The 72,089-nt window shown below is 38.6% G+C and overlaps 5 protein-coding genes and 1 long non-coding RNA gene across 8 annotated transcripts; 3 read left to right on the top strand and 3 right to left on the bottom strand.

The window, feature by feature from the left end:
- Window positions 1–19,254: 19,254 nt before the first annotated feature.
- On the top strand, window positions 19,255–22,151 carry LOC103988763 (large ribosomal subunit protein eL8y). The gene is made up of 7 exons (XM_018826941.2): window positions 19,255–19,318; window positions 19,555–19,602; window positions 19,711–19,912; window positions 21,160–21,329; window positions 21,467–21,595; window positions 21,694–21,786; window positions 21,870–22,151. Exons 1-7 carry the CDS (start codon window positions 19,316–19,318, stop codon window positions 21,999–22,001), a joined length of 777 nt encoding a protein of 258 aa, XP_018682486.2. The 5' UTR covers window positions 19,255–19,315; the 3' UTR covers window positions 22,002–22,151.
- Window positions 22,152–23,105: 954 nt separating this feature from the next.
- Window positions 23,106–26,397, bottom strand: LOC135615288 (large ribosomal subunit protein uL5-like). The gene is made up of 5 exons (XM_065113579.1): window positions 26,266–26,397; window positions 26,072–26,179; window positions 25,805–25,847; window positions 25,518–25,713; window positions 23,106–23,532 (listed from the first exon to the last, which is right to left on the bottom strand). The coding sequence occupies exons 1-5, from the start codon at window positions 26,266–26,268 to the stop codon at window positions 23,334–23,336; spliced, it is 549 nt and encodes a 182-aa protein (XP_064969651.1). The 5' UTR covers window positions 26,269–26,397; the 3' UTR covers window positions 23,106–23,333.
- An 86-nt stretch (window positions 26,398–26,483) lies between these two features.
- LOC135615290 (uncharacterized) lies at window positions 26,484–28,713 on the top strand. Of its 2 annotated transcripts, XR_010487953.1 has the most exons (3): window positions 26,487–27,218; window positions 27,295–28,275; window positions 28,350–28,713. It is a non-coding gene; the product is annotated as an uncharacterized LOC135615290 (long non-coding RNA). The 2 variants fall into 2 exon arrangements; XR_010487952.1 differs by having other exon boundaries at window positions 26,484–28,275.
- A 13,345-nt stretch (window positions 28,714–42,058) lies between these two features.
- Window positions 42,059–51,374, top strand: LOC135615287 (uncharacterized). The gene is made up of 7 exons (XM_065113578.1): window positions 42,059–42,804; window positions 44,007–44,246; window positions 45,044–45,133; window positions 46,297–46,446; window positions 48,477–48,601; window positions 50,353–50,482; window positions 50,630–51,374. Exons 1-7 carry the CDS (start codon window positions 42,247–42,249, stop codon window positions 50,753–50,755), a joined length of 1,419 nt encoding a protein of 472 aa, XP_064969650.1. The 5' UTR covers window positions 42,059–42,246; the 3' UTR covers window positions 50,756–51,374.
- A 902-nt stretch (window positions 51,375–52,276) lies between these two features.
- LOC135615286 (urease accessory protein F-like) lies at window positions 52,277–64,394 on the bottom strand. Of its 2 annotated transcripts, none has more exons than XM_065113576.1 (2): window positions 64,236–64,394; window positions 52,277–53,156 (listed from the first exon to the last, which is right to left on the bottom strand). In XM_065113576.1, exon 2 carries the CDS (start codon window positions 53,154–53,156, stop codon window positions 52,419–52,421), a length of 738 nt encoding a protein of 245 aa, XP_064969648.1. In that variant the 5' UTR covers window positions 64,236–64,394; the 3' UTR covers window positions 52,277–52,418. The 2 variants fall into 2 exon arrangements, with proteins under 2 accessions (XP_064969648.1, XP_064969649.1); XM_065113577.1 differs by having other exon boundaries at window positions 52,277–53,122.
- Window positions 64,395–66,187: 1,793 nt separating this feature from the next.
- LOC135615285 (B-box zinc finger protein 23-like) lies at window positions 66,188–71,146 on the bottom strand. Its single transcript, XM_065113575.1, has 3 exons — window positions 70,841–71,146; window positions 66,957–67,364; window positions 66,188–66,613 (listed from the first exon to the last, which is right to left on the bottom strand). The coding sequence occupies exons 1-3, from the start codon at window positions 71,060–71,062 to the stop codon at window positions 66,341–66,343; spliced, it is 903 nt and encodes a 300-aa protein (XP_064969647.1). The 5' UTR covers window positions 71,063–71,146; the 3' UTR covers window positions 66,188–66,340.
- Window positions 71,147–72,089: the final 943 nt, after the last annotated feature.

The following is a 72,089-nucleotide window of genomic DNA, read 5'->3' as shown; positions in this document are numbered from 1 at the left end:
AGCTTGCTGGAAGTGTTTGGTATACGAATCAAAACCTAGGTGTGCTTCTTTGATCTAGTGCAATCATCATTCACATAATTTGCTAGTTCTAAGTCTTTAAATTTTCACAGAAACTAATTGCACTCACAGAATACATAAAACCTGACATTATTGAATGAATGCAGAAACTTACATTTGTAATAACAAGTCAATACAGAAAGAAAGCTCCCAATAGCTCAGATTATGAGATCCATGATTACTCAAGTACTTGGAACATTTCTTCCTTTGGTCTAACAAGCACGAGAGTCTTTCACAAAATGTGTTAGGATCGGAGCGGCACTAAGAGAGGGGGTGAATTAGTGCAGCGGATTAAAACTTCGGTTTTGATAAATCTTTCGTACAATGAAAAGCAATATCAATGGAAACCGATTTTAGAAGCTTGATAATTTAGAAACGTATGGAAGCATAGTAACTAAGTAGAGAAGTTTGCAATATGTAAATGGCAAGAGTAGAATGCAAACCAGATAACGCAGATTTTAAAGTGGTTCGGTCAAAATGACCTACATCCACTTGCAAAGCCTTCTTCGAAGAGGCTTCCAACTTCCACTAGCAAATTTCTTGTAGGGGAAGGACTAATACCCCTCTTACAACCTTTACAAGTGGTTCACACTCTTACAATTCTTTTCAACAAGATGGGAAGAGGTGAACACTTAAGCAATATGAAAAACAAGGCTTGCAAAGACTATTCTAAGGCTCTTAACTCAAACTATTGCTTTTCAAAAGATTGTGATCTTAGCTGAGATTTGATGGGTATTTATAGGCCTCAAGAGGATTCAAATTTGGGCTCCAAAATTTGAATTCTCGTTGGTTCCCGATGCTGGCGGTGCCACCACCTGGCTCTCGGGTGCTAGGCGGTGCCACCGCCAAATCTGGCGGTGCCACCGCCTATACTATTTCAGCTCATTGGTTGGGCTCCAAAATTGGCCCAAACCAGTCCGAACTAGAGTCCAATTGGCCCCTACTTGGTTTATAGGATTAACACCTAATCCTAACCCTAAGTAACATGAGAACTACGAATTTAAAGACATTTTCTAAGCTATTACAAAGTCCGTAAGTCAAGACTTCTTCCAACGAGCTTTCGGCGAACTTCCGACGGTTTTCCGATAAACTCTCGGAAACCATTCTGCGGACTCCCGGCAAGCTCCTAGACTTCACGATTTGATCTTGACGAGTTCCAACAAGCTTCTTCGGCAAGCTTCGATCTTTCTCGGCAAGCTCCGCGAACTTCCAACGAACCTTCCGGCGAGCTTCCGAAAAACCCTTCGGCAAGCTCCCTACTCATTCTCGGCTAGTTTCGGCAGCATTCCCAACGAACCTTCAGACTTCCGTCGAACTCTCGAACTCGCAATGAATCCTTCGTGCTTGACTCCGACACTTTGTTTTGCTTTATGTCTTCGTCATTATCGTAGTTAATCTTGCACACACAAGCTAAAACTCTACTCCGATCTAGACAATTATTACAACGCGAATTGACATTCTGTTGCCCGACACGTTATTGGTTGGCACTTCGTCCAATTCTTCGGTGCATCGTCCTCTCTTGCGGCTTGTTGCCCAATCGGCGGTTGACCTCCGGAACCCCGATATCCTTGGCGCAATTTCGCTCTCCTTGGCCCGATGCCCGACATCCGAAGCCTTCTGCCGTCCAATATCTTGATGTGATCTCCTCCGGCGCAACGTCAATTCCTCCTGCATTAACTGTCTAATCCTGATCGAGTAGACCTGCATCACTCAAAATGCAGTTTAAATTATACACACATATCAAGTGGTTTCATCATCAAAATACGAGATTCAACAATCTCCCCCTTTTTGATGATGACAACCACTTGATGATGGAGTTAACCTTAACTCCCGGAGTTTAAACAAACTCCCCCTATCAATATGTCATATTGATAGAACCTTGAATTCAAACTGAATTCAAGTCGTTGCAATATTCATCATGAATACTTGCAACACATCATCATGAACATATGCATAAACTTATGCATCACATGTCATGTCATCAACATACTTCTCCCCCTTTGTCATCAACAAAAAGGAGAAGTACCACAATCAAGTATTTGTTATATGGGTTCAACTTATTGCATGAAAAACATAATATTAAATTTTTATCATCATGCAATCTACAGTTTTACAACATTTTAGAACTTGCAAGCTAGCAATTTAGAGATGTTCAAGACAGCAACTCTTGCTTCTTGAAATATGCAAGTTTTATAAGCTAGCAAATTCAAATATATGCAAGTTGGCATATTTGTTTTTCTTGAGATAGGCACGATAGCACATTTTTGCATTTTCTTTTGAGATAGCAACTCTTTTGAGATAGTGATCTTAGTAAATTTTACATCATGCAAGGTAGCAATTTTTGTGATGTTCAAGATAGTAAGTTCTTTCTTCTCTTTTGAGAAGTGCTATTTTTCACTTCTTTTACAAAGTGCAAGCTAGTAAAGTGTTTAAAAAAGTGAGCAAGTTTTGCCACATACAAGCTAGCAAAAATCTCGAAAGCAAATATAAGATAACTTTCTTGTTGAAGTGTGTAAGCTATCGATTCTTGCTTCCTATTGTAATGTGCAGGTTGCAAGTCTTGCTTCTTGAGATAGGCAAGATAGTGATGTTCAAGAAGACAATTTTTGCTTCTCGAAATAAGCAAGTTAGCAATCTTTGCTACTTAAGATAGGCAAGCTAGCAATCAAGTTTTTGTATCTTCTTGACTTGTGCAAGCTAGCTATCTCCCCCTTTGTCATTGTCAAAAAGAAGGGAAGACCCTTTACATCAATTATGACAAAGGTAAGTATAAATCTTATCTGTGCATCATCATATTTTCAAATTAGAATATGCACATTTTTAAAAATCTTATATTCATTCATGCACGATATTGAATAAATCGATCAACATTATCAGGATATCATACATGATACTAAAATTTTTAACTATTTATCAACATTTTGATCATGATACCAAACATTCATCATTTAGAGTATTCATGATACAAAATATTAAATCAATATTTATAATACATCATTTTAGCAACAACTCATAGTATTTTAAATCATGATTTACATCATATGTAATACATCACATCATAATTAGAAAGCACAAGTATTGTATGCATTATTGCAAATCATAAACATTTCAAATCATCATGGTATTAATCTGTCAAATTTCATCATGTCATGCATGATCATAACTTTTTCCCATTTTGTCATTGTAAACAAGAAAGAGGAAGAACAACATAGTGCATAATATTTCAATTATTTCAATGCATACAAGCCATAAATCCAATGGCATCATGTCACGAAGGATAAGACCTCTTGAATTACAAAAGACATGATTCATTTTATCAAATCACTTCTTTTTATAAATAACAAAAATTGTAGGTGTACAAAGAAGAGATTGTGATTAAAAAAAATCTCAAGTAGTAAATCCAAGAAATCAAGATCATAATTTGAATACAATCTCATTTAAATTCAAATCGTCAAATTCATCAAAATCTCAACATTACTTTCAAGAGATTCAAAATGGTATACATAGATTTATCATAATAAATATCAAGATCAATAGGATAGAGAAAAATAAATTTTCAAAGAAAAAATATTTTTCTCTTTTTAGTTGTTTCAATTCATATGATTTTATTTTACTTATACCAAATAAAAACATGTATCATGTTTAAAAACGAAAGTGTAAGATTTATTACAATAAAGATTAATAAGACATTTTCATTATGGTAAAAATCAATAATCCATAAATCACAAGATTCATCAAGCATAATTTCGAAATTTATTAAGCATGATCATTATGCATTACTTCAAATCAAACATGATTTCATTTATTTTCAAAATATTTATCACGATAGAGCATATAAGCCAAAGAAACTATTAAACATAAAGCATATTCATTAATGATGGTTTCATTGAGTATAAAGTATTTTCAACCAAAATCATTTGTTATTTGTTGTAGTCATACATTTTTCTTTTTAGGTGAATCTATCTTTTCATGCTTAGTTTGCATACAAAGGTCGTGCATCATTTTCGAAAGCAACTTTCATCATGGTATAAATCGATAATCCATAAATCGTAAAAGATCATTATGGAAATCATCAATAATCAATAAACTATAAATTACCCAAAACTCATCATCATCATGCATAACTTCAAAAAATAGATTTATTAGGCATGATATCACATTTCATAAGGTATTTTTAATCAAGATCATTTTGTTTATCATAAACATATAATTTTCATGATTATTTTTAAAATTACCAGAACGATAAGCATGATTTCTAATTTTTTATTTTCATGTAATTAAATTAAATTTGAATAAATTTAGGCTCCAAAATTTGAATTCTCATTGGTTCCCGATGCTGGCGGTGCCACCGCCCAGCTCTCGGGTGCTGGGCGGTGCAATCGCCCAGCCCAGGCGGTGCAATCGCCCAGCCCAGGCGGTGCCACCGCTTGGCTCTCGGGTGCTAGGCGGTGCCACCGCCAAATCTGGTGGTGCCATCGCCTACACTATTTCAGCTCACTGGTTGGGCTCCAAAATTGGCCCAAACCAGTCCGAACTAGAGCCCAATTGGCCCCTACTTGGTTTATAGGATTAACACCTAATCCTAACCCTAAGTAACATGCTAACTACAAATTTAAAGACATTTTCTAAGCTATTACAAAGTCCGTAAGTCAAGACTTCTTCCGACGAGCTTCCGACGAACTTCCGACGGTTTTCCGATAAACTCTCGGAAACCATTCTGCGGACTTCCGGCAAGCTCCTAGACTTCACAATTTGATCTTGACGAGTTCCAACGAGCTTCTTCGGTAAGCTCCGATCTTTCTCGGCGAGCTCCGCGAACTTCCAATGAACCTTCTGGCGAGCTTCCGAAAAACCCTTCGGCAAGCTCCCTACTCATTCTCGGCTAGTTCCGGTAGTATTCCCGATGAACCTTCAAACTTCCGTCGAACTCTCGAACTCGCAATGAATCCTTCGTGCTTGACTCCGACACTTTGTTTTGCTTTATGTCTTCGTCGTTATCGTAGTTAATCCTGCACACACAAGCTAAAACTCTACTCCGATCTAGACAATTATTACAACGCGAATTGACATTCTGTTGCCTGGCACGTCATTGGTTGGCACTTCGTCCAATTCTTCGGTGCATCGTCCTCTCTTGCGGCTTGTTGCCCAATCGGCGGTTGACCTCCGTAACCTCGATATCCTTGGCACAATTTCGCTCTCCTTGGCCCGATGCTCGACGTCCGAAGCCTTCTGCCGTCCAATATCTTGATGTGATCTCCTCCGGCGCAACGTCAATTCCTCCTGCGTTAACTGTCTAATCTTGATCGAGTCGACCTACATCACTCAAAATGCAGTTTAAATTATACACACATATCAAGTGTTTTCATCATCAAAATACGAGATTCAACAAAATGAACCTAGGTAACATATCTTTTCCTCTTCGATCACATATTGAACATCTTATTAGGATCAAGAGTGACACTAAGAAGAGGGGGGGGGGGGGAGTTGAATTAATGCGGCGGAAAAATGATCTGTTTCAAAAGTCTTCGTTTCGATTTAAACTCGATTCCGACGAAAATCATTTCATAAAGATTTTAACTTGATGGGAACGTAGAGAAAGCAGTAAGAAGGTAAAGTAGCTTGCAAGAAAGGTAAATTACTCAATACGAAATACAAACTAGAATTTAGAGTGGTTCGATCGTTGTGACCTACATCCACTTTTGGATTCCTCCTTTGTCGACGTCACCGGTGTCTGCTAATGGCTTTCCTTCAATAAGCGAAGACCAACCACCTTTTACAGCGCTTTCTCCGTTTTACGGGCTTAGGAGATAACCCTTACAAGTCTCTCTCCTCTCTTGAATAATCTCAACACTTAGAAAGGGATGAGGAGTACTCTAACACTTTTTATAATACTTTAACACTTTAAAGACTCAAGATTAGGCCAATACTTTAATATCCTTTCCTACATAAAATGGTGGGATATTTATAGGCCTCATTGGCTTCAAAATTGGAGCTAAAAAGTGTTATATCCCCGGATTTTGGGGTACTAGCGATACTACCGCCTAGTTTAGGCGGTACCACCGCCTGATAGAGCTCGGAGATTGAGCTCTGATAGTACCGCCACCTGAAAGGGGTGGTACCACCGCTAGCAGCATTAACTGCTAGCGGTACCACCACCTAGACTACCTAGGAGACTAGGTCTCCCAAGTGGTGCCACCGCCGGCCATAATTTCAGGGGCTGAATGGGCTATTTAATCCGGCCCAATTCAGCCCTGTTAAGGGCCCAATTGGCCTCTAACTAAGTTATTGGGATTACCTCCTAATCCTAACTCAATTTATAGATTAACTATAATAATTAAGACAATTGACAAAGCATTCTTGTTCTGGTACGTCAATTGCTCTTCCGGTGATCTTTCAGCGAACTTCCGACGAACTGCCAATAATGTTCCAACGGACTCCCGACAAGCTCCTGAACTTTACGATGATCTTCTTGGCGAGTTCTGGCAAGCTTCTTTGGCAAGCTCCTAGACTTCTCGGTTGGTTCCGGCAGAACTTCCGACGAACTCTTCAACTCCCAACGAGATCTCGATCTGGACTCCAGCACAACACCTATTTTGTATCTTACTGCTATCATAGTTAATCCTGCACACTTTTCTCAACATATAGATTAGATCAAACAATTTATAATTGATTTTATCATCAAAATCTGAGATTCAACCATCTCCCCCTTTTTGATAATGACAATCAATTGATGACGGAGTTATCCTTAACTCCCCCTATCTATATGCCATACTTTGAGAAAAGATATTCTTGAATCCAAGGCCTTTGAATTCAAGTATCAAATCGATTAGTTAAGTTCATTTAAACTTATCAATATGTACATCACGATTCTTATCATGATTTAACATTCTCAAAATATGATGCCACGTATTTATCAATAAAAATGATGTCAAGGCATGACATCCATTTTCAAGTCTAATGATAGACAATCATCATTTTCAAGTATGATATGTATTTCAAATATAAAATATATCAAGATAACAAAGATAGCAATCCATCAATCCATGACATGATATCAATTGTAAAATAGCAAGCTAAGCTTAAGATATCTTATCATAATGAAAGACAATTATCTATAATACATATGAAGTACATTTTGATATGTTTCAAGTATTTACAATGTGTTGCAATGTATATAATGATTCCAATTATATTTCAAGCATACCAAAAAGCATACAAGTGTTTATGATAAGCATTTACGATAAGATATATTGCATACATCTACAATGCCAATTTGTCATCAATTTATCACGTTTTGGTATTATTTCTCCCCCTTTGTCATCAACAAAAAGGAGAACAATTTAACAATGCAAGTGTAGTAAAAAAAATTCAAGTATCAAACTAATTTATCCAATCGATATTGCATCGTTGCATGGTAACATTCACAAATTCTCAACATCAAAATTTATCAACATTAAAGTGATAGATTCTATCAACTTCTCCCCTTTTTGTCATCAAAAACTTTGTATGAAGAAGAGGAAGGAAGGTAAGGAGGGAATCCATTAAGAACCAATTTGTGAAATGATTTGAACTATGTCAAAAATAATAAATAAGTTTCATTAAATCATGCTTCAATTTTGACTAAAAGAAGGGATTCATAAAAAAGGATCAAAATATTCATGTGAAATCAAATCCTCATTCTTGCAAGTGATCATTTCGTACTTAAAATTTCATAAAAATTCTTCTTTCATAAGAAGGAAGAATTTATGTGAAAGAAGCATCATATGAAAGAGAAATTCCATGAATAAACCTTCATAAATCAAATCCATTTCTCATTAAAAATTTGATACTTAGTAGATTCATATTTCGGATTTCACGAAAGCCTTATTTATGAAATAATTTCATGAGAGTTTTAAAGAATCGAGAAAGTTCGAAAAGGATCAAATTCATGCATTCGGACAAATTAACATTTCTAACTCCCTTCTAATGAAATCAAATTATTCTTCATTTAAAGGCTTTGTAAAGATATCGACCATTTGATGTGTTTTGTATTAATGAATTCTAAAATTATATCATGATTGTTAACATGATCTCGTATAAAATGATGCCTAATGTCAATATGTTTAGTTCTAAAGTATTGTTTAGTTCTAGAGTGTTGAATAAGATTTTTTGTTAAACATATTGTACTTGTGTTATCACATTTTATGGGAATGCTCTTAAGGTGAATCTTATAATCCTCTAAAGTGTTTTTCATCTATACAACTTGTGCACACCTGCACTCGCAGCTATGTATTCAACTTCGATTGTAGATAGTGCAACCGAGTTTTATTTCTTAGAAGACCAAGAGACAAGTGCATGACCTAAGAATTAACATGTTGTGGATGTGCTTTTTCTATCTAATCTATATCCAACAAAATTCGCATCAGCATAAGCAATTAGTTCAAAGTTTTCGGATTTTAGATACCATAATCCTAGATTAGTGGTTCCTTTAAGATATCTAAGAATTATTTTAACTGCTTTAAAATGAAATATCTTAGGATTAGATTAAAACCTAGTACAAAATCGTACACTAAATATGATGTACGATCTAGTTGTGGTGAGGTATAGTAAACTACCTATCATACCCCTATAAGTTTTTTTATCAAAGCTTTCTCCACCTTTGTCAATGTCCAACTTAGTGGAGGTACTCATAGGAGTATTGATAGCCTTCGAACTATCCATATTAAATCGTTTTAGCAAGTCTAATGCATATTTTGTTTGACTAATAAAAATATTATCATTAAGTTATTTGATTTACAAGCCTAAAAAGAAGGTTAGTTTCTTCATCAAAATCATTTTAAATTCTAGACTCATACTTTTTGCAAACGATTCGTATGAAGATTCATTCGTGGAACCAAAAATAATATCATCAACATAAATTTGAATAATAAGAAAATTATTTTTAAAATTTTTAATAAATAATGTGATATCGACTTTGTCTTTAGAGAAATTATTTTGGGTAAGAAATGAGCTTAGTCTCTCATACCAAGCTCTTGAGGCTTATTTCAATATATAAAGAGCTTTAGTCAATTTAAATATATGATTCAAAAAATTATCATTCTTCAGAAATAAAGCAATTAAGAAAAGCATGTTTAACATCCATTTGAAATAACATAAAATTATTACTACTAGCATAGGCAAGGAACATCCTTATGGCTTTTAATCGTGCCACAAAAGCAAAGTTTTCTTTATAATTGATACATTCTTCTTGATTGAAACTCTTGGCCACTAATTTAGCCTTGTTTCTAACCATGATACCAAATTCATCTTGCTTGTTTCTAAAGACTCATTTAGTACCAATAACTAAATAGTCATTTGGCCTTGGAATAAGCTTCCACACCTTATTTCTCTCAAATTGATTCAACTCTTCTTGCATTGTGATAACCCATGAATCATTTTTCAAGGCCTTGTCAATGTATTTAGGTTCAATTTAGAAGAGAAAAGCGGTGTTGACACAAAAATTCTTAAGAGAAGAACAAGTTTGAACCCTTTTTGATGTGTCTCCTATTATTAGCTCCTTTGGATGAGCATCTACATACTTCCATTCCTTGGGTAAGAATGTTTCGGAAGAAGATGCATCCAAGTTGCTAGATGGAGAAAGGGTTTCATTTTAATTCAAAACATCAAAATTAAGATCATCATCAAAATTGTTTTTCTTAACTTTGGAAACTTCATTAAAAACAACATAAATAGATTCTTCTATAACTAAAGTTCTTTTGTTAAAAATATGAAATGCTTTATAAATAGAAAAATAACTAAGAAAAATTTCTTTATTGGATTTTGCATCAAACTTTCCTAAGGCATCTTTTTCATTCAAGATAAAACATTTACACCCGAAAACTTTAAAATATAAAATATTAGGTTTTTTGTTGTTTCATAACTCATAAGGAATTTTGGAGAGTAATGGTCTTACTAGAACCCAATTCATGATATACCATGTCGTATTTACGGCTTCGGCCCAAAAATATTTGAGAAGGCTATATTCGTTTAACATGGTTCTAGCCATTTCTTGTAAGTTTCTATTTTTTCTTTCTACTACTTCATTTTGTTGAGGATTTTTTGGAGTAACAAAATTATGATTGTATCCATTAGATTCACAAAATTCTTAGAAATCACGGTTTGAAAATTCACCACTGTGATCATTTCGAATTGATGAAATCATAAAACCCTTTTCATTTTGAACAAGCTTACAAAACTTAGAAAAATGCCTAAAGCAATCATTTTGTATGCAAAAAAGTAAGTCCAAGTGTATCTACTATAATCATCCATGATGATAAAGGCATATTTGCTACCTCCTAGGCTTGATGTAGCAATTGGTCCGAACAAGTCCATATGGATCAATTGCAATGGTCTAGAGGTACTTATTTAGTTCTTTGGTTTGAAACTACCTTTTATTTATTTTTCTAGTTAACATGCATCACACACATTGTCTTTAACGAACTTAATGTGAGGAAAATCCTCTTACAAGTGTTTTAGATGAGATTTGAGAGATTAGTTTCATGCTAGCATAACCTAATCTCCTATGCCAAAGCCAAGCATTGTCATTCAAAATCGAAAAATATATTTCATTACAAAGATATCAATGCCGATAGTGTATATATTATTTTATTTTAGGGCAATCATAGATGTGTTTTTATGTGGTTTTTCAATAATGAAAGCATTGAATTCAAATCTAATGATGTATCCTTTATCACACAATTGATTAATGCTCAAAAGGTTATACTTTAAGTCATCAACTAATAATATATCTTCAATAAAGAAGTTGGATTTGTTACTTATGGTTCCTTTGCCAATGATTTTACTCTTGCCATTGTCTCCGAAGGTGACATATTCTTCATTTAGGCTAGTGAGCTTAGAGAATTGAGATGGATCTTTAGTCATATCCTTGAGCATCAACTATCAAGGTACTATCTCTTGCTCCTAGCTTTTAATGGTAAATATTTATACAAAAAAGGGTGATTTTTAGGTACTAATTTGACCTTGGGTGCCTCAAAAATTGATTTACACAACTTATCATGTTGTATTGAGTCATTTGAGGTTCTTTTAGGAACCAAATCAATTTATGTGGACTATATCTCTTAAATGGATATTTGTACGTAATATGTCCAAATTTACAACAAAAGTTACATTTATTTTGGGGTGAAACATGCAAGGTAGAGCCTTGAACAAAGGTGGTTGGATTTTGGTGAGAGCTATTCACAATAATATTTTTTCCAAGATGAACTTGACCCTTATTGGCAAGAATCATGTTCAAGGACTTGCTACCAACCTCAAATTTTTCTAAAGTTTCTTTGAGTAGCAAGTTTTCCTTTCTAAGTGTTTCTAATTGATCACATTTGGTGCAAAGAACTAAACTATCATCATGCTCAATTTTTAGTCTATCAAAATCACTAACAAGAGAAGCATGTTCCTTTTTTAGCAATTTATATTTTTTACTAACTAATTTATATTCATCAAATAAATCATAAAAAGCGCATAGTAATTCATCAAAAGATAAACTTGCATCTAATGAACTGCTTACCTCATCTCTAATAGCTATTAGCGCATAGTGAGCAACTTGCTCGGTGTTGGTTTACTCATTTTCTTCGGATGCACTTGAGTCGTCCCACGTTGCTTTAGGAGTTTTCTTCTTCTTTGGTTGTTTCTTCTTTGCTTAGGGACATTCACTTTTAAAATGTCTTGGCTTCTTGTATTCGTAGCATATGACTTATTCTTTTTTGGGTTTAAATTTATTTTTAGTGTCATTTCTAAATTCATTCCTTTTTATAAATTTTTTAAACTTCCTTATCAAGAGTGCCAAGTTATTATCATAGTCCTCATCACTTGAATTTTCTTTCAAGTGGTCTTCTTAAGTTCTTAGTGTCATATCCTTCCTATTCTTTGGAAGGTTATTCTCAAGCTCTTCATGAGCATTACAAGACATCTCATAGGTCATTAATGACCCGATTAGTTCTTCGAGAGGAAAGTTATTTAAATCTTTGACCTCTTGAATGACAGTTACTTTAGGATCCCAACTCTTCGAAAAGGATTTTAAATTTTTAGTATCATACTTCCTGTTCTTTGGAAGGTTATTCTCAAGCTCTTCATGAGCATTGCAAGACATCTCATAGGTCATTAATGACCCGATTAGTTCTTCGAGAGGAAAGTTATTTAAATCTTTGACCTCTTGAATGGTCGTTACTTTAGGATCCCACTATTTGAAAAGGATCTTAAGATTTTATTAACAAGTTCAAAATCTAAAAAACTTTTATCAAGTCTTTTTAGACCATTGACGACATCCGAAAATCAGGTATACATGTCTCCAATGGTCTCACTCGGTTTTATTCGAAACAATTCATAAGTATGAACTAAAAAATTAATTTTTGACTTTTTTACTCTACTAGTGCCTTCTTGAGTCTTCGAGTGTGTGCCAAATATCAAAAATCATTTCACAAATAGACACTCGATCGAACTCATTTTTATCTAAAGCACAAAACAAAGCATTCATAGCCTTGGCATTTAAAGCGAAAGTCTTCTTCTCCAACTTATTCCAATCGCTCATTGGAAGAGAAGACTTTTGAAAACCATTTTCTACATGATTCCATAACTCAAAATCCATTGAAATTAGAAAAATCCTCATTCTAGTCTTCCAATAGGTGTAATCCGTTCCATTGAACATGGATGGACGTGTGATTGAATGACCCTCTTTGTTGCCAAAAATGCTATCTTTCTTGGATTTCAAACCAAATGAGAGTGATCAGACTCTGATACTAATTATTAGGATTAAGAGCGGCACTACAAGGGGGGAGGGGTTGAATTAGTGTAGTGGAAAAATTACCCGTTTCAAAAGTCTTCGTTTCGATTAAACTCGATTCCGACGAAAATTATTTTATAAATATTTTAACTTGAAAGCATATGGGAGCATAGAGAAAGCAGTAAGAAGGTAAAGTAGCTTACGAAAAGGTAAATTGCTCAATACGAAATGCAAACCAAAATTTAGAGTGGTTCGGTCGTTGTGACCTATATCTACTTTTGGATTCCTCCTCCGTCGAGGTCACCGACGTTGACTAATAGCCTTCCTTCAATAGGCAAAGACTAACTATCTTTTACAGCGCTTTCTCTTTTTCACAGGTTTAGGAGATAACCCTTATAAGTCTCACTCCTCTCTTGAATGATCTCAACACTTAGAAAGTGATGAAAAGTACTCTAGCACTTTATACAATACATTTAATACTTCAAAGACTCAAGATTAGGCCAATACTTTCGTACTCTTTCATGCAAAAAAGGATGGGGTTTTTATAGGTCTCATTGGCTTTAAAATTAGAGCCAAAAAATATCATATCCTTGGATTTTAGGGTACTGGTGGTACCACCGTCATTATTGGGTGGTACTATTGCCTATAGTTTAACATTGGATGGTACCATCGCTCAGTCTGGGTGGTACCACCGCTTGACAGAGCTTGGAGACCGAGCTCTGGCGATACCACCGCCTGACAAGGCGGTACCACTACCAAATCTGGATGGTACCACCACCGGCCATGATTTTAGGGGCTGAATGGGCTATTCTGCCCAATTCAGCCCTGTTAAGGGCCCAGTTGGCTCCTAACTAAGTTTGTAGGATTACCTCCCAATCCTAGCTCAATTTATGGACTAACTATAATAATTAAGACAATTGACAAAGCATTCTTGTTCCGATACGTCAATTGCTCTTCCGGCAATCTTCCGACGAACTTTCGACAAATTGCCAGCAATATTCTGGCAGACTCCCGACAAGCTCCTGAACTTTATGACGATATTCTTGGCGAGTTCTGGTGAGCTTCTTTGGTAAGCTCCTAGACTTCTCGGTTGGTTTCGATGAAACTTCCGACAAACGTCCGGACTTCCGACGAACTCTTGAACTCCCAACGAGATCTCGATCTTAACTCTAGCACAACACCTGGTTTGTATTTTACTGTTATCATAGTTAATCCTACACACTTTTCTCAACATATAGATTAGATCAAACAATTTACAATTGATTTCATCATCAAAATCCGAGATTCAACACATCCAACCAGCTATTAGTTTCCCATATACAGGCACCTAACTCAGTCAAATGATAGCAACAATAGAGTGAAACTTCTCTTTAATAATGTAGTCATACTCTCCGAGCAACAAAGCTTGAGTAGTTAAAGTAGGCATGTAGAGATTGCAAAATCGACGAAGAAGATGAAGGCTTAAAGATACCTTTAGCAGCTCACATTCTCCAACTTCATGCACTGCTTCCCATAGACTCCATATTGGGGATGGAGGAGCAAGGAAATGATAAAAACAGAATAAATATATTCCTAAGTATACACACACACTCTCTATCTTACTTCATGAACTATGGTCCTATTTATAGGATCTAGTGGTAACTACCTCACTCCACCATGTCACCCATGATTGAGGTAGTTATAGGAACTATCCTATAACTTCTAGATCATAAGCCACTTCTTAAAACATGTATAAAACTACCAAGAACATGATAACTACCTAGATAACTACCATAAATCAATTTCAACACTTTCCCTTGATTCTTAGTTACATACACCGATTTACAACATGAAATCAACATACTTTTGAACTGGAAGCGACTTAGTGAGGATATCCACAACTTGTTTATCTATTCCACAATACTTCATTGCTATGGCTCCACTTGCTACAAGATCTTGGATGAAATAATAGTGTATCTCTATGTGCTTCGTTCTTCCAATGAAATGTTGGATTCTTCGTCATTACAATTGTAGCTTTGTTGTCACAAAATATTTTCGTTGTTTTTTTTTATTCTTGACGAAGATCTTCTAGAAGTCTTCTAAGTCATATTACTTGACAAGCTGCTGATGTTGTAGCTACATATTCTACTTCCGGTGTTGATAGCGCAATTGTTGCTTGCTTTTTTGAACTCCAAGATATAGCTCCTGATCTAAGGCTAAAAATATTGCCTGAAGTACTCTTTCTATCATCTAAAGCTCCTGCTCAATCACTATCAGTGAAACCAAATAATTTAAATTTAAAATTATGAGAATACCAAATACCATAATCTATAGTTCCAACAATATAACGTATAATTCTTTTAATAGCTCCGAGATGATGTTTGCTTGGGCTATGCATAAATTTGAATACTACACCAATAGAGAAGGTAATATCTGGTCGAGTATGAGTTAGATAAATCAAACCTCCAACCAAACTTCTGTAATATCTTGCATTTGTTAAACATGTATCATCTTCAAGTTTTAGTTTCTCATTAACATTCATGGGTGTTGCTGCAGCTTTGCAACACCCATTTCAAACTTATTAAATTTTTTGAGTAGATCTATTGCATACTTTCTTTGTGAAATAAAAATTTCATCTGATCCATTACGTTCAATTTCACTTCTAACCCAAGAAAATAATGTAGTAAACCTAGATCTAACATTTCAAACTTATTCATCATACACTTTTTAAATCCTATCATAAAAGAGTTAGATGAACCCATATATATAATATCATCAACATAGAGGCAAACCATTAGAATATTATGTTCACCTTCCTTCTTTAGATAAAGAGTAGATTCATTATTACTCCTCTTAAACCCATTTTAAAGAAAATAATAATTAATTTTACTGTACCATGCCCTTGGAGTTTGTTTAAGCTAATAAAGAACTTTTCTCAGCTTATACACCTTTTCTTTATTTCCTTTAACTAAAAAACCTTCGGGTTGAGAAACAAAAACCTCTTCGTGTAAATCTCCATTTAAAAACGTAGATTTCATATCAAATTGATAAACAGGCTAACTCAAGTGAGCAACTAAAGCCAAGAAAGTTCTCACAGTTTCGAATCTAGTAACTGGAGAAAAAATATCATCAAAATCAATACCTTGTTGCTGTGAATATCCTATTACTACAAGCCGAGCCTTATGCTTTTAGATACTTCCATCTGCATTAAACTTTGTTTTGAACACCCATTTTAACCCAATAGGTTTCTTTTCTTTCGGTAGATTCATTAGCTCCCAAGTTTCATTCTTCTCAATTGACTTGATTTCTTCTTTCATTACTTTTCGTCATTCCTCTTTTTCAACTGCTTCCTCAAAAGGTATAGGATATGAAATAAATAAAGCAAATGTTAAGTCATAAATTCTTGTTAGTGATCTAAAATTTCTTGGAGGGGTTTCATTTGAGGAATCAAAATTTGAACTACTACTGTGTGAGGTTGACGATGAACTTGTTGGAGTAGGATCTGTCATTTGATTTAGTGGAGTGTTTGGTTCTACTGGAATCTGAATTTGTGTTCCACCTTTATTAGTCTCCTAATTCCAACTTGCTCTTTCATCAAATACAACATTTTTGTTAATAATAACTTTGCCACTAATAGGATTATATAATCGATATGCTTTCGATCGTAAGGAATAACCAATTAAGATATATTTTTTAGATTTTTCATCAAGCTTGTGATGATTTTATGAATTCATCAAAGCATAAGCATTAGCTTGTGATGCTTTCGGTGTATATGGTGTTGTTAATTCTCTATGAATACTATTTTCTTCACAAAAAGAACTAAACTCATTAGATAAAAATTTATCACCTATATCTATCTGAAGTGTCTTTATATATCTACCACTTTACCTTTCTACAAGTGCTTTGAATTTTTAAAAATTATCAAATGTTTCAGATTTCAGTTTCAGAAAATATACCAAACTCATGCGACTATAATCATCAATAAACAATAGAAAATATTAACTATCACTAAATGATTTTGTATTCATAGGTCCACATAAGTCAGCATAAATTAATTCAAGACAATTAGATACTCTCCATATTTTTCCAATAGGAAACGATTTTTTACTTTGTTTGTCATAAATGCATCCTTCACATACATCAAGTGTATTAATTTTAGGCAATATAAAAACTATTCTTTTTTTATTTAACAACCTTAAACCCTTAATGTTAAGGTGTCTATATCTTAAATATCATATATTAGACTCATTCTTTTGAGTTGCGATAAAAGCATACTTTTTAATATTTGAAACATCAAGTGGAAACATCTTATTTTGCATCATGAAAATATTTACTATAATCAAACCAGAATTTTTTATTTTTAATAGTGCATGAACCATCATCAAATATTACTAATATCCATAATCTATCAATTGTCCAATACTCAATAAGTTATGTGATAAAGTAGGAACAAAGAAAACATTATCAAGGTATTTTACCTTCCCTTGATTTGTCTTCATCTCAATTATTTCTTTTCCTTCAATTTGGATTTGCTTGTTATCTCCAAATCTAACTTTTAACTTATGAGTTTCATCAATAACTCTAAACATTGATCTTATGCTTGACATATGATTAGAACATCCACTATCCAGAAACCAAATATCATTTAAGATATAATTAACTTGTAAATAAGTCACAAACAACTTATTGTTTTCTTCATTTTCCTTCACATAACTAGCTTGCTTTTCTATTTTCCAGCAATCTACCCTCATGTGATCAAACTTTTTACAATATGATATTGAATTCCACTCTTGTAATTTTTTTTATCATAATTTGATTGCCTTTGTTCATCATGCCTATCAAAGTGTCCTCTTCCTCTTCATCTTTCATTTCCTCTACCACGAAATCCTCCTCTGTCACGTCCTCTTCCTACTGATTTTTTGTCTTCTTTTGAAGTAAAAGACTCCCCCTTAACCTGAAATATTTTTTCTTCATTTTTCTCAAGTGACCTATTCAACCTTACTTCATGTGCTTACAAGGAACTCATTAGTTCATCAAATGAAAATATAGATAAATCTTTTGACTCCTTAATTGTGGCAACAACATGATCAAATTTCGAAGTTAAACTTCTCAAAACTTTTGCAACAATTATATGATCAGGAAGATGTTCACCATAAGATTTCATTTGACTAACAATTTCAATCACTCGAGAAAGAAAATCTTACACCGATTCATTACTTTTCATGAATAAAATTTTAAATTCACAATGAAGGGTTTGAAGTTTTACCGTAATCGCCCTTGATGAGCCTTGAAATTCATTTTGAAGTATCAACCAAGCTTTCTTTGAGGTTGTCGCTGCTATAATTCTCGAGAAAATTATCTTATGTACAGCTTGTTGAATGAAGAACAATACCTTTAAGTCCTTCTTTCTATTCTCCCTCAGTTTGATTTCGTCATATGGATCCGCATATCCATTCTCTATTAAGTCCCAAAAATCTTGAGACTTGAATAGAGTCTTCATCTTGATACTCCAAAATTCATAGCATTTGTTGAAGAAGATAGGAATAAGAGATTGCGACGTGAAATTGCCATTGAAAGCCATAATACCTAGTTCAGTTAAACTAGGCTCTGATACCACAAATGTTGAGGATGAATGAGCAAGGAAACGATAAAAACGGAATAAAGATATTCCCAAGTGCACACACACACTCTATCTTACTTCATGAACTATGGTCATATTTATAGGACATAGTGGTAACTATCTCACTCCACCATGTCACCCATGATTGAGATAGTTATAGGAACTACCCTATAACTTTTGGATCATGGGTTATTCTTGAAACATAGCTAAAACTATCCATGATAACTACTTAGATAACTACTGTGAATCAATTCTCAATACTCCACACGCTTGTGCCCTCTTCAGCGCCCAATCTCCAATATACATCTGAGTACGATGCCGTCGACGTCGCGACGGGTAAATTCGCCTGAAAATACAGGAAATCGAAACACCTAATGGAGGTACCTGACCAATCAGGGACTTCCGGATCCCGATGAAGGTGATGCGGCTGGAGGGCTCGGCCCGCCACTTGCAGATGATGAAATTGCAGCACTCCTTGTGGACCTTAAGGTTCCGGGAAGCGGAGGAGCCGCCGAGGAACTCCGGTACCCACCGCCGCTCGAAATCCTAATCGACGGGTCGATGATTTCAAAGCTCGGCGGCATTCTATTTGACCGCCCGCGGGCGCGCGGGAAGAGGAGAGGCGAATCAAGCGGATGGTGATGGGGAGTGGTGACGAGGGATCTGACGGTGATGGAACGTCTGATTTCTCCAGGAGAGGGATTCGAACGGCGGAGACTATTGGACTTTGTCCCTTATATGGGCCTCTGGGGTTGAGCCCAAACACGAGATGGCACGCGCCAGTCACGTGCTCAAACCCTGGTAGTGACTTACACTGTGCCGTACTATATAAAAGCGCGCGCCCGCCTCCCCCTATAGCGGTCCCTCTGCGCCGTCTCCCGACACGAAACCCTAATCGGAGCGAAGGAATGGTACGCTGAAAGCCATGTCATTTCGTCAATCTCCTTCGTAGAACTCGATCTGTATGGCCATCTAGGTCCACAGCCGTCTCGTAGTTTTGCGGGATCGGATCGAGAAGTAGCCGTTCGTGGCTCTTCGTTTCCGTCGGATCGTGTTGCAAAAGCTTCCTCCTTTTCTAAGTCTATTTGTATTTTCTGCATGACTGAAGTCATTTATGAACTGTAGCGTGTGATTTTTCGTCTTCCAGGCCCCCAAAAGATCTGCGAAAGCGCCCGTTCCGGCGAAGAAGAAACCGGTGATCTCTCTTTCTTCTTATCCTTCTATACACAGAACTCTTTAAAGCTTCAAATTTGTTTCTAGGTTTTCGCTTTTTTATTGCTGAATGCTTATGTTTGGATCTCAGGAGAAGGTTGTGAATCCTTTGTTTGAGAAGCGCCCGAAGCAGTTCGGAATCGGAGGGGCATTGCCTCCAAAGAAGGATCTGCACAGATTCGTGAAATGGCCGAAGGTGGTCCGGATTCAGAGGCAGAAAAGGATACTGAAGCAGCGGCTGAAGGTTCCACCAGCTTTGAATCAGTTCACTCGGACATTGGACAAGAACCTTGGTGAGCTAAAATCTCAATTTTCTTCCCCTTTTATGCTGCCTCAAATTTAATTAGATGTTTGAATTTTTGAAACTTCTTATGCACATCAACTATTAGATGAAAGGAATCTATATACATTCATTGCTTGCTAAATTTTTTTTGTGTTATTTTGGCAATCTTGTAATTTGTAACTGTCAAGCAATCATATAATTTGGTTATGTGATATTGAAAGGAATACCTGCTTGTTATTTGATTTGGTTGTTTGTGCTGCGGATATATACTGTGGGTACAATTACTTGAACCACTGTAAGAATGCTTAAAGCAATGTTATTTGGTTATCGTTTTGCTCAGTTTGATGGTCATGGTGGTGAACATCCTGATCAGATTATGCTTGTAGTTGAGTGATTTTAATTGTTTATTACCCCTGTGACTGTTGCTTAAGATATTCTAATTCTACTCACATCTTCCGTTAATCATCATTCATCAACAACTTTCTTCATAATTGCATTAAATCTAGTACATGGATCCGCGGTGTCTTGTTCCAGTTGAATATAAATATTTATATTGTAATATTGACGAGGTACTATGAAATGTTGTTATTATTGATTAATTTAATCTGTGTATACACAGCCCTCAGAGTGATCAATGAATAACAATTCCAGCTTATGTGGTTTTATAACCTATGAAATAAATGCTTTCTTGATCCATGATGATTGCCTTTTTCTCGTAGTCAGCTGCCTTGTTGACTGAGACCACTCAGGTGTTAATAGGTTTGTTGCTGCATGAAGCTTCCCATGCTTTTATGAAAACTTGAGTAATTGTGAGCAAAAGCCCAATTTGTTTCTATAATGATTTTAATTCTTTGAATTTGCAGAAATGATTTATCACTTCTATCATAAATGGTTATTAATTTAATTTGGATAATAAAAGAAAAAAATAAGTGTGGACCGTGCTATTAGTAATTTATTTTTCCTTATGCTAAATCTTTTGCTTTCAGAATTGTAGACTGAACTGTTTAGGTATCTATCTATCAAAAAGTATATGAATTTGTATTGGTATTGATCTTTCATGATAATAAGAGATGTCCTTAAACTGCTAGGCTATTCCTTTGCATTCACTGGATGCATGTTGAGAAATTACTGGTCATCTTTTCTTGTTTCTTGTATTTCTGATAATTCTTTCAGTTAGATCTATTTGAAATCATTTCATCTGAAGGATTCACTCTGAACGAAGTATGTCTAATTTTCTTTTTTCTTTTTTTTCTGTAGCTACAAATCTCTTCAAGATGCTTCTGAAGTACAGGCCTGAAGACCGAGCTGCAAAGAAGGAAAGGCTTCTGAAGAGGGCACAAGCTGAAGCTGAAGGGAAGACTGTTGAACTGAAGAAGCCCATTGTTGTCAAGTATGGGCTCAACCATGTCACTTACCTTATCGAACAGGTCAGCAATTTTCTTTTCCTTTTAGATTTACGCTTTCAGATTGTATTATTATTATTTTCTTTCTTGATTCCATTACCGACAAAACCCTTTTGGAGAATGCTGTCATTGCCGACTTAACTTGTTGATGCACCTCATAGAACAAGGCACAGTTGGTGGTTATCGCACACGATGTGGATCCAATTGAGCTTGTCGTGTGGCTACCCGCCTTGTGTAGGAAGATGGAGATCCCTTACTGTATTGTCAAAGGAAAAGCCCGTTTAGGAGCGGTTAGGGCCATCTCATTATCATTGACATTTGATTTAAAGCGATATATTCTCATGTGCTGCTGACTCATTTATTTCTTATGTAAATTGAACTTTGATAGATCGTGCATAAGAAAACAGCATCAGTCTTGTGTCTGACCACTGTGAAGAATGAGGACAAACTAGAATTCAGCAAAATCCTGGAAGCGATTAAGGTGAATAATAAAACTAGTTATGTGACTGTCTTTGATTTCTGCATGAAGAAATTTGCCTATACTGATTACAAGTCTTTTTCCAGGCCAATTTCAATGACAAGTTTGATGAGGTCAGGAGGAAGTGGGGTGGTGGAATCATGGGTTCCAAATCTCTGGCAAAATCCAAGGCCAGGGAGAAGGTACTAGCAAAGGAAGCTGCCCAGAGAATGACTTAGGTCTTCTCATCTCGTCATTGGTAGCGCTATAAATGTCATCAAATAGGTTGCTTGATTTCTGTAGCTGGAGGCGGAAGAGTATAATTGAACATTTTGTTGATGGCAAGCTTTTGTTCGAGTACTCTTAACTTAATCGGCTTTTGCTTACTAGTTTGCTTGTTGATGGTTTGGCACTTGTTTCGACTTATGTTAACTTTTGAGTGTTTTTATTTGGCGCATTCATATTCTATTAAAACCTAGACTATTTTGTTTGTGGGTAATTTAGAGGGTTGTATGCTGGTTATTAGTTTTTTAAAATATTAGAAATTAAATTAGAAAGTTGGCACAAACGAATTCTTAACGTGTGAATGTTGTTCCAAGTTAAATCGCGAAGAACATAGTATTATGTTTTGGTTTTGTTGAGATTCATTCAGTTGTTCCTACACGCGTCAACGAGTGTTATTGGTTCAGGAACACCTTTATCATTAGATCAGAATCAGAAATGAGTTGCAAGATGATCCTTTATCACAAGTAATATTGTGTAATATCGTGGGACCTATTAGGCCACGAGGAATCGTTTAAAGCGTTACGGTCGATGCCATGTACTGATTCAAGAATTCAATTTCGTATGTTTCGATTCATATCGGCTAATATTTATCAATTTGAACATGAATCGAATCCAAACTCAAACCTTTTGGGGCTCACTAATAAGACTATCTATCATCGGCCACTCTTAGCTCTTCCACTTGTCTCAATTTCGATACATCTCATCCTCCGCCACCGCTTCCTTCTTCACCTCTTCCTTATTCCTTTTCAAAATATCTCAATTTTCTCTTCTTCCTCTTCACCTCTTCCTCACTCCTTTTCAAAATATCTCAATTTTATTACCTGCCTTCTTCCTCTTCATGCATCTCTCTGCTTCTTTCTTATTCCTTTTCAAAATATCTCAATTTTTTATACCTGCCTTCTTCCTCCACCTCCTCAGACCTCTCTTCTTCCTCCAATGGCTCCGAATATGTCAGAGCTGTAAGCATTCAGGCAGGTCTAAAATAGCATTTCTTGGTTTTAGCAATTGAATAGGTCTAATATCCGAAATTGACACTTATTGGTTTTAGCAACTTTCAATCAAGCCAATAATTACTGACCACGCTAACATTCCAGTTTGATATAGTAAGATTACAGACTTGAAGCAATTCCATTAATTACTGAACTAAAATGAAGTTTGCCAACTCCTTCAGGATCAAAATACTCGAGTAGAGATTGCAAATTGTAAAAGCAATTGAGTTCGATGGAACCACTAAACTCTGCTGGCAAAGGCAAGATCAAAGATAATGTTCTGGGCTATCATGAATCTTAACCAGTGGTTGTCTGGGACTTGTTGAGGATGACACCCTCATACTTGACCTGGAACCACTTCATTGCGTCCTCCTTGGTAACCCTATGCTGAATTCCTACACGTGACTTGCATCGGCGACGACGAGCTACCCGGTAACCTGCGCATTCCAAGACCACAAAGAAATCCATCCCGTAGATACCGGTCGAGGGATCATACCTGCAAAATTAACATGGGGGATTTAACAAAGCAACTACAACCAAGACTTTTGAGTGGTGAGAAAATGTCAAACGAATGCTATCAATATGAGGTAAAGTAGAAGCCTTCAAACAAGCAAATAAGTTTGATTAATAACTAATCTAACTTCATTAATGGGAAAAGAAGACTATGGAGTTACTAGTTTTAAGGAACTCTTAATCTATCAAGGAATATAGCTAAATCTAGATCAATCTATAAGTTGAGCTGAGGTTGATATAAATAACTAGCAAATTATAAATTGTTGTTGCCCTTTGATACACAACTGCTACCTTGCACTTTCAGATATGACTACATTCCTATATTCGGACTTCTCCTTGGGCCAGTATGCCAGTTAAAGCTCCTGATAATGGTTAAGTAAAACTGTGGCGGAAAAAGGGCCAGTAAAGCTGCATTAAGCCGACCGGGCATTGGCTTGGCATGAGGGAGATGCAGATGGTGGCAGTTGTTCAGCTGAATGGTAAGTCTTACCATTTGGTATCAGAGTATCCCCAGTTCTCATTTTTCTTCCACGATAAGACCTTAGGGTCATATCAATTGGTATCAGAGCGACGATAAGACCTTAGGGTCATATCAATTGGTATCAGAACGACGATAAGACTTTAGGGTCTTACCATTTGGTACCAGAGCGACGATAAGACTTTACGGTCTTATCATTTGGTATCAGAGCGACAATAAGACTTTAGGGTCTTATCAGTCAAATTCTTCCATGCTTGCTCCCACCCTCCCTCCTTTCCTCCTTTTTGATACCTCAGCCACTATCACTTGGAACTCGAGTCACAACTTCCACACCAACACAATCCCTCCTGCACCACCATCTGTACGCCATCCTACTTCCAATTCTGTCACCACCAATTTGTCTTCAACTGCCTGACCACCTTCCTAACTTGTCATCCACCTTCCACCATCTTCGATGCTTACCATCCATCAAGCGTTGGAACAAGCCATTCACAAAGCAATCGTGGGCTGAGTCCAAAGTTGTGAGCCAAGTTGCTTAGGTTCTATGTTAAAGATAATGCCTTTACCTTACAGAAGTATAGGCAATTAACAACATTAAAAACTTTGAGAAAACTAAACCAAGAAGACATAAAAATTATAAAATTTAAAAATTAACCCAACAGTACCAATACCATATTAACTCTTCCCAATAAGTCTAATGCAAGTCAAACTTAAAGCAACTTCATGCAGTACATAAATGAAAAACATGATCCCAAACGTAAAGCCATCAGATTTATAAATTCCTTATGATGTAAATCAAATTAATACCATAAAATCTTGACTATTAAATTGAAACAGCACATAAGTATCCCAATCACTTTTATTAACATTGTCTAAAATGGATAAAATAGTTGTTGCAGCCACTCAAAGCAATATTTGCAAACAAACTAATAGCTCATTTGGCAAAACAGAAATAATCCTATTTATGTAACATTTTTCACAGAAAAATATTCCTGTAATCCTAAAAGAAAATTCCGAAAAAAAGTAATAAAAAAATCAGATATTAAATCTTTACCAAATCAGCAACCAGAGATATTATGCCATAGCTCATCTTAAACACGCTAACACAGTTTTAATACCAGGAGATACAAAATGTTATCCAACTCAATCCAAATATTAGGACTTTTGACAGGCAAGCACTAGATTTCACAGCCTTAACAGCTTATTTTGGTTCAAAGAAACATCAAAATTACTCAAAATAAAAAAAATAGGAATATATACTTAAAAAAGAAATCTCTACCCAACACAATAAAACAAAACCATACAAAATTGGTATTGACTGCATAATATAGTCCTAAACTATACGATCTCATCCCACGCAATTAGATATAAATTTATGAACCCTATCAACCAAGCTAGCAGAATAATGCATTTCCTTGAGTGGACAAAGTGGTCGGTTACGAACGTACAGAAAGCAAGTGAGCAGAAGCAACGGGTTAATTCGAGCTTACTTGATTCCAAGATCGATATGCTCCTGTATACCAAAACCAAAACAGCCAGTATCGCTGAAGTTTCTCCTCAGCAGCTCGTACTCCTTCACCTTCAGTCCACTCTCCAGGAGCTGCATCGCCTTGTCACCCCTGACCGTGACATAACAAGCAATCTTTTCGTTACGCCTGATCCCAAAGGACCTCACAGTGTATCGTGCTGCAGGGACGTCAATAACGTCAAGAATCATGAACAAGACCGAAACTTGGAGCCATCTACTGCTAGAAACTGGTAGAAAGAAAATACTAACCCTTTGAGAACACCGGTGTCTGCCCGCTTAGCTGCTCCAAGACCTGCATACAAGAGGAACATAGTTCATATATAGAACTTCCGATGCAAAATGCAAGTAAACAGTATCGAAGTCGCCTCCTTTAGGCCGCTCCAAGAAATCTAAAATCGAGGAGGATGCACAATCTCTACATCAGTAGATGACCGGATCAAGGTACTCGGTGAACTAAACACTACAGTGGCAAATATCAAGGACGGCTGGGAAAATATCGGACCAAAGATTCAATACCTTGGCGGCCCTTGTGAGGCGGTCACCGCTCTCACCGACGGAGATGTTAAGGACGAGCTTCTGGACCTTGATCTCCCTCATCGGGTTCGACAGCTTCTTCTCGGAAGCCTGCGAAGAAGAAAAGGGGCAGCGGCGCCATTAGCGAACGGATAAGGAGAAGGGAAGTGGGGGAAGGTGGAACCGAAGGTATCGACCATGGCGGGAGATCGGCGAGGGTCGGAAGGCAAGTTTGGAGTCTCGTCTCGGGCAGAGTAGCGATGGGGAGGGGAGGAAAGCCTAAATGGAGTCCCAACAGCCAATCCTGATCGTCAATTTTAGGGTTTCCAGTCGAAATAAAAAGACGAGATTGCCCCTTCAAGTAAAAACAAAACTCTAATAAACGAAAAATAATATTAAGCAATAAATTGACATAAAAATTTGCTATAAAATTGCGCTTCGTTGGCTGCCTCCCAATTTAGAGCGGCAAATCCCGTCGCTTCTCCTCTTGCTTCGAGTTGAGGTCTCCATCAGTGGGCTTCTTTGCCCTACCAATCCTCGGAAACGAAAGAGTCGGAGCCTCTTCTGCGTCCCATGACCTAAATCATTGCCTTCAAGACCCATGAGAAGAAGCTCCACTTTGATGAACTGAGGAGAAGAGGATCGATTCTGGCACTGTGATGCTGTGGCTTTTCGATATGGGTAATCTAAATGAGGCCATTGGGTTAATGCGTGAATTAAAAAGTTCCAGCTTTGATTGCCAAGTCCATTGCTCTGTGTCCAAATCTATAGCTTTTTTGAGATCAAAGCTTATATTCATGTTGGTTTGATATGGTAGAAGGTGGAAAGCTGTTTGATGAGTTTGCTTCGGAAGGGAGACTGTTTCTGTGAAATCTATCGTTGATAGAAGGTAGGAGAATCTCACTGTTGCCAATGCGTTCGTGTACATGTATGCAAAATGTGGGAGTATGCCAGGAGCTTGGAAAGTGTTTGTTGAAATGGGAAGAAGGATATCATCTCATTCAATACATTGATTGGAGGTTATTCAGAAAGTGATATGCCCAGTGAAGCACACATGACGTTTGTTTAAATGCAGCTTTGATTGAGACCTGATTTGGTGACCATTTTGTGCATCCTTCCTGCTGTGGCCATGCCTAAGTATTACAGTCAGGTAAGTTAGTAAATGGTTATGTTAGCAGATACGTATGTGTTAGATCGTGATATCGGTGTCTTTTCCTGGGTGGAAGGTGCGCTCAACCCAGTCCATGGTCCGATTCTCAGCACGGCGTTGGTCCTGGACGATTGATGATGAAGACCCTCAAGGCTGAACCACCTTCATTCCTACAATAGGACCTTCCTTGGTACAAGGTTCCACGTTCAAGTTAGGAAATCTGAGTATGTGTAGTTGTGAGATAGAAGAACCCATGCGCTATAGCAACAGGCCCTTTTGTAGTCGGGGTCCCTGACTTGCAGTTAGGGAAAATATTCTCCCGATCATAAAATATTTGAGTATTTCCATTCCGATTTTTGATGTGGTTTATCATTGTCTTTTCTACCAAGCTGATGTCCACTCGAGAAGTTCTGATTGAGGACCAATATGTCCTCTATCAGTATGTCAAATGCTGTCCATTATTGATTGTGGTGAATGTTGTATGATAGGATCAACAAAATTTTATATTGCTCGCATGAAATCTATGTGACATATAGCCACGTTATTGCTTGCATGAGTGTTGTGTATTTGATGGGGTCAGCAAAAGTATATATTGCTTGCACCACCTTAGTTCTGTATTCTGATCATTCCACACAGTTCTTTGACTCAAAGCATTCTCCTGGCTGTCAATCCGCTGACATGTGGGCAAACCCCTCCATGATACCAACCATCCAGTTACTTGGATGGTGGTGACACGAAAGCTGTAATTTCTGCTTGTGTTTCTACAGCTCAAGCAATTTGGATTTGAATCTGAAGTAGGTCTTAATGTTGAATCTTTTGATATTCTTTAATACTAGACACTTGGGGAACTCGAAATAGACATTTAAGTTGGCATTCTTCTACTTATCAAGCTCTCAGGATGTTATTGCTCGGAAATGCTTAGAGATTCTTCTGATACTGCCATCAGAGATGCAGATTGCCATGATCCCTTATAGTGTCTGGATTTGCTGAATCCGAATCACAAAGAAGTGCTATGTAAAAGATTTGGTGGCCCAAGAAATGTATCAACACTTGTGAGGTAATTCACCTAGATGCTGTGTTCTGCTGGAATCGACAATCAGCTAATGTTTAGTTTGCTTTTCTTTCAAGCAGGAACAATCCAATTGTGTTCCCTCATGATTGAAGGCTTAGATAGATGGAAGGAATGGATCATCAAATCGGTGTTTGGCCCATGCAACTGCCATCTTGTCTTGAAGAAAAAGGTTAATCTGCTACTTTGATGATGCTGGTAAATTTGGTGAGAGTATAGCTCCATCAAGTGCAATAGGAAACATGAGACTAGATGTTCCAAAGCTGGACTTTTCATTTTTGAAGTCTCTAATTGTTTCCAGGAAAAAGAAGCTTGTAACAGATTTACATGTAGAATTGGACACCTTTGTGGGTTTTTGTTTATCAAAGTGAACAATTTGTATCAACACTTCTTTTTTCTTAAATATATCCTGTGTTTTAGTGCTAATTAGTTGTTGGCTACTTCACCTGAAACAAAGGATATGCTGTAATACTGATAGCATAGATCATCAGCAGCTGTTTGATTGTCTAATAGGTTATATAACAGACAAGAAGAATGTATCACATTGGATATTACAAAAGCTATGAAGATTTAACAGTGCAGTGCAAGTGGCATAGCAATGAATTCAATTCAGCTGCCTATAGATATGTGTTCTCTGTGGATTCGTGTTCTTTCAACTTGTTTGGATGAGCTTTACAACCTATCATTGGTCAGGACAACTTGAGAATTATGACCCATGATGTGGCCTGACCCTGTACAGAATGCCTGAAGGGATCCTCTAGCCTCAATGGTGAGTCTTTGTGGAGTTCAAAAACTACAAGAAGCTGTTTCAATCAAGAGAAAACGATATAGCCAAGCAACTGGAAGTGGATGTCTTTTTCAGATGATGCGGTCCTCTAGGGTTTTGCATTTGCGGTGTTTCCTTGTCTTTCTCTGAATTTATATCAAATTCTTTTTATCGGAATTGAGGAATTAAAGAGTCAAGTTTAAGTTTTTACTTTACCGTTTGTTTTGCTATTGCTATGGGAAAAATTACTTTGGGCAAACAATCATATTATGTTATTAGCAAATAAATTAAGCTATAAATTATATCATTAGACTTGTGTTGCATTATGTAATCTATATATGTCAATTGTGAAGAGTTTATCCATGTCCTTTTCTTCCATCACTCAATTAATTGATTTAAAGTATTCAGGGATCTTATCCAAGACCTTGCACCCTCAAAGTTGGTGAAATTGACAGGAGCTGAAACACTACTACTCCATTATTCCATGCATCTTTTGAGGTAGCTCTCAAATCTGGTCATTGTCCCCCAAAAATTGGTCAGTTTTGGATGGTAATGCAATAATACAATGTTCTTCCTCAATTATCTCCATGCAAACAAGTCAACTTGCCTTCCATACACCTCCTTGATTGACACTATATATATATATATATATATATATATATATATAGAAAGATTTAACATTGGCCATGGACAACATAACCTAAAAGGAATGGGCCATCGGGAAAGTATAATTATGCATGGACTACAAGTTGAACAAATGACCTAAATATATGTTGAAATATTAAAAGGGAAAAAAATGGTTATCTAATTAAAAGAATCTTTTAAGAGTTGCAATCCAAATCGGAAGACGTGTTATGAAACGTCGACGGGTGACGATCGATGACAGCACAGCTTTATTCCCTTTCTTATATCATCATCTTTCTTTACAGAGATAGAGATCCAATTCTGCACTTAAAAGAAAGTGAGGGAGAACCACTAATAATTGATTCCAGCATGTAATCATACTCTGTAGCAAACGGATACCCTAAAAGGAATAGAGATCAAGTCCTCACACTGGTTGGCACAAAGATAGAGAGAGATAGATAGAGAGAGATGGAGAAAGAGAGAGAGAGAGAGAGAGAGAAACCAGGAATAATTGGTGGTGTTCCTTCATCGATCATATCCTGCAGCAAGACCAGAGCAGAAATCAAACTCATTCCCTGAGAAGAAGCCAAAGAATTTGAAGCCATGGATGAAAAGAATGTGCTTTTCCTACAACCTCTATTTCTCTTTCTGGGTTGGGAGTGTTCGTTGTCAAATAGTAAGCGATCCAAAGTCATCTTCCACCTCTCTCAGTGGTTTGGTGCATCAGATTAGCATCACAGGGAAGAGTCCCATTTGCCCATAAAGTTCATATTTTTTTTCTTTGGGAAGCCATTTAGTGTCTGTTAATCATGTTGGAAAAATATCAAAATATAAACTTTTTTTTATTTAGAAAATTAATAAATAGTTATTAAAGGATAAAAAGCGAAGACACATAAATAGTATCTATCTTAAGGTAAAATTAAAAATTGATCAAAATTTTTAAGATTCGATCGATCGACTTCTTTAATGAATTAAACAATAAAATTCAACTATGTTTCATTTAGAACCATCTTTATAGAGAGTAAAATAAGTATTCCACCAAGAGTTAAGAGTGTTCAATAATAAAAATATAAGAGGAAGGATTTTGATTCTTTGTTCAACTGCAAAAAAAAATAAAAATAAAAAACCTTGCTTATAAAACATAAAAAAAAAGTCCTAGAAAGTAGGGTATCGAAGCAAAGTAGATTTAATTTGTAGTGAGATTTATGTCACATCCAATCCTGTGGAAGATCTCGAATTTATATTTTTTTTACGTGTTCTTTCTCGGGAATTTAGTATCAGTCCAAATTATTGCCTTCGACTCGATCTCCCTCCTCGTATTTAAATCTCCTCCACCTGCAATGCCTCTCTCTCCCTCCATAAAGGTTCCCCTAGTCCATGACATGGATCTCAACACCAAGCTGGTGGTGGTGTTCGCCCTTCTCCTTCTCATGCTCCCGGCGGTCCGCTCGGCGAGGACACACACAGCATTAGCCGTGGCCAGAAAGCGCGTCCCTCCCTCCGGGCCGAGCAACAAGGGGCACGGCGCGCCGAGGAGGTCCTCCGCCCGCCATCTGCTGCGCCTGCACTCCCATGAACTCCATGTCGGCATTGGAGTGGACGTGAGAGAGCTGAGAGTTGCGTCAGCTGACGCTTAGTGCTCCGCTCTGTTTCATGTGTGATATAAGCTTAGAGTAGTCGTAGATGGAAGTGAGAAGCATGCGAGTTATAAGGGCTTCCTCATAAGCCAAAGATGGTGAAGAAACCGGTGAGATTAACAAGTCTTGTTTGTTCTTATAATGCACCCAATTCTTTTTAGTTTGTGAAGGTTTTATCTGATCTTGATTTCAAAGAAGACAAATAAAAATTTTCTGTAATGTTTTTCGTTCCAAAAAGACCACAACTATATTACTTCCAAATATATTCCAAGTCCGCTAACCAATTATTACGATAGTTCTATCAGTTTTAACATCCACTTAGGCCTTAATTAATTAGGAATACTAGTCAGGGATTAATACATGTTTGCTATTTTTAATACCCTAAATAAGATATTATTATCTTAACATCCTTCTTCTCAGTCAGCTTTCACCAAATGTTGATCGGTGGGTCATATCCATCACTCCCTAATTAATTTATATTAAAAAACATATTATTTTCATCTTTTCTTTCACCCTCTTCAAAAGATTAACTAAAAAGAAAACCCCAAGAACACCTAAATTGTTTTCTCACATTTTGTTCCTTCACCAAAATCTAGCTATACATGAGATGAGATGTTCATCGCAATAAGTTTTAATTTGCTAGAGACTCATATTCCTACCTAAATCCTTTGTCATAATTCACATCCTAAGTCATTATAGGACTCTAAAAATAGCAATTACTTTCTAACAGGATAGTTGGAATACTAAGAAGGAAAGCAAAAAAAGAATTATCTTGTTCAACTAATTTTCAAGTTATTGTTGATCATCATCTCATCCACCATCCATGATTCTAAGCTATGATTTATGAGAATTAACAGCAAACATATATATGCATATTAACAGAACCAACATATTGATAAGCAAATTAGACATGATCTTTGCATATTGATATGCAGCAGCTCAAATGCACTACACTGAACACATGTTTCCTATGGTTAAGATTTCAGGGAGTCATCATCTCACAGAAACAGCACAGGAGGCTAACAAACAGAGGGAAAGAGAGAGAGAGAGAGAGAGAGAGAGAGAGAGAGAGAGAGAGAGAGAGAGAAACAATGTTTTCCTCTTTTGCTTTATGATGCAAAAGCATTGCTGTGAGTATCACAAAAAAGCCATTTTTTTCCTTTCTTTTAATGTTAGATTATGATTGATGATGGACTGATACCTAAACAATGATACTGATTATTTATAAGCCATCTTATAGCCTCTCAACTCTTCTGACCTTCATTTCTTTTTCATGAGAATATTAGGATTCAGCAAGACATATTTGTCAACTAAAATTTTGGCCAAAATGTGATTTATCTAATTAGTCATGATATTACAAAAATAAGAATGCTCGATGTTAGGCTTGAGAATAAGAATCAAGTTAACTGACAACGAAAATTCTTTAAGAGAACAAGTAATCCAACATTGGAAAGGAAGTTGGATTGCTCGATAAATATACTCTATATTTCTATGTTTTAATGGAACATATGAAGATAGATAAGAAGTTTCATGTGTTCTTTTTTTTTTCCATTTTATGTTGTTGATTTCTGAATTTGTTAACAGAAAAATTAAAGTAACAATCTGATTGATTGGAAGGTAATCTTAATAAGAGTAACGTCTCCAAAAAGAGACCTAAAAATCTTTCCACAGTGTGATTGAGAGCTCCTCCCCCATCTCTTGTAAGATTCCTTTCCTGCTCTATGTTGCTGTCTTTCAAAAGTGTTCTAGTCAATATAAATGTATTTTAATTGGACATGAAATGTAGAGAAAAAGAGATCAAGATCTATAAGGAAAAACCATGCATGATAATTAAGATTCCATTTTTTCAATGAATAAAAAAAAAGGATAATGGAGAATCTCAAGGTGTTATAAGGTAATATTTATTTAAAGTGTGGGTTAATTTAGGTGAGAAATAAATACTTTTGTTAGTTTGGCAAGTTTTACGTAGTCCCACGGGAAAATCAAACTTGTTATCTCCTATTGCACTACAAGAAAATCTAAGTGTTCATTTTGGGCTTTTCTTGTTTAATAATTTCAGATGTTTTATGGCCTAGGAATATTTTCCTAAAGCATTTATAATTATCCCTTATATACTAGTGATTTGCTCCTCCTTCGTCCGTGGATGTAGGTCAATTAAGTGAACCACGTAAGTCTGGTGGTAAATTTCCTTAGGTCAGTTGGGATCTTTTGGCAACGTTGATAATAACAAAGATCGTTATCGAGAAATTCGATAGAAATATCAACTTCGGCATGTGACAACTCAAGATGGAGTTGATTTGGCACTACAGAGAGCTGAGAACATTCCAGATGATATGTCAAAGGAAGATCTTACGGGTATGGAAAAGAAGACTCGATCAAGCATTATTCTAAATCTCTCTGACGGGATTTTACGGGAGGTAGCTACGGAAACTACGGCTATGAGCATGTGGGACAAGCTTAAAGCCTTGTATATGAAGAAGACAATGGAGAATCGTCTCTACTTGAAGCAAAGTTTGTATATGTTTCGGATGATTAAAGGTACATCTATACTCTCACATGTTGATAAATTTGATTCCTTAGTTATGGATTTGGAGAATATAGATATGAAAATTGATGACGAGGATAAGACCCTATTACTTTTGTGTTCTTTTCCCAATCTTGTAAGTATTTCCGCGATACTATGATTTATGAAAAAAAAAAAATTTTCATATCAGGAAATTAAATCTGCATAAAAATCTAAGGAGCAGATAGACAGGGATATCACTGGGGAAAGTAGAGGGAATCAGGCTGAGGGTCTGGTTGTCAGGGGTAGAACGGATAAAAGGGAATTGACAATAGTAGATCTAAATCTAGATCTAAATCAAGACATAGAAATTTGAAGTGCCGATATTGTCATAAAATGAGGCATATTAAGGCTGATTGCTTTAAATTAAAAAATAAATTAAAGTAAAAGAGAAAAATTATTGAGAAAACTACTGAGTCCGCTGAAGTTAGTATAGTAGCTGATGAGAATGTTGAAAATATTTTTTTTGCTACTAATGACAGGATGAGATCTAAAAATGAATGGATTTTAGATTCGGGTTGTTCTTATCACATATGTCCTAATAGATATTTGTTTTCCACATATAAATCTTGTAATTGTGGAATTGTTTTGATGGACAATAATGCCGCGTGTGATGTTGTTGGTAGAGGCACAATCCGAATTAAAATGCATAATGGTATTGTGAGGACGCTCACTAATGTTAGACATGTTCCTGATTTAAAAAAGAATCTCATCTATTTAGGCATCCTAGAGGCTCTTGGGTGTAAATACGCAGCTGAAGGTGGAGTTATGAAAGTTTCTAGAAGTGCTCTTATTGTTATGAAAGCTTGTAGGTCTGGTAGCTTGTATATTTTATAGGGAACTACTATCACGGGCTTGGTTGCAATCTCGTCATCATCATTGTCTGATTCTGATATCATCAAATTATGGCATATGCGTTTGGGTCATACGAGCAAAAAATGTTTGAGCATATTGAGCAAAAGGGGTCTTCTTTGCGGATAGAGTACTGGGCCACTGGATTTCTGTGAACACTACATTTTTGGAAAGCAGAAAAGAGTCAGCTTCAATTCTCCAACAGTTCACAAAATGAAAGGTACTCTTGACTATATTCATTCAGACCTTTAGAGTCCAGCTCGTGTTCAGTCTAAGGGTGGTGCCAAGTATATGTTGATTTTCATTGACGATTATTCCAGGAAAGTTTGGGTTTATTTTCTGAAGCATAAAAATGATATTTTTCTAATCTTTAAACAATGGAAGGCTTTGATTTAGAAGTAAACAGGTAAATAGATTAGGCGGCTTCGAACAAATAATGGCATGAAATTTTGTGAAGGTGACTTTGATGAATTCTGCAAAAATGAAAGAATTGTTCGGCCTCGTACTGTTAGAATGACGCCTCAGCAAAATGGTGTGACCGAACGTATGAACAGAACACTCTTGGAGAGAGCAAGGTGTATGATCTTAAATGCAGGGTTAACAAAGAATTTTTGGGTAGAGGCGATTAATATGGCCTGTTACGTTGTCAACCACGCTCCTTTTGTAGTACTTAATTTTAAAACTCCGGAGGAAGTTTGGTTAGGTACTCCTGCTGATTACTCTAATTTAAAAATTTTTGGGTGTCCAGCATACATGCATGTAAATGAAGGAAAATTAAAGCCTCGAGCTAAAAAGTATATTTTTCTTGGGTATGCTTCTAGGGTGAAAGGATATAGATTATGGTGTTCTGATCCCAAATCCCCAAAATTTGTAATCAGTAGAGATGTTACTTTTGATGAATTGTCTATGTTATCTTCTAAAAAAGAATATACTAGTTGTACAAATGATAGTGCGTAGAAGCAGGTGGAGCTTGAGATTGGTAGTTCTAATTCTTTTTAGTCAAACTCTTATACTCAAAGAATTCCAATAGATGGTCCCGAGTCTACTATCGAAGATGATCTAGAGGAAGAGCAATATTCTATAACCAAGGATAGACCACGGAGAGATATTCGACCACCATAAAGATATACAAATTTGGTTGCATATGCTTTGTCTATTGTAGAAGAAACAAGTGAAGTTGGTGAGCTTACTATCTACTCAAATGCAGTTTCTTGTGATAATTCCGTTAAGTGGTTGATTGCGATGAATGAAGAAATTGAATCTCTCTATCAGAATAGAACTTAGGATCTTGTGAAGCCGCCTTCAGGTAAGAAAATTGTTGGATGCAAATGAGTCTTCAAAAGGAAGGAAGATATTCCAGGGGTTGAAGATGCAAGGTACAAAGCACGATTGGTTGCAAAGGGCTATAGTCAGGTACATGGTGTTGATTTTAATAACGTATTTTCACCTATTGTTAAACATATCTTTATTCGTGTTTTGCTTGCTTTAGTTTTCATGTATCATTTGGAATTAGAGCAACTTAATATCAAGATAGCTTTCTTACATGGTGAACTTGAAGAATAAATTTACATAGAGCAACCTCATGGATTTGAAGTTGACGATAAGAAAGACCATGTTTGCTTGTTAAAGAAATCCTTGTACAGATTTAAGTAGTCTCCAAGACAGTGGTATAAGAGGTTTGATTCTTTTATGTTTGGTCATGGTTATACAAGGAGCATGTATGATAGTTGTGTCTACTTTCGGAAGTTAATTGATGGCTCTTTTGTGTATTTGTTGCTTTATGTTGATGATATGCTTATTGCAGCTAAGAATTTATCAGAAATTCACACTTTAAAAATGCAGCTGAGTAGTAAATTTAAAATGAAAGATTTGAGAGCAACTAAGAAAATTCTTGGCATGGAGATCAAAAGAGAACGAGGAGTTGGAAAATTATTATTGACCCAAAAAAATTACCTCGAGAAAGTCTTGGAGAGGTAATGAAAAACACTAAGCTAGTGAGTACTCCTCTTGCTACCATTTTTGGCTATCTGCTGCTCAGTCACCACAGTTAGTTGAAGAGGAAGAATATATGGTGCAAGTTCCATATTCCAGTGTCATCGGTAGTATTATGTATGCAATGGTTTGTACTCGTCCAGATATTTCACAAGCAATTAGTATGGTTAGCAAATATATGTCTCGCCTAGGTAAAACACATTGGTAGGCTGTGAAGTGGATTTTTAGATACTTGCAAGGGACTTCATATGCTTATTTGGAGTTTGAAAAAAATCGTGACACTTTGGTTGGTTTCGTCGACTCTGATTATACTGCAGATCTTGATAAACGAAGATCTTCGACAGGCTATGTTTTTTGCATTTACGGTTATACAGTTAGTTAGAAATCTTCCTTACAACCTGTCGTGGCTTTATCTACTACAGAGGTAGAATATATGGTAGTGACAGAGGTGATCAAAGAAGTTTTATGGTTAAAAGTTTTGTTCGACGAATTATATTTGCATCAAGGTATTACTATAATTTACTATGATAGTCAAAGTGTTATTCATTTGAGTAAAGACCAGATGTATCATGAGAGGACGAAACATATCGACGTGAAGTTTCATTTTATTCGGGATATCATTGCTAATGGAAAGGTCCTTATTTAGAAAATTCATACGAAAGACAATCCAGCTGATATGCTTACGAAGCCTCTTCCAGTTTATAAGTTCAAGCAATGCTTGGACTTGGTTGGTGTTCATTATTGGTGATTGCCCGTTGGGGCTTTTGTGAAGAAGGTGGAGTAAGTTTGGTTAATTGTTAATGTTGGGACATGCTAATGTGGAGATTTGTTAGTTTGGCAAGTCCCACATAGTCCCATATCGAGAAAATCAAGCTTGTTATCTCCTATTACAACTATAAATAAGGGCTTGGGCTTTGAAGTTAGATGCACCACAAGAAAACCTAATTGTTTGCTTTGGGCTTTTCTTAGTTAGTAGTTTCAAGTGTTTTATGGCCTAGGAACATTTTCCTAAGGCATTTATAATTGGCCCTTTTATAGTATGATTTGTTCCTCGTTCGTTCGTGGATGTAGGTCAATTGATCGAACTACGTAAATATGGTGTCAAATTATCTTTTTGTAAATTTCCTAAGGTCAGCTCTAACAACTTTGATAAGGTATTATGTTTCGGGCTTAAATTATGTCTTCACCTTTTACCTCTTATAAACAAATATATATATATATATATATATATATATATATATATATATATATATATATTTATATATATATATATATATATATATATATATATATATATATATATAAGGCAGTGTTTCAAATGATAGTCTATAATAATTCTTTTGAATCTTGTGAATAAAAAAAAAGATGATTCTATGCCAAAATGGGAAGTTATTACGTTGGACCACATAAGAGAATATTGGTATTCTACTTCCCTTCCCATATAAATAACATTTATGAATATATATATATATATATATATATATATATATATATATATATAATGCTACTTAAATATACATAAATTATATTTGTGGGATGGTATAAAAATTATGTATAATTATAATTATTGTAATCGATTAATTTTATAATGATGTTATGTAAATAGTATTATCTCCAACCCAATTCCAAACTATATCCTGAAAAATTAGACCATCATTTTGTTAATTGATCAAACTCGATTTAATCCAATTGGATAGGACCAATGCATTTTAAAATTTATATAATAAATATTTTTAATCAAACAAAATTCATAATGTGGTGTTCAATTTATCGAAAAAAAAGCCAACAAATTTTACGTTATCATAAATCACTATAGAAAATATCACTTAGATCTTTCAAAAGTACCTAGAACACTTTTAACTTAGGAGCGGCTTTTAGTACTTTTAAGACTTTGAGCATCTTACAAAAAATTTATCTCAAAATTAGATCATCAGTAAAGAGTTAAAAAATATAGACAAGTACAATTAGGTTTTCAACATCAAATTGATGATCAATCTCAACGCTGCTAGCAAAAGATTTTTTTCTCATGCCTAAAAAATGAATTTGAATTATATATATATATATATATATGTATGTATATATATATGTATGTATATATATATATATATATATATATATATATATATGTATGTATGTATGTATATATATATATGTATGTATATATGTATATATGTATGTATGTATGTATATATGTATGTATGTATGTATATATATATATATATGTATATATATATATATCTCTGTCACACCCCTAAAAAAATATCGATAATATTTAAAATTTTCATCACAAACCAATCCAGGATCCAAACTAACATTTGAAGATACTAAAAAATATTCTATCAAATTCACATCTATAAAACTTATGCAGTTTATAATCATATATCATATCACTCGATAATTCACATTAATGGTAACCCAAGCTAACTTAACAAACATGAACAACATTTATAAATCCACAAGCTAAGTAATTTATATAATAACTCCACCCATTTACCACAAGTTCATATCATCGTAAATTAGACTTAACATTCCGAAATTCCAAATAAGAGAGATCGTATAACACTTTTACAAGGTATATCCATTTCGGTTCATCGATAATATTTTATTACATACAAAATATACTTATACAACAATAACATTATAACCAACAAGACTTGCCCATAATTCTGAATAGCTCTCCACTGCCTCAGCCAAATTCAAACATCTCAAAAAGTGACAAGTTGACCTAAAAGATTTTATATAACAACGGAGTGAGATAAAAACAGCTTAGCAAGTGACAAAGCATATTCAGAACAAAAGGAACGATTTCAAACAAGTAAGGTATCATAATGCAAGACAGAATACAAGAATTCTTAAGGATATCATCTCATTCGATACAAAATCATATGTGTCATTTCAATCGAAACATATTTGGTTCCAAAACAAATGGAGAATAGAGTAATTGGAGCATATCAATAGCGTAGAAAATGTTTCGGAGCATATCAATAGCATATGAAATATTTCGGAGCATCCCAATAATAGATGAAACATTTCGGAGCATATCAATAACGAATGAAACATTTCGGAGCATATCAAAGAATGATACGAAACAGAAGCTGAAATGTCGTATTTGACGTTGCATTCATATCTTTCTTATCCAAAGCGCATACATAAATACATAACCAAAGCTCTGGATATCATATCAAACATACAGAAGGTATAATGAGACCATAGACAGAATGTGATTCATCCATTTCTGAATGACCACCAGACAGAAGTCTCCCACGTCTGGGAGCTCCATCCACCCACGTCTAGGTGAAGTCAGAGGGGGCCAGCAGAGCATCGCAGGCTCTATGCATAACTCCCTTTACCATTTCTAGTAAAGGTTCATATTATCTCACAACACCATAATACAAAAGGACAGTATAAATAATAAATAGCACATAACGAAAGCACACGCAGAATAACCAAATGTACATGTGCCTTTATGAGTTAATACGATGCAAGCAATAATCTTTCACAAATGTATTCAGATTTGACAGGAAATGAAAGCAAGAGTATACACAGATTCCAAGCAATCATATATAGCTCAATTCAAATAAGAAGGTTAGATGAATTCAATATCCAAAGGAATGAAACTGGAATACACACATATCGAAAGCAAATGCAGAACAATGGGATATACATATGCCTATATAAGTCAATACGATATAGCATAAACGTTACACAATATGTTTCAAGAATGTAAATAATTTATAGACAAGAGCAAATCAGAATTCAAGCATTAATATAAACCTCAATTGAGTGAAGAAAACTAAATGAAATCTATTTTCAAATGAATAAAAACAGAATATGCGAAATCGACCAAAGCTCGATTTCTGACAGAGTTCGAGAGGCACATCGAATAAATATTTTAGATTATCAATTATGCTCCAATACCCTTAAGAAAGCTATTACCCAAAGATATAACAATCTATTTTCTGATGAAATAAGTTTCATATGAATCAAGGTTTCCAACAAGGAGTTACCATTGATTTAGCAACCAAAGGTCAAAACTAAAATCACTGTTTTGTAGAATTCATAGGGTCAGATTCAATAGATAACAAGATAGGCTTTTGAATTCCAAAATTTTCAATCGATATATCAAAAGAAAGATCTATAAGTGTAGTTTTAAATAAAGTCAGTTTGGTACAAATCAGAATTTCCAACAGGGACTTATAGGCATTTTAGTATCAAAAAGTCAGAAATTTTGATCCCTATTTTGTAGAATCCACAATTTTGGGTAAGTATTCGGTATCCACAATTTTCAATATCAGTGTCAAAAGAAAGATATAAGAGTCTAATTTTAAATGAATAAGGTTTTACCTAAATCCACTTTTGGTACTAAAAATTATGGATGAAACAGTCTATAGGGTATATCAGGTTCTAAGCAGAAATCTTTCAGATTATTCAGAATTGATATGAGAATAGAGACTAATATTTCTATAGGATGGGATTAGAATACTTATCTTTGAGAATTATGACCCCAAATGGAAAGATTTGAGCAAAGAAAATCCCAAAGCCCCAAATTTCTCTTCTTCTTCTTCCCTTTTTTTTTTTTTTTTTGTTCTTCTTCTTCTTTCTCTCGTCCTCTGTTTTTCAGACTTAAGCGGTGAGATTTGTAATTTTGTATATTTTACAGTTTAGTCCTTGTATTATTATATTTACGCTTAGGTCCTTAAGGTTTACATATAGGTCCTTAGATATTTTTTTTCTTTGAATAGATCCTTAAGTCTTATGAATAAGTTCTCATATTTATACTTTATCTCTTTAATCAAATTTAAAATAGATTCTTACATTACAACAAATTTATACGAAAATTAAAAAATAAGAGATGTTACACTCTCCCCTCTTAAAAGAAAATTTTAGTCCTCTAAATTTATCATACGTCTATCGATGAAAAGACGAGGATAAATCTTTTTTATTTCCTCCTCTAGCTCCTAGGTTGTTTCCTCTCTAGAACGATGTCTCCAAATTATTTTAACCAAAGGGATAACCCGATTCCTTAGGATCTTTTTCTTCTTATCAACAATCTGAATGAGCTCTTTCATATAAGATAAATCTTTATCGATCTCCATCAGCTCATACTTAATGATATGAAAAGGATCAGGTATATAATTTCTAATCATCGAAATATGAATATATATATATATATATATATATATATATTCCTTTTCTTGTCGAATTGGATCGAACTCGATCAGATTGGGCTCAATGAGATGGCCGCGTTGCTTCTGATCGGGTCGTGGGGGAGCAAAACCACAGGGTCACAAACAACACGCGGTTTCTTCGTTGCCGTCACCGCTCCCAGTCCACTACTTCAGGTCTGTCGTATCCCCATCACCCGCCGTTCGTTCTCTCTCTTCCCACTCCATTCATCGATCCTTATCGCCTGCGCTCCGCGATCGCCCCATTCCGAACCCTAAGCCCCCTTTCACGCGATCGATCGATCGATCGGATCTTCGAAGAAGAAGAAGAAGAAGAGGAGGATTTGGAAGCCGTAGCCGATGATGTCCGTGGAGAGATCCTTCGAGGCGTGGGAGGAGGTGCAGCGCCACGGCCTCGACCTAGCGGATCGACTCGCTCAGGGCTTTAACGGCCTCCTCCAGTCCCACATAGCCCCTCCCCCCTTCCCCTGGCCCGCGCCACACAAGATCGACCCCATCCTCCCGGCCTCCGCTGCCGCCGACGGCGTCTCCGCCATCCTCGGCATCGGAAACCGCCTCGGCCAGGCTGGCGCCGAGCTGGGCGCTTGCATCAACGGCGTGGTGCAGCAGTTCTTCCGGCAGCTTCCCGTGCCGTTCTGGCACGAAGAAGAGGATGAGAGGCTCGCGGCCCGGCTCGGGGTGGATCTCGACGGCAGTAGGAAGTGGGACGAGGCTGTGGAGATTCGCGGGGGTAGTGGCCATGCTGGCGGCTCGGAAGAGCATGGTTTGATTGCGGATCAGTTTGGTGGTCGGAGTTTCTTGGAGCCGGTGGCAGCGGTGGGAGGCTTGGATGGGTTGGAAGATGAGGAAGGATTTGAGCTTGATTTGAGATCACCAAGACGTTTTGGTAAGCCTCAGGTGGGGCTTCTTACACCTTTTCTTTCCATCACAACTTATTTATGTCATTTTTTTGTATTAATTGATTGTTTATTACGAGGATTGACCGTTGGGTGAATTAAATGATGGAGATTGTGTAACTATTAAGCAAGAAACATAGATTTAGGAAAGAAAGAATCATCTACCAGTTAGTCCATTGACAAAGGCTTAAAGGATTTTAAAGAGCATTTATCAAAATCATGGTTTAGGGATGACTTTTTTCAATACATGTAAATTATTACAAGGTCATTACATGTTCTGTTTCGCCTTGTATGCACAAAGAAAAAGCACTCTGAAATCATTACATTACTGCTACATGCTTTGGTTGGTTCATCTTCATAAAATACATATTAGTTTGACCAGGCATGTCAATGGGCGCTTGCGCAGCGCCTAGGCACCTGCTAAGATTTCCAAATCTACCCTAATTTTGATCAATATAATCATGGCCATAATATACATGCTACTCTGATGAAGCTATAATTCCAGTTTTATCATGTTTTGATTTGTTTGCTGCATATAACACGTGGAGATGCTTAAAAGAGCAGTCATGACTTAATTATTTTGAGATTTGGTTTACCTCGTTCCTATGGTGTTTACCTTAGCTAACCAACCATTCAAGATGAGTTAAGTTAGTGCTTGAATTAATTAGTAGATATTAACTTACTTACCATAACATCCGTTGCATCTTAGGCTGATGGCAACTCCTTTTTTAGTCATGTCAATACCTAGTAAGTAATTAGTATGTAGGAAGTATTTGACTGTCTTGCAGTATCATGCTTTTGCTTTTTGGTATGCACTAAATATGAAGCTAATGAAGGAACCAGATATTTCTAGTTTCCTATTCAATATCTTTTGCAAATTGTTTCTGACACCACCATGGTTCTTGCATTGGTCTCTCTTAACCGGGTGAATGCATCACCGTTCAGTTTCCTTGTGAGAGTGTCTGTGCCACCAACATTGAATTGCATATAACGTTTGATTCTTTAATTGTATTTTTTTCCTTTTTCTTTTACTCGGTATTGTAGCAATTATTTTTGTCTATTAAGTCAAGTCTGATTTGTTATATGCTTTCAAGGTTCAGCAGTTTTTAGTCCTACCATGAGAGCTGAAAGTAGTTTTTGTTTGTTATGCCATGCATAGTGCATTTATTAGAAGCTAATATTGATATGTAACACATATTTCAGGGCATCATTAATATTACAACAACATATGATAGTAGGACCAATGACATCGAAAGTTCATTGGTTGCACGTGGAGACCTATGGAGAGCAGAGGCATCACATGGTGGCTCCACTTCAAGGAATGAGAGTTCACCACTTTTTCTTATCCAGCTTGGACCTGTGCTATTTGTTCGGGATACGACACTTCTTTTGCCTGTTCATTTATCAAAGCAACACTTGCTTTGGTATGGTTATGACCGGAAGGTGAGAGACTCCTTTTGATCTTAGTTGCAGCAGCTTGCTTAGCAGTTATTTATGCTTGGTCTATCTTTTTATGAACATCTTTCTCTTCAGTTGCATATCTGATATAATTTGTTGTAGTACAACCAATTCTGTATCCACCAATTGTCATTTCAGGAATGTAATATTCATCTTGATTGAGACAGATCAAATATTGCTTGAAGTGTTCCGTATGTAATGTTGTATAAACACACCATTTTGTTCCTTTTTAACCTTGTTCTACCTTGTTATAACTGGTTAATTGCTGATTAGCCCATTAATATAAGGGCATTTGTTGCCCTTGTCGGATGCTTAGGTTTGATCCCTTGATTGAACACTATTGGTCATGCCCTGCCTAGTTTGTCCTCAGCATATGGGCTTTACTAAAAATTCCGCAAATTGTTTTTTTTCTTTATATTGTTTACGATCACCTCCACTTGCTGTTCTGATTTAGAGAGTCAAAAAACTACTGACTGATCATAATTTCGTAAAATTTGATTTACTGCAATGAGCCTTTGTCAAATTATTATAGCAGCTTAATCCTGTTCATTGATTTTTTTATTTCCTTTAATCTTCAGTTTATATATGCATGTCCAAATTTGTGTAATTGAGTCTACTACAATTGCTATTTATTGTTTTCATGTGGCTCAAATTTCCTGTTAGACACAATCTCCCTGTAGGTATGTCGGGTTAACAATGATGATGCTTTTGAGGGTACATATATCCATGAAAATAGTTTTTTTTTCTTTGTCATTTATAGATATTTTGCAAATTTTTTGCAGAATGGAATGCATTCCCTGTGTCCAGCTTTATGGTCAAAGCATAGACGATGGCTGTTGATGTCAATGATCTGTCTCAACCCATTTGCTTGTGTAAGTTCAGAAGTTTTTTGTGTGATTTATTTTTGAAGATTTTAGCCTCTCCTAATGTTTCTACTAATTTTTTAAATTGTTTTCCTGCTTTGCCTATTTTCTTAACCATCTTTACATGATTTCTTTTGCAAATGAATGGCTGTAGAAGCTTAAATAATGGAATTTGGACACAGATATGAGAATAGGACATGGATGTTCTTTTGTGAGTCCAATGTAACAACAACGAGATAAATTGGAAGAGACAGAAGAGACATAGTTCTATTAGATGATGTATGGTAATTTATATCGACATGATTGGAATGGAAGCTTTAAGAAATATGATCTAGGAAGCCTTATGATAAAAATAAGTTCAGCTATCTCAAATGATAGTTAAAGTTTATGCTCAAAGAGTTATAAAAGTGTTTGATTTAGGTTCATTTTCGACACATGGATATATGTCTGACATAATTCTCACAGGATAGACAACCCACAATTCTTACAGGATATATATCTGACATGATTCTTATGTGTATACAAGATATCAGACAACATGAATTTTTTGTTGTTGTGGCATCCACTGCAATTAACCTTTCATGTATGAAAATCAGGTGAACTTATGCACCATCTTACCATTTATCTTGAGTACTAACTGTTATTAGATATTTTAAACACTGTCAATTGGTCTTATAAAAAATAAGTATGTTTCTGCTATGACTCCGAAGCATATGTTTTCAGAAGTTTGTGATAATGCACATGACCTCACAAGATACATGTATATCATTCAAAAGTTGGATTTTACACATTGAAAATGGCATGTAAGTTTGACTCTTAGTGAAGGATTCATATGCCTTTAAAAGATTTTCAAGTGTAAATCTCTATGAGTTTGTAGGTAATATGTATATAATTTTTCTTTACAAAATAATGTTTTTACCATTATTTGATTCATGTTATACTTAGCAGTATGTTGTCAATCCAAAATTTCTCATACTAACAAATTGGAGGTTATATTTTAAGCTAGGAATTTATGTGTATGATCCATATTAGTCTCTTCTTTCTTCATGTTTGTATGCCTTCTAGATTTTGCTTATGGTTTTGCTTTTGCCAGCAGCAGAAAGTCTATGATGCAAATTGTTGGAGCTGTAGGGCAATTTGAGTCTAATTTCTTCGATTGGTTTGGTTTTCAGACATTCATGGATTTACAGTTCCCAAATGGACAACTCACCTATGTGGCTGGTGAGGGCTTGACCACTAGCGCTTTTCTTCCTTTATTTGGTGGGTTGCTTCAGGCCCAAGGTCAATATCCAGGAGAAACAAGATTTAGCTTCTCTTGCAAGGTTACCTAAATAGTTTGAACTTTGTTTGCTATCTTGGTAAATTTCCCGCTAAAAATGACTTTTTCACCTTAATTGCATTATGCTGCATAAAAAACATGGTTGGAGAATTTGTTATCTTGTCTTGTCTGATTCACCTACTGTGTGCCACAGAATCAGTAAATAAGATTCTTATAGTTAATGTATGGTAAAGTTTTCAAATCTAGCCGAGTTGATTCATGCCATGACACAAGGAGTAGGAGAAAACCTACCAATGTTGTTCTATTAGAGTATATGATCTGAAATGAGCTTCTAGACAATACCAAGTAAGAATTTTGTTTTAAATAATTTAATTTGATCCAGTACCTTTACCCCCTGGAGTTGCAATCTAGGTTATTTGTCTGAAGTGTATGATACACTTTTATCTGGGATCATTTTGATACACTATTTAAAGTGCAGAAATGAGAGATCCAGTTTCATAAATCAGTTCTATAATTACAAACCAACTAAAGATAAAGATAGATATTCCTACTCCATAATCTTTCAAGAAAAATTCAATGGGAAAGAAAAATGCAATGAGTTCATAGCTTTTAGTTCTTATATAGTTATTGTTATTGGCCTAGATGCATAATTGCTTCACAAGACCAAATGTCTTATATAATGTAGCAAGCGATCTAAGTGATTTACTGCATACCTTGAACCAAAATAATGAATCAACTAATTCTACCATGATGTACCACAAAACAATCTAAATGGCTTGTCTTGCATCTGCACCCATATCAAGACCCTGAATACTCCACATCTCAGATAACTGAGATCCAGGCAATGAGTTGATTAATAAGCCTTCTGTTATTTTCAAAGGTGGGTGAGTCACCATTGAATAGAGAAGTAGGTTTACCAATTTTAAGGTTATCTTTTCTTAATTATATGGGAAGATTGCTGTTTTGCTATTTAAATGATCACTGTTTATATAACGGAATTAGCTCCTCTGCTCGGATATGCAAGACCTCCCAAATCTTACATTGGTGGAAACTTTGTATCATCCTTTATTATGTTGAGTTCTCAATAAAATTTAGTGGATTACATTGTATATTTTTTTCATAGCACAAAAGTCCAAACCTTGCAACTTGGTAAAAAAACCCATTTTCAAAATATTCTCCATAATGTTTTTCATCATTTTAATACAATTATAAGATTAAAAAGGAAAAATGTCTGCATAAAATAATTATTTAAAAAATAATGCACCAAATAGCCAAGGTGCATTAGTTTGGACTGGTCATTCAAAGAGAGGTGGAGAAAGGCCTATAAAAATCTTTGTTTCAATTAGTAAAAAGGGATTCGATGGCTTTCAAGATGGTTAGTGGCATTTTCCTCAGTGGAGGTTTTGTAGTCATTGGGCCAAAGCATGATTAGATGCTGTAAGCTTGTTTTGTTAGATACTATTAAAAGCTCCCTAGCTTATTTAGTGACCTTTCCATAGATACGACAAAAGGAAGGAACTGGAATCTTTATCTCAGCCTCGGGCATTGAAAAATTTAGAGAGTAAATGACAATGATGATATGGAAGATGCTTTATATGTGAAATAGTATATATTGCTGTGTAGTTGTTATGAAGAGAAGAAAGGCAAGAGATGAGATTAGCAATACAACATAACACCCACCCATAAGTGTTGAACTAATGATATCATGATGTGTAGTTTGCTGTGTGCTGTTTGTCTTGACTTGTTGAAACCACAGTTGATTCTGGATAATCAATTGTTTGAGATGGCCCAATATGATTTGGTTACGACCTTAATTTTCAAATGTCATTCAGGACTTGTGATTACTGTGCAACAATTGGCAATAGTTAGGCAACATAAGATTGTTTTCATGTTTCGTAGTTATGTATTTGAGGTAATTTTTGTATCTATATTGCGTGACATATTGCTTCTGTTTTGTTTCTTGATGTTCATTGTGCTTACTACCTGTTTCAATCTATAAAAAAGATGCCTCTTAAGCCTGACACTGTTGCCTATCATTAGGCTTTATAACATTTTGTCTTTATTTTCTTGCAGAACAAAAGTGGCACTCGTATTACTCCAGTTGTGCAGTGGCCTGACAAGTCATTTTCACTTGGAGTCGTACAAGCTTTAGCTTGGAAGAGATCTGGCCTCATGTTACAACCAACCATCCAATTCAGGTTGGTGATAGCTGCACCCGCTATTATCTATTTTTATCATGTAATTATCACTTGGAAGTGATATATGTTTGAGTGTTGGCTTATCTTTCTGGTATATTATGATAATGAATGTGATGGAATCCTAGTTTGTCTTTTTTTCTTGATTTTTGAGGAGTTGATGTCAACTTGAACACAATGTTGTTGCTTGATACATGGTAAAATGACCTTGGCTTGTTATATGTTTAATTTGTGTAATCTTGAGTGCTGAAGTGTAGTAAATTTTATAAGAATGGAGTATATACATTTGTTACTTGCCTGAGTATCTTGTAGCTTGACCTTAGCTGGCTACAAGTGGCTATGTGCTAAATTTACAAGAATGGAGTATAATTATACATTGGTTGATTTTGCTTAGGTGGCTATAACCATTGTTAGTTCTGTTCTTTTGACAATATGGAGTTTGTTGTGTTAAGTGATGAATGAGATAAGAGGTTCTGATCTTCCAGACTGTGTTTATCTTTAACCATCTTCTTCTAGCTGCTGATTGTTTTCGTCCTTTAGGTGTATAGTGTGAATGAACTTCTTGCATGGCTGAATTGACACCAGTGTGGAAGATTATATTAGTGTTTAGGGACCAGTAAAGAGGTATCTTTAGTCTTGTTTTATGTGTGACAAAAGGGTGCTTGTTTTATATGTTGTTCAGATCATTTGGCAAACCAATCTGAAGGGAATTTTATTGCTTGCGGAAGATCATGGTGATCTTTTATTAGGAAACTTCTTGTATGCTATACTTTTCTCCCCTCTCATCTGTTTGAGTCTTTGTAGCATCATATTGTTTTCTTAGAAACCTCTGCAAATTATTTAGTAGCAATATTGGCATCATAACGACTTTGTTTGTCTTTTTATGAAGGATCTGTTTGTCGTTCTGTCTAATTTGGTCTGATGGATAGTTTCATTTTGTAAAATTTCATTTTATGTCTTTTTTGACCTTTTGCAGGAAATTATTTTAGGGTTGCTATAGATTTTAGTTTAGAACAATGGAAAAGCATGCTACAGTGGTAAATCCTCTCCATATATATGCTGTTACTACTTGGAAATGAATTCATTTAAGGCTTTTGTCAGATTTTAGTTTAGGCTAGAACAGTGGAAAATTGTTCTACCACAAATTTTCATGCATAAGCTGTTACCACTTGGAAATGAATGGTTAATAGAATGATTGATAAATTCTTTTAGGGCTTGTGCTAGGTTTTAGGTTAGAACAATGGAAAATCCTGCTACAACAGCAGACTCTTTTCAAGCATAAACTGTCATCACTTGGAAATGAATGGTTAATGGAATGATTGCTGAATACTTCTAGGACTTGTGCCAGATTTTAGTTTAGGTTAGAACAATAGAAAATCATGCTACAACAACAAATTCTATATTTCATATGCTGTTTCCACTTGGAAATGAATGGTTAACAGAATGATTGATAAATCACCGGATTAAATTTGTTGCTATTATGCTTGCTCACTGAATGATTCCCTGGTAAGATGTGTCTTGTTTTTTCATTGGACTGCACGGTCAAAGCAGCATGGTCTGAAATATTGGCATGCCCGAACTGGCATATATTCTTTTTCATACCTATATGCCATATGTACAGTCTCTTTGTATCTCTTTGTCACAAGTGTGCAGCTAACTGTATGTTTGTGAATATTGTGGTCTAGTGACTTTAGCTAAATATTCACATTGAAAATTTGCTATACACTCATTTGCAATTCTTTTGTTAATGCCAGTGTGTGCCCTACCTTTGGTGGAAGCAATCCTGGGTTGCAAGCAGAACTCATACATTCTATGGATGAGAAACTTAGTTTAAGTTGTGGCTGTTCTGCCACTGCCCATTCGTCTGCCTTTGCCTCTCTAGCTGTAAGTTATTTGTTTGTGTTATGATTGTGAAAGTGGCTGGCATCTTATATGAAGTTACATATAGCGCATGTTTATAGGTCCCTCTACTTGTTGAGGAGTTGATTATTATTTTTACTCAGTATATACCTTTGTTCTTGCAATTAACAGCTTGGGAGATCCAAGTGGAATGGCAATGCTGGGAAGTCTGGGATAGTCATTAGAGTGGAAGCTCCCCTTGACTCTATTTGCAGGCCTGCCTTCTCTATTCAGTTGAACAGTGGAGTGGAGTTCTGATCCTCTCTCGGTTCATTGTACAGATGATTATGTACATATTTTAAGCTTCTAACCTACATGCAACGTGAAGATACCCTACTAGTATACACAGATCCATCAGTAATTCTCGAGAAGACATCTAATTTCCTGCCCCACTACCCACCAAGTTGCTTGGACAAGAAGATCATGTGCAAACTGCCAGTGGACGATACACAAAGATCCATCAGTAATTCTCGAGAAGACATCTAATTTCCTGCCACACCATGCACTAAATTGCTTGGACAAGAAGATCATGTTCAAACTGCCAGCGGACGAGCCACTGCTATGAGGTTTAAGCCTAATTTTCCCACAGTCAGGTATTCTGTTTCATGATTAATGCACTGGTAGCAATATCGTAAAACTACAGGGTGTTATGCTACCGCAGCTATAGTGCTTGTAAATGCAGAATTAAGGAGGCATCTACCATGATCTATGCTCAAGTCGATACAATTTGTAAAATCATGGTGGCATTACATAGGTGAATGTATACCTGTGCTTGGAATCTTCCAAATCACCACTGTTTCATTAATCATGTACAATTATTTAGCATGTATCCTTAGTTATTTCAAGCATTTCCTGCACTGTGTTTATTTTCAGTTCACTTGAAGAAGTCTACAAAACTTGCTCGCTGTTGTTGGCGTCTTCAACCGTATCAAATCTTCCACCTACACTGCATTATCTCTCATTGACCGCATAAATATTTATGAAATTTCATCTTTGAATTATGAAAAAATTTTATTCTGCAAATCTAGAAATTCTATTGTCATTACTGCATAGTGTGTGTTGCTTCGAGTGTCTGTTACAAGTCCACACTAAGATTTATCAGCCATCACAGGCAAATTCTCTTAGTGGCCAACAGCTTTTGACAGGTTGGTTGATTCATCTTTTATCTTTATGTTGAAAGATATATAAATTTCTAATCTGCAGAAAATCTGCTTAAGAAATAATTGTTATGAGTCATTACATCTGTTTTCATTAAACTAATGCATACATATGTAGAATATGAAACTTCAGTTAGGCAAAGACATGATTATACTCCACATGCAAAGCTTCTGCAGAACACACCAGAATTAGAAAACTATGGTATGATATAGAAACGACTTAGTATACAGAACAATGTTCATCTTATCATAATACAACGCTACGCTCGATACAGGTGGTAAATGACAAGGGATATATATATATATATATATATATATATATATATATATATATATATATATATATATATATATATATATATATATATATATATATATATATATATATATATATGAACCAAAGACAATCCATGATATACAATGCAATTGATGCCAATTAATTACATACTCTCTAATTAGTTATATGCTCTCTCCATTTAGCAAATCAATAAATAGGCTAATTTTCTCGGTTATAACATTGCTTTTGTTTGTTCATCAAAGATTATTTCTGGCTGTAGATTGATGAAACCGGCAAAACTTTCAACATATACTTGGGCTGTCATAAGCAATAATTCTCTCAGCATAAACCAAATAAGGATAATTTTCTCTCAACATATACAAGTTCACATTTGTTTGTTCATCAAAAATCAATTCCTACTGTGGATTGATGAAACCTGCAAAAATTCAATATATACTTGGCAGTGTTCTACGACCCTAACATGATATCAAGAGCAAAACAGTCTTGAGAATAAGTATTGGTGACAACCTTGCACAACATCAAGCATAGGAGCAACCTGGCATGCTTCATCTACAGGTCGGTCCATCCACTTCTTCATCATCTCTTCAGCAACCAAGGCGAGTTGGTGTTGTAACACTGATGCCCCGAGAGGCCCGACCAAATTTAATCTCGTCGCAGCAGAAATAACATCTCTCATTGCCATGAACATATACATCCTCTGCGTGGTACTGCTATCAAATCCAAGAAATCCACATATGAGACCAAAAATAGGCGCATGATGGAAATAAACAGATCCTGACCCCAAGAATTTGTCTCTCATTTCTTTGAGAGCTGGAACCTCGAGATATACCGATGCCGCTACTCTTAGAAGTGCTGATCCTTGAGATGCTGATGCTTTTCTACTGACTTCATTCGTTAAGGTTGCTTCGAGCAACCTATCCAGCTTAGACCAGGCAACAATGTCCGGGGACTTGCAGGCACAATATACAAAGGGAAGAAGTAGGCTGCCAGTATTCTCCAAGACTTGTACAATATAGGACTTAAGATCTATGGGGTTCGTCACAAAAGTAGTTTGGATGGCAGCTTCAAGTCCATAAGAATGAGCAAAGCCACCGGTCGGAAGGACCGAATCCAATAGTTGCCACTGCCTCCATTGCAGAAGCTCACTTCCAAGTTGCTCATGCATTCCATCTGTAGCTCCATCATCGAAAGTTAACTTCACCATCTAATAGATAGCAAATGACACTACATAAATAACATTATGAAAATAACTACTGCAAAAAATACCTTCTAAATGGCTCTGCTATTTTAAGTTCAATTGTAACCTTTTTTTTCCCCACATTGCAATTGCTCCATTTTGTTCTAATTCAATATTAATATCATTGTACTCTGAAAAGTTAACTTCACCATGTAATAGATAGCGCATGACACTAGATAAATAACATTATGAAATGAACCACTAGAAAATAGCTTCAAAAATGGCTCCACTATTTTAGTTCAATTGTACCTTTTTCCCCCCACATTGGAATTGCTCCATATTGTTCTAATGTAATCTTTGTAGCATGTACTGAGCCATTATTTTATGGTCAATGCAACTAGGTGGAAAAATAATTTAAAGAAAAAAAAATAGCATAAAGTTTCTAGCCTGATTTTATGATGTTCACGATAACCTTTAGAAGATGTGGTGTATGATGGATTTTGAGATTGCATCATAGAAAACTTCTAAGTAACCATATACATGATAGTATCAATCCAAAAACCAATATGAGACCTTTACAAAACTAAAAATCTACAAAGCTATACTGACTGTAAAATAAATGGTTGTATATATTTTGAGGTAGCAAAAGAGGAGAATCACTTGTGACAATATAGGCAATAATATCATACTGCACCAAAGTGGTGCTTATTGGAACAAGACAAAAACTACTGCACTATGGTAGTAAGTGATGCAATACTTGAGTGTGTGTCAAAACCCTAAATCCACTTCTCACTCTCAACACATGAACATCAAACTGCTAAGCTCTATGGGTTAGCAGAGACTTTTGAGGTAACAAATGAGGAGAATCAATTAAGGTTATTCCAAGTGCAATACATGCATAATAAGATCCTATTGCAGTAAATTGGTGTTAATCATACTAAGGAGATAAAAAATGAGTACTAAGTGATGCAATATCTTCATAAATCTACAACAACAAAAAATCCGTAAAGTCCGATTGAATTCTATAAAAATCCAATATCTGCACGAATATCAAAACCCTAAATCCACTTCTTACTCTAAAGCCTGCGCCCGCCCGCACGTCAGTGCATGTTTTAGTTCCACTCACCCTCTCCCCGTCTCTCTATCACAAGCAAGTGCTGATATTGATGAGGGATACCCTGGGGACCCGACAACGTTACAGTTAGTGACACGCGCCATCCCGCGGTAGCCAGGTCAACCGGAAGGACGCCCTCTGACAGGGGCAATAAAGGCGACACGACCTGATTAACATCAGCTACCCTGGATGACGCCTCGCGCCTCGATCGACCTGACAGCACTCGGTCAAACTGACCGGAACACCAACCGAGGCACATTAACACCCTGCTCGGGCTTGGCCCTACACGCCCATACCCTGCGGCAGTTCGGTTCTCCACGCAACGTCAATGGCGAGGTCAGACGCTATCAGAGGTACGATCCTGCTCCCGCGGGCAGGCACCTCAGGTAACACTAAACTGCCCTATAAATACCCCCGAGGGGGACACACTCCAAAAACATCTCTTCTCTTGAAACCCCCTCCACACCATCTGCTAACTTGATCGTCGGAGGGGTCGGGTCGAGCATCCCGACCCGACCTGTGTGCAGGTACGAAGACGAGGCGCCCCCGACTCGAGGCTCAAGCGAGGAGCCCCTTTCCCGGAGGAAACGATGACCCACCGCTGTGACTGAACCCGAACCTAACCGCGTTGGCCCCGAGGCCACGGTATAAAGTTGTTCGTAGCAACATTTTGGCGCTAGAAGGAGGGCATGTCGCTAGGACATCTTGCGGGAGTCCCCCCCCCGAGGGGGAACCACTAATCAATCACCCCTCTACTGGGCACGGAGATCAGCCCCCTACCCACGGAGACAGAGAAATCCTGACGTCAACACCAGATCGCTATTGGCGCCTGTTTAACGACCCAGGGTTGTCGCCCCCGGAACCCGCCGCGGGCCCCTCGGCCGTGCCTCCCGAGGCCTTTCTCGGCCTCGCTAAGCAAGTACAGGCAATGGCGGAGATGATGCAGACCTTTGTCCCACTTATTCCCCAAATCATACGACTGATGGACGCTTTGACCGACCCGACGCAACAAAGGCCAAGCCCGGAACAGGCCGCGACAGGTGAAACTCGAGACGGAGCTACGGACCAAAGGGGTTCGCCTGCACACAACTCGCCCGCGCTCCTCCAAGCCACACAACCCCGCTCTGAGCCTGACACCGTATCGTCTGACTCGGCGGACAGCTTTGTTAAAGTGCAACTCTCCCGAGTTAACCGCCGCCTGGACGAGTTCCGACGCGAACTTCAGAAATCGCGGGGCGAATCAAGCGAGGGCGGCTCGGGCGGATCCCCCTTTATTCGGGAAATACAAGAAAAGCCCGTTCCCCTCAACTTTAGGGTGTCGGCTTTGGAAACATATGATGGCGGCTCCGACCCGGCGGAGCATGTCGCCGCGTTCAGGGCTCAGATGGCCCTCTATGGTACGTCTGACGCGTTGATGTGTCGTGCATTTTCGACCACCTTTAGGGGCCCAGCACGCGCGTGGTTTAGCCGGCTGCGCCAATCCTCAATTTCATCCTTCGACCAGTTCGCCAGGGAGTTCGAGCAAAATTTCCTCGCCAGCACGCGACCTCGGCCCTCCATGGCCACCCTGCTCACGCTATCACAGCACGAGGAGGAGACGCTCTCCCAGTTTGTAACACGCTTTGCCACGAAGATCCGTGGGTATCCGGACGCTCACCCTTCTTTGATCATGCAGACGTTCCTGACGGGGCTGAAGCCCTCAAGGTTCTTCTGGTCGCTAATTGAGAAGCCGTCGGCCACCATCCCCGAGATGCTCCAGCGAGCCAGCCAATACGTCGCCGGCGAAGCACTGGTGGTGGGAAGACGCGCGGACGGGAAGAAGCCACGGATCGAACAACCCCGAGCCGTTACCTCGACGGCCGCGACACAACCCCGTCGGAGGCCCGACCATCTTGAGCCGTGGCTCCCGAGGCCTCCGCCCCTCCCACTGAATGCACCCCGTACCGAGATCTTCCTCCAGATCAGGGAGAAGGGTCTTTTGCGACCACCCAACCCCGTAAAAGCTACTCACAAGGATCGATCGAAATATTATAGGTTCCACCGAGACTATGGTCACGACACGGAAGACTGCCGCGACCTCCAGAACTAGATCGAGGAGCTGATTAGAAGGGGGTATCTCGGTCGCTATCTCAAGGAACCCCGAGAGGCGACCCCACGACCCAGGATACCCGTCGAAAGACAGATCGACGTCATCTTCGGAGGACCAGCGGCGGGCGACAGCAGCTCAACCGCAAGGAAGTCCTATGCCCAGAGCACGGTCGAGAAACGCCCCCGACCCAAGCTAGAACCCGAAATCTCTTTCGGGGTCGAAGAGGTGGAACGCTCCCATCATGACGACGCTCTGGTGATCTCCATCCAGATCGCCAACGCTCGGGTGAAATGGGTAATGGTTGACACTGGGAGCTCCGTCGATGTGCTGTACCTCGACGCCTTCAAGAAGCTCGGCTTGTCCACCGAGGACCTCATCCCCATGAGCTCGGCGCTCACGGGATTCACCGGGGACTCCATCTCCCCGCTCGGCATCACCACACTCCCCGTCACCATCGGGGAAGAACCAAGGACCAAGACGATAATGACTACCTTTATGGTGGTCGACTTACCCTCGGCCTACAACGCCATCCTTGGTCGCCCGACGCTCAACAAACTAAAAGCAGTAATCTCGACCTACCATCGAGCCATCAAGTTTCCCACCTCTGCAGGGGCCGGAGAATCGCGAAGCGATCCAGGGGAGTCAAGGAGGTGCTACCTCACAGCGGTTACTCTCCCGAAGAAATCGCGCCTCCAAGACCAGGATCCCCGAGAAGAGGTTGTACCACCAACACGCCTCGAGCCTCCAGAACAGCTCACCGAGGTACCCTTGAAAGGAAACCGGTCCGATCTAACTGTAAAAATCGGTGCGGCCCAACCCAAAGAAAACCAGCTCCAGCTCATTGACTTCCTGAGGAAAAACACCGATGTTTTCGCATGGTCACCCAAGGAAATGCCAGGGATCGACCAGGCGGTGGCCGAACACCAGCTCAACATCGATCCCGAGGCCAAGCCCGTAAAGCAAAGGCCACGGAAGTTCGCTCCCGACCGACAGAAGGCGATTAGCGAAGAGGTCGATCGACTAAAAGAAGCTGGGTTCGTTACCGAAGTAAGGTATCCTCGGTGGTTGTCGAATGTAGTCCTTGTTAAAAAACCAAATGGAAGCTGGCGAATGTGCGTTGACTACACCAATCTCAACCGGGCGTGCCCCAAAGACTACTATCCGCTTCCGAGGATAGATCAGTTAGTCGACGCCACAACGGGTTATGAACTCCTTACATTTATGGACGCATACTCGGGCTACAACCAAATCCAAATGGCGTCAAAGGATCAAGAAAACACCGCCTTCATTACCGACAGAGGAATATACTGCTACAAGGTAATGCCATTCGGTCTAAAGAACGCTGGGGCAACTTACCAAAGGATGGTCGACAAGCTGTTCAAACACCAGATCGGCAGGAACATGGAGGTATATGTGGACGACATGATTGTGAAGAGCAAAACCGCAAAAGCGCATCTAGTTGACTTGGCGGAAACCTTTCAGACCCTTAGGCGATTCAATATGTGCCTAAACCCCGTGAAGTGCATTTTCGGGGTTAGCTCGGGAAGATTCCTTGGCTTCGTCATTCACCAGAGGGGAATAGACGCCAACCCAGAAAAGGTTCGGGCCATAACCGAGATGCATCCGCCCCGCTCAATCAAGGAGATGCAACGCCTTACCGGGAAGCTGGCGGCACTCAATAGATTCATATCGAGATCGGGCGACAGATGCCTTCCCCTCTTCCGGGCCCTGCGACGAGCCGATAACTTCGCCTGGACCCCGGAGTGTGGAGAGGCTTTTGAAAACCTAAAGGCGTATCTTGCCCACTTGCCCCGACTCGCTTCCCCTGAGCTTGGAGAAACCCTCGGTCTTTCCCTAACGGCATCAACACGGGCAGTCAGCTCGGTACTGGTTCGAGAAACACCGCCGAAGCAACAACCTGTTTACTATGTCAGCCATGTCCTCGTTGGAGCCGAGGTGCGATACTCCCCAATCGAAAGGCTGACCCTGGCGTTGATAAAGACAGCACGAAAGTTGCGCCGTACTTCCAGTCCCACACAATCAAAGTCGTCACCGACCAGCCGCTGCAGCAGATCCTGTCTAAATTCGACGTATCAGGCCGAATGTTACGGTGGTCGGTCGAGCTCGGCGAATTCGACATTCAATATTTTCCTAGGAGCGTCGTCAAAGCCCAGGTACTGGCCGACTTCATCTCCGAACTAACACCCGAGGATCATGCAGATGAACGGAAAGATACCGACCGCTCATGGACCCTGCACGTGGACGGCTCGGCCATCACCGGGGCAGCCGGGATCGGACTCGTCCTCAAAAGTCCAACCGGAGAAACCTACTAGAGATCTGTCCGGCTACGATTCCGAGCCACTAACAACGAAGCTGAGTACGAAGCGCTACTACACGGCCTACGCCTCGCCCTGGAGATGCAGGTGGAGAACCTCGAGGCATTCAGTGACTCCCAACTGGTGACAGGACACGTAAACGGGAACTACGAGGCCCGAGACTCAACCATGGCGTCATATCTGGTAGAAACGCAGCGGCTCGCCCGCCTCTTCAACCGGTTTTCGATCACTCAGATACCCCGGGTCCAGAACGCATCGGCCCCCGACTGGACCGCCCGAGGTTTAGAGAAATCCCCGCGACCGAGCCCATAATGGCGCCGACCATACCATCTTGCGACGTCGTCGAAACTCAAACCTCCCCCGACTGGATGGAGGAGATACTTCGCTTAAAGAAAGACAGAACGAAGCCCGACGATCCGACTGCCACAAGGCGACTAAGGCGAACCCAGGCCTGGTATTGCATGGTTGGTGGAAAGCTATACCGCAGAGGTTTCTCTCAACCTCTCCTACGCTGCCTCGCACCGCCCGAAGCCAAAACCGTCCTTGCCGAACTCCACGAGGGAATCTGTGGGGAACATATCGGAGGACGAACCTTAGCCTTCAAGACTCTCCGACAAGGGTATTACTGGCCAACGATGTGCCGAGACGCTGCATTGTACGTACAACAATGCCAACAATGCCAAAGGCACGCCCGGCTGCAACACCAACCGGCGGTCCCTCTCACCCCGATGGAAGCTGCTTGGCCCTTCGCCCAGTGGGGACTCGACCTCCTCAGCCCCTTCCCTCCGGCTTCGGGGCAACGGCGTTTTCTCATAGTCGGGGTCGATTACTTCACGAGATGGATTGAAGCCGAACCCTTGGCCTTCATCACTGAGAAGCAAGTTCAAAGCTTTACTTGGAAGAACATCATCACTCGGTTCGGGATCCCAAGGGCCATTATCACCGACAATGGGGCTCAGTTCAACAACGCCAAATTCAAAGCCTACTGCTGGTCGTATGGAATACAGTTGAAGTTCAGCTCAGTGGCACACCCCCAAACCAACGGACAAACCGAGGTAATGAATCGGGCAATTCTAGAGGGCCTTAGGAGAAGGATCATGGGCGCGCACGGAGCCTGGGTGGACGAGCTGTCGAGCGTTCTATGGGCAATGCGGACAACCCCAAAGACTGCTTCAGGCGAATCCTCGTTCAGCCTTGCGTTCGGGACCGAAGCGGTCCTCCCGCCCAAAGTGGTGTTCCCGACCTTGCGTACCTCAGGCTACAAGCAAGTAGATTCCGAGGAGGGCCTGAGAGCGCACTTAGACCTCCTCGAGGAAAGGAGAGTTGGGGCCCACCTACGCGCCCTAGCGTACAAGAAGGCTGTGGCGCGAATGTACAACCGAAGGGTTCGCCCCTGTCCAATCAAAATCAGGGATCTCATCCTCCGAAAGGCAGAGGTAACCAACCCAACCCGAACGGGAGGCAAGCTCGCGCCCAACTGGGAAGGCCCGTACAGAGTCTACGACATGGTCCGAGAAGGGACCTACCGACTCGAAACTATGGAGGGAAATCACCTGCCAAGGACCTGGAATGCGACAAATCTGAAGAAGTTCTACCCATAAGGAAAGTCGGACAAGGCATGTGTCACGGGAAGATGCGCACAACAATAGCCAAAATGAACCATCCCCAATATAAAAGATCTATACATACAATGATCGGGCGATACAAAGACCGAGAGCCAACCTGACCAAAAACAAGAAAGGTAAAATACAGGTCAGCACGGGGGAGGGGTTTCAGGCCCGTCATCGAAGGGAACGCTTGCCGGCATATCCACGGTCTCATCCGCAGGGTGATCGGCAAAGGGATCCGGCTCCAGCTCCCACTCCGGATGATTCGACCGGGCGCGGGCACAGGCCACCCGATACCCGAACTCATACGTCGCCCGTCCCGACCTTACCAGGCCACGCTCGAACCCTGCAGACGCCTTGTACTCGGCAATCGCCCTCTCTATCCGCTCGGGCAGCGCCCGTTGCTCCTCCTTCAAGGCCTCCTCGGCAGCCCAAGCGGAAGACCGGGCAGACTCAATGTCGCTCGAGAGCGTCTGAAGTTCATCATCCAGCGTTCGGGCGCGAACCTGGCTTTCCTCCAACTCGGCCTTTAGGCGCTTCACCTCCTCGTTCAAAGCCGAGGCGTGCTGTTCGACCGCTGCTACGGCCTCCGGGCCGAACGACTTCCTCAGCTCTTGGTTCTCGAGGCGAAGTGCGGCGCAGTTGCCCGATTGTCGCTCGATCACCCGCCCGGCGTCAAGGACTCGGTCGATCAACGCCATAGCGTAGTGTTGACCCTACACCAGGATCAATATCAAGACCCACATAAGATAGCGGGCAGATAAACGGAGGAATGCCACTACTCACCCAGACCAATGATTTGATCGCCCGATCCGCCAGCACCTCCGAGGTGGAACCATAAAGTTCCTTAGCCAATGCTGGCTGCAGCGCCCCCCAGATAAATTCCTGAGCCGACGACCCATCGGCCCAGACGCGGTTGTCTGCTTTGAGGTCGGGCCACCGAGGGGCATAGGGGGTTCCCGTCGCGCCAGCAGGAAGGTTGGTCATGCTCAAGGCCTGGTACCCCTCGCCCTCCAACCGACTGACGCGGCACAAGTCCCGCATCGACGTCGGGCGCACCGATGCCCTCTGGGCGGGGTCACCACCAGATAGGTCAATCGCCTCCTTGCTTTTGGGGCTCCCCAAGCCCTCACCCGGTGGAACAGCTCCCGTCAGTCCCACGGAGTCACATTCGCGAGCAGTCGACCTCGCGGACACCTTCCTAACCGCAGTCTTCAGTTTCTTAGCAGGCCGACTCGTGTTCGGAGAACCCGACGCACTCTCAGACGCGCCCCTTTTCGGGACATCTCCAGAGCCGTTGCCGCCCCGAGATGGGGCCGTAGTAGGTCTGGTGTGAGGTGCTTTCTTCACAGACTGAAAGTTCACCATCTCTGCAAAAGGAAACCCAATCAGTCAGATAGCTCGGGACAAAAAACAATGTACGGCATGAAGACAACCATACCCCCAGCAACCGGGCTCAACCCCGCATCGGCCAGCCACTCCTCGGTCATCTCTCCGATCACCCGAGAAGAAGACAGAATGCTCCTCAGACGATTCACATCCGCCGACTCTCTGCCTGAAAGCAGCGGGAGGACATTGTCGACAGTACGGGAAGTCCATCCAGTGCTGAAGCCCCACCCCCGACTGCAACTGACAAAGAAGAAGCGGCTCTTCCAACCTTTGTTGTTGGAAGGGGCGCCGCTGATCTTGAACCCACTACGGGCGGCCAAGTAATAACCGCCCCGACCCCTACACAATCGAAAGCAAGCCAGAAATAGAGCCCTGGACGGTTCTATCCCGGCCGCACGACACTCCCCGAGGAAGACGACCAAATAGCGCCAGGAGTTTGGCGCCATCTGAGACGGCGATATGCCCCACTTACGGAGGCAATCCTCGATCACAGGATGAAGCGGGAACCGCAGCCCCGCCTCAAGGGCACCCACTGTCAGCCCGAATCCTTGGGGAAACTGATCATACGGCCGTTGACCCGGACGAGGGGCAAACAGGCTATAACTTTCCAGGATACAATAACAAGCCCGAAGCTCCCCCAGAAATTCCTCTGTCACCACTGAATCTATGTCATGCCACAGCTTGAGGCTCGCAAGCAGGGCAGAACTCCCCCCTACTTCTAATGATACGTCCCTCGGAGACAAATGGCTAACCCCGGGGCCCTCGGGAGAAGAGGTAGAAGACGAAGAAGAGGATGAGGAAGGCAGAGACATCCTAACCTCAAGGCAGTAGGGAAGAGGCTGAGTCGAGGGACAGAACAAACAAGGGGCAGCAGCGGCTAGACGAAGTGACGACGATCAAACAAAGATAAGGAAAACCCTTCTGGGGGAAGCTAATATAGAATAAGTCGAAGGCGACGATCGAGCTTCTCGAGGAAAGAAAAGTGAATCGCGGCCCTCGAAACCATCAGGACTCCTCAGGGCCCCCAGATTCGCCGATCTCGGAGATCCCGCCCAGAAGCGCCCCATCCCCAAGACCGGCGCCGCCCCGCTCAGAGCGCCACGTGGCACGCAGCCCCAACGTGATGCAACTCCTCGCTCACCCAGACCACAAGCCCGAGTCGCTCCAGTTCGATCTCTGACTTGCGACTCGCCGGCTCAGCTCATAGCCCGAGTCGCTCCAGTTCGATCTCCGACTTGCGACTCGCCCGCTTGGCTCATAGCCCAAGTCGCTCCAATTCGATCTCCGACTTGCGACTCGCCGGCTCGGCTCATAGCCCGAGTCGCTCCAGTTCGATCTTCGACTTGCGACTCGTCGGCCCAACCAGCCCCCACAGATGACCAGCACGTCCGAGGAATCTAGACCTAGGTACGCCTCTCGTCCACGCAATTTTCAAAAACCACACAACACGCCTCCGTATAGGGGGGGAAAGTGATGAGGGATACCCTGGGGACCCGACAGCGTTACAGTTAGTGACACGCGCCATCCCGCGGTAGCCAGGTCAATCGGAAGGACGCCCTCTGATAGGGGCAATAAAGGCGACACGACCTGATTAACATCAGCTACCCTGGATGACGCCTCGCGCCTCAATCGACCCGACAACACTCGGTCAAACTGACCGGAACACCAACCGAGGCACATTAACACCCTGCTTGGGCTTGGCCCTACACGCCCATACTCTACGGTAGTTCGGTTCTCCACGCAACGTCAATGACGATGTCAGACGCCATCAGAGGTACGATCCTGCTCCCGCGGGCAGGCACCTCAGGTAACACTAAACTGCCCTATAAATACCCCCGAGGGGGACACACTCCAAAAACATCTCTTCTCTTGAAACCCCCTCCACACCATCTGCTAACTTGATCGTCGGAGGGGTCGGGTCGAGCATCCCGACCCGACCTGTGTGCAGGTACGAAGACGAGGTGCCCCCGACTCGAGGATCAGGCGAGGAGCCCGTTTCCCGGAGGAAATGGTGACCCACCGCTGCGACTGAACCCGAACCTAACGGCGTTGGCCCCGAGGCCACGGTATAAAGTTGTTCGCAGCAACAGATATAAAGAACCTTTGTGTGTGGAGCAAAAGATACTGCCTTTCTATTCACGTTTTGCAAGCAAAATATGCCACAGAATGTCAATTGGCTGAGAAAAGATGATACATAGTATGCAAAGAAGCACATAGCAGACTCAAAGATTGGAACCTTGAGAAGGAAACTAAATGTGAGAGGAAGTAATAATACTGTAGTCAAAACCAACCGCATCAATTGATGTAATTATTAGAATGTGATCAAAATTTCTCTTCAGAAAACGCATCCAAACTGCAAAATTGTGTCTCTACGAATAATACAACAAGCGTTAAAATGAATCAAATGCGAACAACTCGCGGTGCAGACCATGCTTGCGATCCGGAATCCAGAGATGCGACGGGAACACCATCGTATTCCCCTCCAGATTCAATACCACAAGCCTTAAACCATCACAAATTCGAACCGGTCCGCGCAAAAGAAGGGAAATATCAAGAATTCCAGAGGATTACCTGCTTGCATCGACGACTACGGCGCGATCGCAGGAGGAGTCGACGCCAATCGATCGGACAGCTTCTTCCCTGTCAACACCGCCTCGCCTCCTCGGACACCAAACGAAACCAAGAAATAGGGCCGGCTGCTTTGATCTTCGTGCAAGTTACCTTGCGGCCCCAAGTAAGGAAGATGGGCATCCTTCCCACATCCCCATTGGTCAAACACTCACTACGGTAATAATAATAATAATAATATTATTATTATTATTATTATTATTATTATTTTTAAATAATTTTATTAATAATAAGGTAAATTCCTGAAATTTTTTTTAGTTTTTAAAAAAATTAAATTTTTTTTAGATAATTTTAGCATGTGTAATCGCTTGTGCTTCGATGTGTAAGTTATTGATGATGTAGAAGAGATATTGTTGATTGGATATGTCTTGGTGCATAAGCTCTTGATTATCTATGTCTTTATTGTTGGTCGTTTATATCATAAATAAAGATGATAAGAGCAAGACAAGATGCAAACATGATAATCTAAGGGTAAAAGAAACGCATGAAGAGAGGTAAGAGAAACGCATGCAGAAGCAAAGATGATAAAGATGCAACTCAAGCCATGAAAGAAAGCAATGATAGATTGGATAAAGACAAGAGTAAAATAATCTTCTTATATTAAAAAAAAAGGAGTGCTATAAAGAAAGTTTTAGAAATAAGAGCATTCCACAGGAATTTTTCAAATTTACTCATATAAGTATATATTTTCCTCAAAACAATAAAAATATCACAATCACTCCATTTTAGCATCCTTGTAGAAAATTTAAATTCATTTAAAGAGTCAAATTATCATCAATCCACCAAAGACTAATTACAAAAGAACATATATTATGGAAGATTTAATGAACCTTTCTTTATATTTAAATGAGGGAGTCAAATGGGTTTGGGGAACACCAAGTCACACATGTTGTCTGTCACAAAGTACAACTCCTCAAATCCCATCTCTGTCATGTGAGGAAAGGATAAACAAGTTGAGCTTTGTCAGATTGTGCAGCTCTCTTAAAAGATTATATGTCTACATTGTATTTATTATATAATCTACATTGTATTATATGTCTACATCACCCTCCATTGAATAATATTAAAAATATAATAATAATATTATTATTATTATTATTTTGCTAAAACCCACGGGAGATGGAAGAAGATGTGCAAGTCCTCAAAATATTTAGTTACTCTGCTAATCTTATTTCTTATGTAGTGTTTCATTCCATTTTAACTAAAATTTTATTGAATGATTTTTGGACAAAAAAAAGCTCTTCTTTTTGTTTTTCTTTTCTTTTTTTCCCTCCAATTTCAAATATACCCTTGATTTAAAAAACTAGCAAACTACCCTCTTTTTCTTTCCTTTTTTCTTATCTCAGTTATACTGTGTTTTTACTATAATTTATAATATTTTCTTGATATTGCTGAAAACACTGAAGGTAAAAAAAAAAGAAAGAAAGAACATCTTTTGTAAAAAAAAATAAAAATAAAAAAGATTTTTTTCATGAAATTGCCTAATTTTATTATCATATGCTCAATTGAATTTGATTGTTAATTTATACTTTTATGTTAATTTATTTGATTGTTCCAATTAAAAAGGAGCATACCTAATGCACAAGATTTCCGTCAATAATCAAAATATGTAATTATTTTTCTATACGAAAAATACCAATACGAGATATAAAAAAAAAGATTAAAAAATATATAATTTTTATTTAAATATAAAAATTATTTTCGTGACTCAAACGCTAACCTTCCAAGCTGAAAAGATGCAACCTTAGCATTGACTCGAACCTCCCTCCATCTTTTGTTGTTTCAACTACGACCATATAATCAAAAGTGTTAAGTGAATCTGAACCATTTGATTCAGTAATCAAAACTGCAGGTTGATAAATAATGGCGCAACCACGTAGTCTGATACAACACACTGAAACAAACCCATGGCTTATTATCTATGATGATGCAATGTACCTCAAAATATAGATAAAAGGATTCAGCAGTGAGCAAACAATTCACATCATCCTTCCTAACAAGCCTTGCATTAGCAAACTGGTTTTCAACTCACATCATCCACAAAATTTTTAACATCGACGGTGATGACGGTGTGAACGAAATGATGTGGTCACGTGATGAGACGAAGAACAAAGGTCAGGCACAAAAGCAGCATCATCGGATGCAGGATGAAGTAGGTTTCTTTGCCAGCCGAGCCCTGAAGCCGTGGGTGGGGATGGAATTTCCGGCACCGCCCAGTAGTACTCTGGATGCTGGCCCACGCATTCATAGGCATCCAGATCGCTGTCAACAGAATGATAAGGTGGTGACGATCCATGGCTTTCGAGCTTTCCACTGTCAGCCTGTGGACCAAACAATGTCCATCAGTAGATGAAGTATGCATGTCTCAAGATACAATAAAAATTGAGAGCATCCAGCTACATTCTTTATCCCCTCTTGCAACATTGATGAGGAGTCATTATGCATCTTGACATATACCAAAAACAGTAAGCCTAAATGATGAAACAAGCGTAACATATCTGCAATCAAGTTTAGGACATGCTCGTTAAGGAAGACAACACAAACTGCCACATGCTATATATGAGATTGGGTTCATGATGTATAACAGGATGTGGTTTCTGATGTAAGTTTACCCTAAACCAGGAGCTCACTATCCACATCAAATGCAACTGATGGAGAACCTACCTTAGAGGCATTATGCTCTGCAAAACCATTTTGATTGATATCTGGGAAGCCAAAGAATTCATCAAAAGGCCAATCAGGTGCACTTCCAGACATACTGAACCCTGATGCTGGGGCCATGCTTGCCACTGAACCTCCAACCCTGGCTATTTGACTGGATGAAACTGCATTGGTCTCAGTGGATGACATAAGACGCAATTGTTTAGATGGAGATAAGACAGCTTTTCCTGCAGCATGCAACTGCTGGTTAGCAACAGGCACTGATTCAGCAGACTCAAGTCCTACTCGCACCCCTGTTAGTAGAAATCTTTGGTGAGCAGACACGTAAGAGTTTGCTGTGTGTATAGAAAGATCACATTTCCTGCAAAGCAAGGCACGGTCTTCCAAACAAAAGAAGTAGCCAGAAGCTTCCTGGAAAAACAAAGACTTAGTTCTATATGTTCAAAGTAAAAAATATGCACAGAAGCCCAATAAGGACATCATTAAACACATACATATTGCCACATAAGAACATTATATATAAATGCAGGAAATTCAACAAATATGCATGTGAGAACCAACATTTAAAGATGTTTATCCTGTGGAAACATTAGCTGGCATAATGAAGTTCAATATTCAAAGATGGATATCGATGATTGATCAGTAATAATTCAAAAATACATGAATCATGACAAACTAGCAAAAGCATCCCTCGCATCCAGATAGAAGCAAAGCATACATTCAGATAATCACCAAAACAAAAAAGAACACAACAAACAAAACACATGAGCACAATGCACTGAACTTAAGTTTCCAAGAATCTGTATAAGTTGTACTTAACCTTTTGCACCCAGCCTAAAAGGAAGACAAAGAAAAGGATCAACGTAAATCATGTCTTTATTTATCAAGAAAACAAGGAAAGAGTATCTTAAATCATTTCTTTATTCATCTAGTACTGCTTTCTCCACAAAAATAATTATTTGAGTGGTACTTGTAACACGTTCATGGTCTAGGAACATTGAAATTTTAATATTTATTGGAAGCCAGACTTTCTTAGATAGAAGATAACTGACAGTGTTAGTATAAGTATCCAATTTGAGAGACCTGTATGGATGGTGGAAAATAACAATAAGAATGACAACAGAACAATGGATGTAAGATCTAAAAGGATTCTAAAAGCTTTGACCAATTTTAGATTCTTGACTGTATTGTGACAACTCAGGAAAATATTAAACAAGAAGCAACAATACCTAGAAATCACATGTAAGAATTAACATAACAGAGAGCTAAGCCTATAATCTAATACTAGCCATACAACTAAAAGACAAAAGTAAGCTGGACTCAACCTCCACATATACAAAAAGAAACAAAAAAGAAAGATGACTTGATTGAACTCTATTGCAACATCGATTCATCCATTGCTTCTGCTAGGCATCCCTAGGGCTGTGCTGTTTATGAAGCGGGTAGAACTTCAAAAATGAATGAACTCAAATATACACCTTCCTTGTGATCAAATACCTCAACAGCTGCCAACTTCTTGCTGCAGCTTGTTTGATTGCCCCACAAATCCAGTTAACCCATTAGCTCTGAACATCTTCCAATTATGAAATTTGGCACGAGAAGCTCCATATCATCAAGCTCAAACACTGGAGAAAACTGGAAATTTATTTTCCATGACTACATATGGGGAACAGCTTTTCTGAAAGGTCAGCCACATAGAGATTGATGAGTCACAAAGTTAATCTAAAAATTGTCTTTGCTGTGTTATCAATATGCTGATTTAGGAACGCAAGCTCTTAGTTTTTGCATCTTGATTAATATATATTTTTTCCTTTGGAAAGATCACTGACTTCCTATGAAATCCATTGTTTAAGTCGGAAGTGCATGTGAACTCTACCAGTTTGCCACCACCAAAAATTAAATTACCATGTTTTGCTTTTCAGCATGTGATTCATAGGAGCCATTCAACTGTAGATGCATTATCCATACACCATTCCATATAGATCCATCATCTCATGTCATTTACACGAAATATGACATTTCATTATGGCTCCATTTTGCATGCCATGTGATACATCTGATCATTGTATCCTACGAGTCACCATCTAGCATCCAATAGATGGTGACACCTCTTCAATTGCACCTTTAATGAAAATTGGGCCAACAACTGTCTGCTGTTATGTAATGTCCTGCCAACCGTTGGTGCAAATTTGACAGATAACTAAAAGTATGAATGGAGAGGTCTTGCACCCAACTCCCCTTCTCTCTCTCTCCCTCCCCCTCCCTCTCTTTTTTGACTCCTGAAACCTTTTTGCCTCTTTTTTCTCCCCCTTTCTTTCAGTCTTACTAGAAACATTATTCTTCATAAGAAACTGGGAAATACCAAAAGCAAGCAGCAATAGTGGCCAACGAGCAGCAGATGTAGTCAGTTATTAACACCTCCTCCACATTCAATTTCTTATCTCTTCCTCGTCATCAAGATCTAGCATAATTCCAACAATTACTCTGCTGGCAATGAAAGGGTTATCTATAGATGAAGTTGGGGTTAGGATATGAAAATCCTGATCCTAATCAGTTGGGATAAGATCAGAATTAGCCAAGTAAACGTTAAAAGACAATCATCCTTTTCGAATTATTTTGCTATCTCCCGTGGTAAAAATTCACATATAAATCACTTCCAAAAACAATAGTCTTGAAATCTTGAAAGAGGGTTTATATTTCCCTCACTTTATACGAAATAACCAGCCCTTATAACCCAATAAAACTAGCAAACAGGTAAACTATGAATATGATCTTTAATCACAATAAAAGAATCTGTAACACCCCGATTAATCCTGTATTGGAAGTGTGTAAAGACTAAGATTGACTTACGAAGGTTTGATGAGTAACTACAATCAACTTCAGCTTAGGTATTTTGGCCAGTGGCTTGGGCCAAATGAAGTTGATAAGCCAGCTAGCTCATCAAACCCGGGTCATAACAGCATCTCCCTTTCTGATGCTTGACCACCCTCCAAATGTTTGGCTTGAATGTTAACCTCCTGCTAGACATTCATTGACTGCAAGAATTGTGTGCAAAGAATTTTCATATTAGCAGGTCATGATATGAATTATATGACCATTAAAATATTTTCAAGCTGTTCTGAATCTTCTGACTCCCTTTCTTTAGCAGAGAAAAATTAATACAAAGTTTTCTGAGTTTATTCCTGAAAAACAAATTTTGCTTTAGCTGCAATATATTAATATACATTATAGAGTCCACGTCCAAATTTAGAATACATATATTGGTAATCTCTGTGCTCACTTTCCTAAAAACCAAGTGGATCAAAGCATTCATATTTTTGCATAGATTAACCAACTGTGTGAAGATGATGACACAGTTCCCTAAGTAACTTCATAAGTGATCCAATCTTATAACTCAAGTGATAACTAGATTTAACTATTTGTCACCATACTATCAAACTTATATTTACAGGCACTATGATGCATGTGCTGCGAAGCAATAAGTCCATATGCACAGTGTTCTGAACCCCCTATTCTTTCTTCAGTCATGCTATGTTCCTAAGTCCCTTGCATTAACTTCATTTGGCATACTATTTACCTGCTAGCATAGTGAAGCTCCAATTCAGCTCCAGTTCCGGCATAAGTTAAGCCATCAGAGATTAGAGACCACAAAGTCTGTCTCTTGTATGATATCATGGAAAGTAAGTTGCTCCACAAAAGTCACATCTTTACACCAATTCATTCATAAAACAGGAATATGCCCTCAAACAAAATCAGATTAGAACGATTGATCGGGAAAGAAGACGGAAAAAGAAGCAGCAAACCCAATTGCGACCAGGTCCACCTCGTCGTACCAGAAACGATCAAGGCGGCCTATGAACGCGAGAGAGAGGCAGAAGGCGGGGCACCTGGCAGATATCGCACTTGGGAACGCCAGAGGCGGTGGAAGAGCTGCTCCCCGAGACAGGGCCACCACCGTCGTCGGAGAGGAGCGGCACCCTCTGGTGCTTCCCGGCAAGCCTGTTGGCGGCGTGCACCTTCTCGTCGCAGGCCCAGCAGAGCGCGGCCTCGTCCGCGCAGCAGAGCACCGCCGCCTCGGCTGCCTCGCACGCGTTGCACTGTATCTTCATCTCCCTTCCTCCGCCGAAGGAATCCTCCTCCTCCTCCTCTTGGGAGATATTTCCAACAAGAAACGAAAGGAATGGATCGAAACTAAAGAGAGTCTATATTATATTAATTTGGCGAAGCAGACGCATTAAATGCTTCATTTTGGCTTTTAAAGCAATAATATCTTCTTTTTCTTCATTCCCATTAATTACTTTATATTTATTTTCTTAATTTATCGAGACATACTAATTGATTAATATTATTTCACAAATAATGAATATTAACGATACATGACATATAATATAGTAATTTTAAAAAAAATATTTATTTTTTTAATTAATGAACTATTTTTAAACAAAATCAATATATATATATATATATATAAAATCATCCACAAATAATATTATGTTTCAATAATTTGGGGGGATCTATTGTAACTTAATTAATTTAAAAGTACTTAAATTTTTATTTATTATATTTTTTTTTATCTTTACCTAACTAATTAATAATAATTATTCATATCATATTAAAGAAATTTATTTATAAACAAATATCTAAAACAAAAGATTAAGGTCAAAGAATCTCAATATCCTTCCTAATAATCAACCAATGATGTTTTTAATCAATATTGATATTAATTATAGCCTTGATTAATAATCAAATGTAACCTACAGAAAATTAATTATAAAGTCACCCATGCTGGCATGAGCTCAAAACAAAATTCTTATTATTTTCTTATTAATCAAGAAATAAAGTTTTCAAACAAAAGCAAAAATCAATTATAATTTTTTTGTCAAACCCTTAAATTAATGTAGTTTTCCTTTTCCTTTCAACAAAAAAACAAAAAACATCTTGACGTCATGTAACAACACATTGGTGCATAGTATATAGACATACATATAATAATATGGAATTGAGGACCGAAGGCTCCACAGTTAGCTAAATCTTGATCTCAATTCGAAGTCTGGTCTTTGCTGCCTCTACGTGTGATGCAATCCATCATTCGTTGATTTCTTACCGGGCGAATCAGATTTCAAAGCAAAAACGAGA

Source organism: Musa acuminata, chromosome BXJ2-6 (genome assembly GCF_036884655.1).
Source record: "Musa acuminata AAA Group cultivar baxijiao chromosome BXJ2-6, Cavendish_Baxijiao_AAA, whole genome shotgun sequence".
In the NCBI taxonomy this organism is placed as follows: domain Eukaryota; kingdom Viridiplantae; phylum Streptophyta; class Magnoliopsida; order Zingiberales; family Musaceae; genus Musa; species Musa acuminata.
Note: the sequence above shows the minus strand (reverse complement) of the source record. Positions and strands in the feature narration are given on the sequence as shown.

Bases quoted from the DNA above. Each gene is read 5' to 3' on its own strand.
- LOC135615285 (XM_065113575.1), bottom strand. From the start codon at position 71,062: ATGAAGATACAGTGCAACGCGTGCGAGGCAGCCGAGGCGGCGGTGCTC. The intron at 67,365-70,840 runs GTGCCCCGCCTT...TTGTTTTTCCAG, and splicing joins CCAAGTGCGATATCTGCCAG to GAAGCTTCTGGCTACTTCTT. The intron at 66,614-66,956 runs GTAGGTTCTCCA...TTTGGTCCACAG, and splicing joins CAGAGCATAATGCCTCTAAG to GCTGACAGTGGAAAGCTCGA.
- LOC135615288 (XM_065113579.1), bottom strand. The intron at 25,848-26,071 runs GTATTGAATCTT...TCTTGTATGCAG, and splicing joins GCCTCACAAGGGCCGCCAAG to GTCTTGGAGCAGCTAAGCGG. The intron at 25,714-25,804 runs GTTAGTATTTTC...ACGTCCCTGCAG, and splicing joins GACACCGGTGTTCTCAAAGG to CACGATACACTGTGAGGTCC.
- LOC135615286 (XM_065113576.1), bottom strand. From the start codon at position 53,156: ATGGTGAAGTTAACTTTCGATGATGGAGCTACAGATGGAATGCATGAG.
- LOC103988763 (XM_018826941.2), top strand. The intron at 21,330-21,466 runs GTCAGCAATTTT...TGCACCTCATAG, and splicing joins TCACTTACCTTATCGAACAG to AACAAGGCACAGTTGGTGGT. The intron at 21,596-21,693 runs GTTAGGGCCATC...GAACTTTGATAG, and splicing joins GAAAAGCCCGTTTAGGAGCG to ATCGTGCATAAGAAAACAGC.
- LOC135615287 (XM_065113578.1), top strand. From the start codon at position 42,247: ATGATGTCCGTGGAGAGATCCTTCGAGGCGTGGGAGGAGGTGCAGCGC. The intron at 42,805-44,006 runs GTGGGGCTTCTT...CACATATTTCAG, and splicing joins GACGTTTTGGTAAGCCTCAG to GGCATCATTAATATTACAAC. The intron at 45,134-46,296 runs GTAAGTTCAGAA...TTTGGTTTTCAG, and splicing joins GTCTCAACCCATTTGCTTGT to ACATTCATGGATTTACAGTT.